The sequence below is a fragment of the Chanos chanos genome, chromosome 4 (genome assembly GCF_902362185.1).
Source record: "Chanos chanos chromosome 4, fChaCha1.1, whole genome shotgun sequence".
Classification (NCBI taxonomy): domain Eukaryota; kingdom Metazoa; phylum Chordata; class Actinopteri; order Gonorynchiformes; family Chanidae; genus Chanos; species Chanos chanos.
Window position 1 is genome coordinate 42,789,881 of NC_044498.1, and position 70,457 is coordinate 42,860,337.

The 70,457-nt window shown below is 41.8% G+C and overlaps 5 protein-coding genes across 8 annotated transcripts in view; 3 read left to right on the plus strand and 2 right to left on the minus strand.

The window, feature by feature from the left end:
- Window positions 1–232: 232 nt before the first annotated feature.
- On the minus strand, window positions 233–21,351 carry rtn1a (reticulon 1a). 2 transcript variants are annotated; one of them, XM_030771677.1, is made up of 9 exons: window positions 20,976–21,351; window positions 15,155–15,898; window positions 13,968–14,843; window positions 3,139–3,346; window positions 2,788–2,926; window positions 2,190–2,259; window positions 1,400–1,446; window positions 1,249–1,307; window positions 233–810 (listed from the first exon to the last, which is right to left on the minus strand). In XM_030771677.1, the coding sequence occupies exons 1-9, from the start codon at window positions 21,199–21,201 to the stop codon at window positions 768–770; spliced, it is 2,412 nt and encodes an 803-aa protein (XP_030627537.1). In that variant the 5' UTR covers window positions 21,202–21,351; the 3' UTR covers window positions 233–767. The 2 variants fall into 2 exon arrangements, with proteins under 2 accessions (XP_030627537.1, XP_030627538.1); XM_030771678.1 differs by lacking the exons at window positions 13,968–14,843; window positions 15,155–15,898 and having other exon boundaries at window positions 20,976–21,201.
- A 1,179-nt stretch (window positions 21,352–22,530) lies between these two features.
- On the plus strand, window positions 22,531–43,990 carry lrrc9 (leucine rich repeat containing 9). Its single transcript, XM_030772343.1, has 32 exons — window positions 22,531–22,587; window positions 22,799–23,017; window positions 23,330–23,470; window positions 23,774–23,837; window positions 23,975–24,045; window positions 25,341–25,523; window positions 26,467–26,622; window positions 27,442–27,507; window positions 27,556–27,644; window positions 29,107–29,238; window positions 29,842–30,021; window positions 30,238–30,355; window positions 30,647–30,782; window positions 30,973–31,117; window positions 31,583–31,712; window positions 32,032–32,232; window positions 32,433–32,552; window positions 33,136–33,327; window positions 33,698–33,823; window positions 34,150–34,290; window positions 34,602–34,779; window positions 35,119–35,339; window positions 35,688–35,810; window positions 36,598–36,728; window positions 37,039–37,147; window positions 37,333–37,472; window positions 37,706–37,842; window positions 38,793–39,010; window positions 40,774–40,842; window positions 41,939–42,064; window positions 43,405–43,582; window positions 43,827–43,990. The coding sequence occupies exons 1-32, from the start codon at window positions 22,531–22,533 to the stop codon at window positions 43,988–43,990; spliced, it is 4,461 nt and encodes a 1,486-aa protein (XP_030628203.1).
- Window positions 43,991–52,323: 8,333 nt separating this feature from the next.
- On the plus strand, window positions 52,324–61,986 carry pcnx4 (pecanex 4). The gene is made up of 10 exons (XM_030773072.1): window positions 52,324–53,061; window positions 53,440–53,619; window positions 53,992–54,527; window positions 55,648–55,748; window positions 55,966–56,088; window positions 56,519–56,879; window positions 58,502–58,605; window positions 58,869–59,980; window positions 60,394–60,580; window positions 60,867–61,986. The coding sequence occupies exons 1-10, from the start codon at window positions 52,358–52,360 to the stop codon at window positions 61,116–61,118; spliced, it is 3,660 nt and encodes a 1,219-aa protein (XP_030628932.1). The 5' UTR covers window positions 52,324–52,357; the 3' UTR covers window positions 61,119–61,986.
- A 1,004-nt stretch (window positions 61,987–62,990) lies between these two features.
- dhrs7 (dehydrogenase/reductase (SDR family) member 7) lies at window positions 62,991–67,746 on the minus strand. 2 transcript variants are annotated; one of them, XM_030773076.1, is made up of 7 exons: window positions 67,498–67,746; window positions 66,774–66,926; window positions 66,128–66,234; window positions 65,206–65,445; window positions 64,710–64,832; window positions 64,159–64,374; window positions 62,991–63,196 (listed from the first exon to the last, which is right to left on the minus strand). In XM_030773076.1, the coding sequence occupies exons 1-7, from the start codon at window positions 67,646–67,648 to the stop codon at window positions 63,149–63,151; spliced, it is 1,038 nt and encodes a 345-aa protein (XP_030628936.1). In that variant the 5' UTR covers window positions 67,649–67,746; the 3' UTR covers window positions 62,991–63,148. The 2 variants fall into 2 exon arrangements, with proteins under 2 accessions (XP_030628936.1, XP_030628937.1); XM_030773077.1 differs by lacking the exon at window positions 65,206–65,445.
- Window positions 67,747–68,369: 623 nt separating this feature from the next.
- Window positions 68,370–70,457, plus strand: part of ppm1aa (protein phosphatase, Mg2+/Mn2+ dependent, 1Aa) — a 17,699-nt gene continuing 15,611 nt past the window's right edge. For both annotated transcript variants that reach the window (XM_030773074.1, XM_030773073.1), the window contains exons 1-2: window positions 68,370–68,691; window positions 70,100–70,457. The exon at window positions 70,100–70,457 is cut by the window's right edge and continues 509 nt beyond it. In XM_030773074.1, coding sequence (XP_030628934.1) covers window positions 70,112–70,457 — 346 coding nt within the window. In that variant the 5' untranslated portion in view covers window positions 68,370–68,691; window positions 70,100–70,111. The remainder of the gene's footprint in view (window positions 68,692–70,099) is intronic.

A 70,457-nucleotide genomic window follows, 5' to 3' on the forward strand; every position in this document is an offset into this window, starting at 1 on the left:
TAGTAGAACAATCCAGATACTGTGCAGTGTCAATGTATAGATCTTTCACAGTAGTCAACACAACAGAGCTGTACCTATAAGCATGAGCTTGTGTCCAATTCTCTATAGTCTTACAAAAAGCAAAATTACAATTACCACATACAGTTAAGTACATCATCAAATTATGTTGTGCTTAAAAACACGGAGGAAAAAACAAATTAGTCCACGATTCGACTGGATATTTATCTGTATGTATGTATGTACGTATGTATACACTGGGTGTACATCCGCCCGCGACTTCATGTGACAATAAAGCAGTTTGTTAGAATGGCAGCAAAAAGACCAAAGCAAGCAGAACTTCTTTTTTTTTTTGTGCCACATTTTACAGTTAGTCAAAAGCACAGCAAAAAGAAAGCGGGAAAAGAAACAGAAAGCATCGTAAAGGTAGCAAGTAGAATTTTACTCAAGACTTGACTTCATGCATTTAATCAAAAGCAACGCAAAAAAAGAAAAAAAAAAGCATTTCATGTCCTTTTAGCTATAATTGACCTATACCTCAATATACATATTAGTGAATTAATGCGAGTGATTTTAGCGTGGTAGCGTTTTAAGGGCTGGTGGCCTCTCCACTGATTGGCGGCTTTGGCTTTCTGTGGGAATGCCGCTTTGCTGACGTACTTTATTTAATCGTTATGTTCTTTAAGCTGACATCTTGGCCCTCGTTGTGTTTGGGGGGGTGTCTTTCAGTACTTGTATATGCAGTAGTTTTCTCACTATAAACCGGGAGTTTACTCATCCTTTCGCTTGGCCCCTGGAACTTTCTCCCTGATCCTGTTAATCAAAGACATTAAAAGAATGAACTTTTTACAGAGTGAGCACAAAGACACGATAGCATAAGTAGACGACTGGATCTTTAAATATAAGATGACGTTTGTTTTCCACATTTCATGGAACCCAAATGAAATTCAAAAGGTTTTTTTTTTTTCTGCTGGCTTTGAGAATTTCTTCAAAAGCGTAGAGTAGAGTGTACAGTAAGGTGCTGTAGGAGGGCCTGAGCTGTGGTGTGTCTAAACCTATACTGTATTCAAAATGATTTCACTGCAGTTGTTTCTTACAGCGTGGACTGAAAGCTTCAGTCAGGAACGTCCCAGGCGTAATGAAACGAAGAGGCAGAAATTATGGAATGCGCTGGTTTTTTTTAGCAGAAAAGGGTTAAGATTCATTCTTACATTTTGCATGGTGTAGTAGAGTGTGTTACAGGATACTTACTTTCCCATGATTGAGTTTACTTGGGTGCGGACTAGCCCCAGGTACTGGTCAATCTGTGTCTGAGAAAGGGAGAACAACAGAGAGGCTCGTCTAAGTACCGGTGCTCAAATCTGATGACCGACTGAGGCATGAATCTGTGTTTGGCCCTTACCTGGTACTTCTCATAGACCACAGGCATGGTGAACATGGAGACCACAGCTAGGAGAGAGAGAGGAAAGATGTTTAATTAACATCTGACGGAACATCTGTGCTTAATTATAGAACACTATAGAGTGTTTATCATGGAAAGACTGACATGGCCAATTCACCGCCAATCTGCATCAGCTCTTCTAACAGATCAGTGGTCGAGACACTCTGGTCCAATGAGAGGTGCTCTCTGAGTGTGTATGTGTATGCTAACCATTGACCTTTGTCTGTTACATAGTGGAGCACAGCTTACATACTAAAGATACACAGCAGTAAACTCTCTGTTTCTAGAAAATCGAACACGTCGTAAAAAAAAAAAAAAAAAATGTTGACGCAGTAATATTTTCGGGCACTTGTCCAATCTTCAGCAAGGTCAAAGGAAGAAATACTGCAGCATTAACAGAAAGCAGAAAAACAGAGTTTAGAAATATCAGTAACTTGTCTTCCCTTGTAGTTGTGTCTTGGAGACACCGAGGAGCGAACAGCATGTGATGCTTGTTTATTAAATGTGTTTGAACGTCTTTATCTTTCTTTGATGCCTTAAGGTCCTGCGCTGACCTTTAAGAGTCACAAAATAATCCACTGAAAAAAAGAGTGATATCCGTTGTGTGTGTTTATTCATTTTTTTTTAGTATGCCTTTTAAGGCTTGTTTATGTTAGACTAAAGACAGGGATGAAACGCGTCTTACGTTGCACATGCCTAGCACTCATAGCGGAGTGTTGACAGTACACTGGTAGTGTGAGGGGGTCCTTACCTAGAATGAGCAAAGTCAGGCCATTGAATATAGCTCCCACGTACGTCAGTAGCCACATCAGCACTGCAAACTGAACACACACACACACACACACACTTAAGTATTGCAGTATTTCAAGACAAGGAGTAACATCTAATTAATCGTATTTGTTCATCCAGATATCTGAACATCTTGACACAATTTATGACATTTGATTTTTATTTTTATTTTTCTGAATGGTAAGTATCATATTATCCTTCATCCATACATTAAATGTGGAACTTATCATATGCTAGTGGTTCTCAACTCCAGTCCTGAGGGTCCCCAGTCCTGCACGTCTTTCTTTTAATTCTTCATCATCACGGTTAACTGAGCTAATCAAGGGCTTGATGATTAAGTGATCAGTGGAATCAGGTGTGTCAGTCCTGAGCTCAGGACTGATACACCTGTGATGAACTGTGATAATGAAGAGTTAAAACAAAGACGTGCAGGACATGGGGCCCTCAGGACTGGAGCTGAGAACCACTGTCATATGCCACATGTCTCTAAAGGTTCCCAGAGATACAACGTATTGAGTATCTATAGCCCCTCCTCTCCATGCTAGTCGAGTAGCACTAACCTTTATGGAGTCAACCAGGTCTTGTACCAGGAAGAGTCTGCGTAGCTCTTTTAGAGTACAGTTGACATAGAGCTGAGCCTTATCCACATATTTACTGATCTGCTCTGGAGACAGAGCAATCTCCACTTCCAGATATGACCTGAAAGAAACAGAGAAACACCCACATGCACATACACACAGCAGAGAGAGTTAGCAGGTCCCTATTTCAATTGCCAGCACGGGCCCTAATATCCTCCTCCAAGAGCAAACTTTCATCATGCAGACGAGGAAGAAAATGATTATTTTGACAGCATGACAACTTGTCGTATGGTGTGCGGTATTTGTACGATCAGCAGGGGAACACACACTCACTTGAAGGGGTGGCCCTCGTCGGTTTTCTGCACGGCTTGGAGCACAGACTTGTAAACCCTGAAGCTGATGGTGGCGGAGAGGGCGGCCAGGGCCAGGTAGGCCACCACGCTAACCACACTGAACTGGGTCAGAGAGAAGAGGAGCAAGAGCACGCTGCCGAACAACAGGCCTGACTGCTTCACGTCCCGCCAGTACAGCAGATCTATCGCTGCAGAGAGGAGAAGAGAGAGAGAGTAAAGAAAAAAGAAAAAAAACGGATGAAGAGAAAACATGAAGATGAGACTGAAGTGAACGTTGAGGTTTTGATAACACGTGATTCTCACGCAGATGCATCCATAGCTTTCCATTCCTGTGGTTTATAAACGAGTCATTTTAAACCTGTGGGTGCCAAAGAAGGTTAAAGCTAATGCCTGTATATGAGTACGAAAATGTACACCACTTAAGTTCCTGACAGCTGTGCTAATATGGAAGAGCATGGTGTGAGGGGTGGATCTTCCAAATAGGAGAGGCAACATTTTTTTGTGTAGTAAATGTGAGAGAGACATTTATAAAAATGTGCCAGGACAAGGGGGAAATCAGTCAGATCCTGGTGCTTTTAGAGTGGCAACACTCAGTCTCCAGCTCAGTGTTGCTGTATGTCAACCAAAGATCGAAAAAGCAGGCCAGGGAGACTGAAGAGAGTGAAATAAGGATGTCAGTGCTATTGCTAATAGGAGTGAGAGAGAACTGGTGTCAGACCAATGAAACACACACACACACACATACACAATCCCCCTCAGCCACAACTCTGAAGAAGTAAACTCTTATCCAAAGAAGGACAGCAGGAGCCTACTCTTTGAAATTTCACAACACATCTTGATAATTCACATTTTTACTTATGAAGCCTGAATTTTAGCCTTGAGTTGAGATTATCTGTCAACAGCTGCCTTGATCTCACAGCACTTGTCCTCAACTCGGCTTCTATGACTAGAGACAACCCCTCCACCCCTAACACACACACACACACACTACCTAACACACACACACACATACACACAGGCAGAACATGGGGTTAAAAATTTGTCGAGCAGTTAAGAAGGAGTGGCAGAAATAGCTGTGCAATCACAGTTTGGAGATAACAGCTCATAGTGACCACGTCACACCAGTGCCTCATGGCCACACAATGTCTCGACATATTTCACATGAACATTACAACCAGTACATAATGTTTCTTGTTATAACCATCAAAGGGAACGTAAAATATTGATCAACAGAGTGGACAATGTAACTGTGAAGAGCTGATGATATACTATGCAATTCAGTCATACATTTGGAATAATCATTGATAAGTAATGAAAAAGAAGTGCTGTAATTCATTAATCTATGTAATAGAAAAACTTGCCCCTTTCACTTCAATTAATAGTTTGCATTGATTCTCTAGAGGAGTTAGCCGACACAAGAGACCATTGGACAGCCAAACAGAAACTGGACTTCAGCACTTTGTCCTATATTTGGAACATAAACCACACTATACTATTTAAGTCCACCAAATAGCCATCCATGTAACATTATCTTAAAAACACAAGTCACTAAACCCTAAAAATGAGAAATATGTAGTGCTGATTATCCAGGCAAAGGATAAATTAAGTCTTAGGAAAATACCCTTCTTAGTCATGGGTGTCTGAGTGAGGCACAAGTATCAAAGTGTATGTGTTCTAGACAGAAACCACAGCTCAGTGATCTCTGACCAAAGCTGTCTCTGTCTCTCTCTCTCTCAGCTGTTGTTCCAGAGAGAAACTTCAGTGCTCAGTTACGATTCACTTCACTCCATATATTGAGCTGCTGCTGTTACTGAACTAAAGAACACATTCTTATGTGGTTTCAAGGAGGTCCTGTGCTCAGCTAAGAAAGAAATTCACCATGTACAAGCAACCAAAGACACAGTGCTACTTGCCTGTGGCTAAAAATAAACACCTAATTATTAACCTTTTATTTTATGTTGTGGTGAAGTAAATGAGAGGAGACATGAATAAGAAGACCCAGGTTCTCGATCCAGGTAAAGTCTCACGGAGGTGCAGAAAAGGGATGTCTTGGTAACTTGTTGCCATGAGAACCAATGTCTTACAACTCCTGCCATTAGTAACTACGGTAACTGGAACACTGGCTAGATTTCATTTTGCCCATTTGTGACAGCTTCAGTCTCTCTTTTAGAATAAAAGGCATACAATGCATACAATCCAAAGAACTGCTATCACATTCTGGTTAATCCTGTGTGTGTGTGTGTGTGTGTGTGTATAGGCTGTCTAGTCTCCTGGGTTTTTTTCCCTCAAGTCCTGCTTGCCTTCCTGCTGCTCTATATTTAGACCTGCTAGAACGGAGAGGAGGGCAGAAATATCGGCCACTTTTTATTTTATATTTACACCACACGCTAGCACATGCCCCCCCCCCCCCCCCCCCCCTCGAATCGTAGCGCATCTGAAGATGCAGAGAACCAATCCCACTCTAACCAGTAAGAGGGTGAGGCTTCTCTCTCAGCATTAACCCTCCATAACCATCACCTGATGCAGGTGGTGGCTGCAGTATATTCAACAGCCTTAATGCACTACTTCAGTGTCCCTGAGAGACACTGTTGTTAATCGGTATCAATTTCAACTTTCCCATGAAACTCCTGACTGCCTAAAGCTATAACCCAGATTGAAAAAAAAAAAAAACCCCTCTCCTAAGAGATATCCAGACCCGGATCATCTGCTCCATGGTGCAGCTATACACCAGCCTATCAAATTATTTAACACCCTGACGCTCTGTAAAAGAAAGACACTCACTGCTAAAAAGCAATAATACCCTTTACAACGTCCCCTGTTTAGAGAGCCGGTCTCTAGTGTGTGCTGAAGGCAGGAAATATAACTTAACGACGGTGCTACGCTAATACACCTTCATATAGCCATAAATGCAGAAAGATCAACAGCATAACTCGTTATTTCTCAACAAAGATAACCCTTTAAAACCAGCACGATAACAGTACAAGCAGTGTGGGTTACTGACCTGCAGCTCCCATGGCTGGAGAGAGAGAAAGAGAGCAAGAGAGAAAGAGGCAGCTGCTGCGTCCTCACACAAAAGGAGAGAGAGAGAGAGAGAGAGAAAGAGAGAGCACATTGACAGCAAAGGAGGGGGGGAGTCTCTCTCTAGCATTGGCTGGCTAATCATGAGCACACACACGCTAGCACATGCTGAATGCTTTTATACCCTGGCTTTAGGAGGGAGCATACCCGCTGACAAATGCACAGGCTACGAACAAAGACACTTACATACCTAAAATCTCCAGATCTGATCCAAAATGGAGGACAGGATTCTGTGTCTACTATACATTATGGAGGACTTGTGAGAATTCATTTCACTGTCTAAATAATTCACAAGTTTTTACTGCACACCCATCAGTATATCACACTGTAAATAGGGAGTCCTCCTTTCCTTAAAGCTGCACTCGCCAGTATCACAGTGTATGACTGTGCGTCTGAGATAGGGAAAGAGGCACTGATGCAGTTACCATAGATACAGTGCTCTTAGTTCTCTCCCTCGCTCTGTTTCTCATGTACATACACCCCAACCGGCTTCTAAAGGCCAAAAGCCAGACATTTGAATCATGGGGGGCAAACCTGCCATCTTTGCATACAAATGGGTTTTTCACGTTCACACAGATTCTCACACTCACACATACACACACATACAGAGAGAGAGAGAGAGAGAGAGAGAGAGAGAGAGAGAGAGAGAGAGAGAGAGAGAGAGGGAGAGGGAGAGGGAGAGGGAGCTCAGAGGAACAGCTTAAAATAGAATGGGGGGCTTTAAAACAGACAGCAGTGATTGTGTGTGACAGAGTTTAAATGTCGATGTGTAAATATAGGCCCTGGTCAGCTACGCCAAAACGTTAGTGACACTGTTTTTACTTCCAGTGTAAAGGGTCACTCCTACATGCAAAGGCTCAAAAAAGATGAACTATTCTATATTCTGTTTTTTAAACCTGTGTCTACTGATGCACCTCAGGTTTGGTGCATCTTAAGGACTAAATGTTCTAGAGCTATATGATTATTTTACGTCTCAAACAGCGATTCAGATGTCATCAAAACATTGAACAGTTTTAAAAAGTGAGCCTTCAATCCATGATTTTCCATTAAAAATTATTTTTAACCCAAACCTTTAAACTAGCGAGCATGAATGTGCATAACTACATAATCTCTGTAAATAACGAACACGTAAACACGCAGCAATGTAAAAAATCGCATTCATAATGTCATAGTTCTCATGGGTTCTCATGTCTCATGTGTTCACCAGCTCCTGTAGAGGAAGACCTGAGGTGGTGACCATGAAACACTGAAGAAAGGCACTGAGCAAATAGGGTTTCAGAGCCAATACATTTTCAACTCAGGTGATTTTGAAATTAAATGGATCCCAAACTCTGGAAGCTCCCAGTGTGTGCTATGCAGCATACCACCAGGGTATAGTTAAACACATATATGGCCAGAGTAAGACTCAAAGAATCTTGTGAGAATCACATAGAAAGATGTGACAGCAATTTCACTCACATTCCCAGTCTATTTAAGTTCTAACCAGTAATGTAACTGTAATTCAAAACCATTTTAAACGGAAAATTAAGCTCCATTGATTCTGAAAAAATATTGAGAGTCGGGGTGTGAGAACGTAGAGCCTCTTGGGAGTCCTCGTACCACTGATTCACAAAAACAGGATATGGAATCAAAGCCGAGAGGAAGTCCCAGCCCCTGGCCTTGTCGGTGCCAGAGTACCGACTGCATGGGGCGAAAAAACCTGGTTCAAATTTCCGGAAATCTCTTCGATCTGATTTTCTGCGTGCACACGTTTTACCGGAGAAAAGGGTCAATCTAAACATGTCAGGGTATACCCCTGGGGTGTGTGAGTAGGTGTGCATGCTTGTGTTTACGTATGTCTTAGTCATTGGAGAAAAGAAGAGGCCAGAGGTTTGAGAGCCACATAGAAAAGCACTTTTTGAGGCAGTGATGTCATAGTCATCTTTATTCCACCAAGCTATGCTGAGAGCAAAGCCTCTGTTCATAGGCTCTTTGTATCAGCAGTAGTGTGTGTCTGCGTTGCAGTTTTGTGTTTGTATGGCATTTTGCAGGTCAGCAATTAGTGATAAGTATTGAAATGAGCACGAAAATTCAATGTTACGTAAGACATTAGCTTCACGTAATGATTAAAATGATCAGAAATAAATTTAGAAATTGAAAAAAAATGACAAGACAAAAAAAAAAAGGCTGACGTAACTGCCTAAGAACAATCTCTGACTCCCATGATGTAGTATAGTAATAAACTACATCGGGGGCTTTGTCAGAGATTTGCAGAGAAAAAACAGACTCTCCTCCCCCTTCCAACCATACACATTAACAATAAAATAAACAACCACAGCTTCATGGGAAAAGCCTTAAGGGGCATATCTCCCCCCCCCCCCCCCCCCCCACACACACACACACACATGCCCCCACCCCTGCAATCTCATTTTCAATCTCCCACTGTTGCTTTTTCTCTGTGCCTCTTCCCTAGTCAGGTGTCATGGCTGCCTGTCGGTGGGGATAGGAATGATGTAATCAGGATGGGTGTGACCTGGTTGCTATAGCAACAGCCTCATCCATTGCCGTTTCACCCCCCCCCCCCCAGTCTACCAACTACACACAAAAACAGCTCAAGGCGCCATGACAACCAGGTCCTTTATCAACACTTTTGGTCAAACAGGAAGGTAACAGCGATGACAGTATAACGCCACACACAAAATGACTGACAATTACACAGGCACTAATCATTATGCGATCACTCCCCTGCTCAAAACAGCAACTAACAATACCCTCCCCTTTGTCTCGCCAAGTGGAGACAGTGTGAGACAAGACCGAAACTGTGGAGAGAGACGGTTATCGCAAAAAAGCAGTCTCCAGCAGAGTCAAGGCCTCAAACAACCAAAAGCCAAATAATCACACGCACAGAGAGTGAGAGAGAGAGAGAGAGAGAGAGAGAGAGAGAGAGAGAGAGAGAGAGAGAGAGAGAGAGAATAACGTACATACACACAGCAGTTTGAATAAAAAACCAAACAAATAAAAATGAACACAGAAACCTAACCACTTTAAAACACATCTGTGAGTAGATGTAGCCTGGGTAAAACATCATTAAATGCACATCTTTACAAATACACACATTCAAACACACACAGACTGTACCCTGGCCTTTCCAGCTACTCCGGGTGCACTCTTTGGGCTTCCCACTGTCCTGCATGTTGTAGGTCTAAAGGGAAATCCCTCTTCCTCTTTTTCCTCTTCTTTCTATTATTCTACCTCTTCTGTTTATCTCTCTTCCCCTCCTATCTCTTCCTCTTTTCTTGGTTTTCCTCTCGTTCTTTTTCTTTGTCTTCTCAAGGAACAACTCCCTCGCACAGGCTTCTCAGTAGTATGAATGGCCAGGAGGAAAGGAGGGAGTGAGAGAGAGAGAGAGAGAGAGAGAGTGTGAAAGAGAGGTGTAGGAAAGAGAAAGAAGGTAGGAGGAAAATACAAGCGTGATGCTCCCGAATTGGAGCGCTTATAAACTGGTGGTAAAGCACTGGCAGCCAGACAGAGAGAGAGAGAGAGAGAGAGAGAGAGAGAGAGAGAGAGAGAGAGAGAGAGAGAGAGAGAATGGAGGGATGGGAGGGTTGATCAAATGGTAAACACCGCAGTCTCCACCGCAGCAAACCAAGCGTGTGATACGAGGTGCCCGCAGGGAGGCAGCGTCTTTCTTGAAAGGGTGTGTTGTTTCTCTTTCACAATAAAAGTCCCTGCCTCCCACACCCCAACCCATCCTCTCACCTACCGCCACACCACAGCTCTCAATCCCCGTAAATGCTGGAACAGCAGATAATGAAAGTGTTAAACTCTGTGATGAGGAAGACCAGCGTGCATTCTGCACTGTCATTCCTCCTCTCCGTCTCCTTTTCTCCCACTGTTTTTTCCCCCTCTTCCCCAAAATGCCTTGTTCTTGCCTTTTGTATATGAGTATACATATATTGTATGTTGTGTTTTGGTAGTAATGGTGGGAAGGCTGTTTTTGGAACTGTTATTTACAGCTCATGTTGTATTTTGACATGTCATGCAAGAAACATGAACACAGGATATGAAATAACAATTTTTTTGAACAGCATTCCTGTGTTCTCCTAATATTTAATCATGTGAGGCACTGCTGAGAAAATATAGAAATACAATGTCAACGCACGGTAGGGAACAAAGTGAGAATGAGAGCAATCATTGGGCTGGAAGTAGTAGTGGAGGGTGTTGTCCACTGGTGGAGGGTGTTGTCCACTGGGTGTTTATCTTTTGAAAGAAAGAAAGAAAGAAAGAGAGAGAGAGAAAGAAAGAAAGAAAGAAAGACAGAGAGAAAGAGAGAGATAAAGAAAGAAAGAAAGAAAGAAAGAAAGAAAGAAAGAAAGCCTCTCCTTGTTCCCCTCCCCCCTTATACATATACATGCACACTGAGTCATGTGATTGTGAGCTACAAAGTATGACATCATTGTTGGTTGTCACCAAAAGGGTGGACCTCATGATGTCAGCATACATTTTTTCACACAATTGGTCAGCATGGCTGATGGGTAATGTGGTCCTGAATGAAATGACTTAATTGCAGTATCCAGGCACACATTGCAAAAGTCATTTAATCTCAGACCTTAGACAAACAGGCTTTTGTACATTTATAGTACTTGCAAAAAAAAGCCCTTCTTTTTAATAAACTGCAGGAGACAAGATCAAAATCATTTCTCCGAAATTGAAATCATTAGTGACACTGTTCAGAATGAACGAAATTAAACTCTGGATAAAAATGCTGCTGTCCGTTATCATTGTTTGTGATGGTTTTCAGTTATCTAAACCGCAATCTCTCGTTCCTCAAATTAAGTCAAGCGCATGTTATTCTTTGAAGTCTAAGATTTTTTTTTAACATTCCAGATTTTTTTCTTTTACTATCCATGATCGATACAACACCCACGTGTATTACTAGACATGGGCCTGTTAATTAAATTGTGTGGATGCCAAGAAACTGTGGAGAACTTTCTAGGGTATAACGTAGCATCTAACCTGCCCTCTGTGACATGGTATGACTGCAGCTTCCCTTCTATTTACTTACCAGGTATTAATATTTGTCACTCACTCTGAAGTAAATTCTCAGAATAATTAAGTAATTAATGATAACTAAACAGACATAGAAATAAACAAAACAGCATTACACAGTCTTCCAAAGGGTTGCATAACATTATTTGTGTAATGTTGCATTCATTCACTTCTGGAAAGGCTAGTAAGCAGATGATCGCATCTGAATCATATACTTCATCTATTATCATCTCAGCGACTCTCAATAATGTGGAACTTGGCCCAGAGGTGTTGCCCCTTTTAGCATAGTTCACATAACAGCACCATATAAAGACAAAACAGATAGACATTTAACATGTAAACATGATTTTTGTCATTGGGAGTTGTCTGGTTCCTTGGAAATAGTATATATTCAATCAGTGAAATAATCCTATCTTCTGTAGTATGCCAAAGTCAAAACAGAAGAACATATTTGTAACGTTAATCACTGTCTCTCCATCTTCCCATAGCATCCTCCAAAACAGCTTTCATTGGGCAACGGCCAGTAGGTCCACAAGATGTCAGCCTAAGCTCTCCTCGTTTCCATGTTGCTATGGCAACAGGGAAGACTGGCTAATCTCTCCAGTTCGTCACAGAATATCTTTGGCTTCCCAAACATTACATAACGAACATGAGGTTCTAACTCGGCACAGAAAAAAATATAGCCGAATATGGGCTGACTCTTCAGTAATAGTTCATTCTGAGACAACTGAATGTGTTGTTTTTGTGCGTGGGAAAATGTGACAGTACTGAGTTGTGTGTGCCCTCTGCAGGCAGGAATATATAATGGGCTATTCCAGAGGCACTGACCCATTTTTCAGCATTCCAGAACCTTCAGTCTGCCTTTGAATGCTAAACTCACCAGACAGAGCATTTGACAGAACACATCTTTAACTAACCCGTTTTATTACATTCAAATAAGTGAACATCTCTCTATCTGTGTGTGTGTGTGTGTGAAATGTCCCACTTTAGGAGAGATTACATAAACACTCTGTATACAACAAGGGAGATGCTCAAATATTGTCATCTGACCCAGAAACAAACAAATAAAAAACACACACCATTCTTCCTCTCACAGCGGTAGTAGTGTATACAGCGAGATCCATTCTCAATTTGGGATAAAGCCGATCATTCACAGATTTGTATTAATAGGAGATGTTAACAGGCAGAGGGCTAACAGGAATTCACAGTGCCTCCAATAAATTGTTCTCTGAGCTCTAAGGTTGAACTGGCGACTAAAATATGCAGAAAACAATGGGTGAGAAGGGAAGTAAAACTTCCCTAAATACAAAGATAGAATTTCATTTTGCAAATATGTATGTATAAATATACAGTGAAGTTAAAAGTGAGGTTTCATGTGAGGTTATAAAGTGAGGCTCCATGTGTAAAATAGTTTTCGCCACGGAAAAAATTGATTTTCAAGGTCGCATCCTTCTGTGTCAAACCACATAAACCAGTATTTAGCCGTATCATTTGCATGAATGGCGTATGCTTCAAAACAGCTTTGCGTTATGATTAAAGAATGTGAAGTATGGATATTTGACATAAGCTTTGGAGCTGAGAAGGAGTTCCAGTGCATGGTGAACAGGCTGGGTTTCTCTTTTGTTGTAGTTTTGTTACATAAACAAACTAAAAGGTGCTGTTTGGTGCACCCACCACTAGAGAGAAGCAAAGACTCCCATTATTCAACCATCCGGTCTCTTCATCAACTGGACCAGGATGTGCCAAGCAGTACTTGCATCTGCCTTTCACTAGTCAGGTGTTACATTCATTCTCAATCCTATGTAGGATTAGAAGAACTCACATTAACTCTCAAAGTGAAATGATAATATCTGGAGTATTTGCAGGAAAACAATCTTTTCCAGAAACAAGTGCTTACATGAGCAACTCGTGCTTATAAATCAACAGCTCCCTCTTTAACCTGTATTCTGTGCAATATGGCCATTTCTTTGTCTATCTGTTTACAGTAAACACATCCTCACAACACTCTCTTTGAATGAAATACTCAATTCATGTATTTACAAAGCTGACATGACAATAATGCTAAAACTACTGAATCTACAAACTCACATTACAATGAATATGAATAAATCGAGCCAGCTGAGAAATGGAAATTCTGAAAGCATACCTGGGACAATTTAAGGTGCGGTAATCTCACGGTGCATACTGTTGAACATGAATATGTCTCAAGTCCACGATTACAAAAAATATTGACAGGTATTTCAACATATCTAGTTTATGACTGAATGACTAATTAGAACTACTGAGTAGCATATTAATGACAGCATTACATTAAATTACAGCATTTTTAAAATGTACATGCAATTTTTATGTTGTCCATTGTGATCAAGTTTGAAAGAGAACTACGTACAATATGAGGGAATGCAGTCATTTTACTGTTCATGCCTGACAGACAATTTTTCTAACCATCAGCAATGAGAAGGCTTCTTGTTTCAGCAGTACCGAACTTGTGGATTGCGTTGTCCGATCCAAGTGACAACGGTGAACTCATTACCCTTGTATTTGTAAGAGTCATTTTTTTTCATTTAAGGTTGAACTATGCATTTTTTTCTACAATCAGTTTAGTAAGAGTTGAAGAGTGTGTTTAATGTCAGAATGAAGAGAATATACCCATCTTATCACTCCCTCTTACCGTAAGAACAAATGAAAGAGAGCTATTCTTACCTTTCTGTTTGTTGAATCCCTGCAGGACGAGAGGTACTGTAACCTCATTCTTGCCTTCGGTGCTGCCCCTGCTCTTGCTTTCCCACTCTTGCTGGGCAGGCTCTTTCACAGACACAGATGTTCCTGTGGCAGCAGGTCGGGGTTTGATGGACCAGCTGTCTTCTGCCTGGGCAGTGGTTGTTTTGTTTACCAGTGGCTGTTTATCATTCAGAGTGCTGGATGGGGGTTCAGCAGTAACGGGGGCAGAGGCCAGAGGTCGACTTGTAGGAACTGGAGATGAGGGGATTAGGCTTGGAGTTGAGGTGGAGGTGACGTCAGGCAGTTTCGGGGCAGAGAAGCCCTGCTCTCTCTTGGGGCTTTCTTCAGATGCAGACTCAATGAGGAGGTCACTGTCAAGCTCTGCCTCCCTCTCCTCACGAAGCAGGCTGTAAAGAGGAGCTGATGGGTTGCCAGATTGACTGACCCCTCTCTTGTTTTTGCTGGACTGCTCAAATGGGTTGTTAGCTTGGCTAACGTTCTCCTTGTTGGTGTGAGACTGCTCAAAAGGATTGCTAGCTTGACCAAAACTCCCCTTAATGGTGCTGGATGCCTCAAATGGGTTGCTCCCTTTACTGCTTTGGGTTTTGGGTGAGATGCCACCTTTGGGTGAATCGGGTTCCTCAGCTACTTGTTCAATCTCAGAGTCTCCAGACTCATCCCCACTTCCTTCCAGATTTCTGGCCCCAAATCCAGACATATCCCATGGAGAAGTAGGCTTAACTGGCTCTCCGCTGGACATTCTAGGAGATGAGGATGACTTAGCACTCTTCTCTTGAGCTGAGTTCCCTGACCTCATCCCCGCAGGCTGGAACAAGATATCAGAGGGAGACTCTCGTCCTGCAAGAGCACAAGGGGAACATTAAGAAACAGATAAGGAATTAGGAAGGAAGGACAAGACAAGACAGGACAGAAAGGAAAGCCCAATATAGAGGAGAACAGATAAGGCGAACAGGACATGACAGAAAGGGAAGGAGATGACAGGAGAAGAGAGGAAAGGAAAGGGGTGGTGTTGTGAAAGAAAAAACAAGAAGAGACTGAGTACAGAACATTTAAAATGATTACTACCTTGAAAGATAACATTTCACTAAAATCTTTAAACCTGTTTAAGCAGTCATAAAAAGACCAGGTTTACCAGGTGATTCTGTTACCTGTGGGGGAGTGGTTTGCAGAGGAGGCAGCGCTGTCATCTTCCGGCTCTGACAGAGTCACTGTAGGGACACCTTGCTGACCAAAGCTGAGCACACTCTCTCTTTCAGATAAACCCCCCTGTGGAGAAACACGTCCAGGCTGTGCACGGGACTCTGCCGTTACAGTGATCTTCACTGGGCTGGCTGTCTGTGGGGTGCCCATCATGCGGTAAGACCTGTAGTCAGACGCCTCCTCATCCGATGGGTCCTCCACATATGGAAATGAATGCTGACCACCAGCAGAGCCAAGGTTTCCTTTTGTCTCACCCTGTCCAGGAGGGCTCTTCTCCAGATAGCGGCCCAGGTCAAAGGGGTCCAGGTCGGATTCACCAACATCCTTCATGGAGCTCTTCTGCTTATGATCCTGGAGGTCATCATCAAAGTGACTGCCTGCATGCTGCTGCTGTTTCTTCGACTGCAGATGTCCAAAGTCAGAGAGGCTGTCGCCACTGTGGCTGATGTCCATGTAGTTGTAGGCTTCAGTCTTGTGCGAGCCTTGAAGAGCAGTGTGCAGATCAGAGGGATCTCCAGGGGTCATCCCAATGCCTGAGTCAGTGCCAGCAGGTGCTGGGGGTGAGCGGTTAGGCTCAGTTGGGAAGAGAGGAGCACCCCCGCTGAAAGGGTTGTTCTTGGATGAGAGAAGAGAGGTGTAGAGATCCTCATCCCTAGATGAAGACTTCAGGAACATATCAGAAAGAGAATCATCTAGAGAGAGAAAAAGAACAAGAAAAAGAGAGAGAGCTTCCTTCATTACTGAAAAAAAACCATGTTTTTAATTGAACACCTCTCCATGAACCAATGGACATATTAGACTCTCTGGCCTGCATTGGGGAGGGGGGGAGGGGTCATACAGAATCACATCATACAATAACCCACAGGGCAATTTAAGAGACACTTGAAAGACAGACACACGCTTGCCCTCCAACTCAGACCACAACTGAGCTAGGGGCATCAGGCTTTGCTGGCTATAAATAAACTAGATCCAGGGTTAGGATGGCAGCCTTAGAATATTCAGTGCGTCTGTTTTATTGTGCTAGTAGATGTAACACAGCTCAGTGATAAATAGATAGGCCTCTTTGTGTAGTCTCGCCATTTCAAACTTCAGCTGAGACACTGAACCAGGGGAAACAACTGTGAAAAGCAAGAAAAAAGCACTTGTGGTCCAGATAACCTAAGATCTATCATTATAGCTTTCGTAAGTACTTATGAACGAGTATCAATAAAGTTGTGCATCCCTCGAGCACAGAAGGATGCAACTAGTGTAAGCCTGGCATCCTGTTGTAGAACAGCTGGGCACAGCTGTACTGTTTATATGTGTGTAGCCAATGACATGAGAGCCACAAGGATGAACTAAGCAACCCTTTTAATCCTCTTACGGGTCAACTATCTTCTCTACACACAAATACGTACAAACATATGTACACACTCCACAACCGCTGGCAACCAAAAATCACCATAACAACGGTATGCTAATCCACCAATGCCTGTCCTTGGTTGAAGGGTGATGTGCAGATTGTATGGGTGATAGCCGGAGTGACCTGAGCTAAGAATGTGACAGAGCACTTCCAATAGCCCTCTTGTTGACTGGCTGGGCCAAGGCCATGCATGTGTCCCCGCTTTAAGCACACAGAGGAGTCCGATCAGCTTTTTTCTTACATTTTCACCTATTCATTTGGGATTACTTGGAAGAACTGGTTAATGTTGTTGTAGTGTGAAAATCATTTTAAGAAAACAATAGTACTTGGAGGGCTGCTGGTTTAGGAGAAAGATGAATTAGCCACTACATTTACAAAAAAACAGCCTTTTGGGACCACAACTCTTTATAAGTCAGTTTTCTCCTGATGAAGAGACTAAGTGAAGAAGCCCTGAGTTTTGGCTCAGTGCTTAATGAGGTGTAAGTTAGATCCAGCACAGATACACTGATATTGTCAGCACACTATCAGTCTGAACATGTCTGCCGTTACAAAGCTTCAGGACAGAGAGAAAATCCTGAAGGCTCTCTCCTCTCTCTCTCTCTCTTTCTCAGTGTGAGTATGTGGGTGTGTGTGTCTGTGCGTGCATGCATGTGTGTGAGGGCTATGTACATTTTGCTGTGGCGGATGAGCAAAACGTGTCAACCCTAGTCAAACAAGCCAAGTGAAACACTAACTAACCTCACCCATGTATCTTTGACAAACAAGTGGACATCTCTTACTCAGTGTTTCCATAAAGAGCGAGAGGCAGTTGAATGGTTTCAGAATCTGCCTGGTGATATAATCTGGTCTGGGCGAATGACACACTTGAATAAGTCATGGCTGCTGCATGTGTTATGAAGCAGAATGACTCCAGGAAGAACTACAGCCTGGTCTCAGAGCATAATTCACACTGTCAGCCATGCCTTCTCTGCTCAGAGCAGACAGAGAAAGCCTGAGGACACAGTATGGTCAGCAGCAATTAAAGACAGAGAAAGAGAAAGAGATAGAGACAGAAGCAGCAAGTGCAAAATAAAGGATTAAGGGATAAACGCGATGCAGGGGAGGGGGCATTAAGAAAGAGAAAACAAAAGAGCGATGATTAGCAAAGGGAGTGTGTGAGGGTAAAGGAGACAAAAGATGCAGAGTAGAAAAAGCCAATGAGAGAAAGAGAGGAGAAAAGATGTAAGGATGTGGAATAAAGAAGAAAACAAAAGAAAGATGATTAGCAAAGGGAGTGTGTGAGGGTAAAGGAGACAAAAAATGCAGGGTAGAAAAAGCCAATGAGAGAAAGAGAGGAGAAAAGATGTAAGGTTGTGGAATACAAAAAAGGAGAGCATATGATGCGTTGAATGGAAAAAAGAGGAAAAAGAAAGATCGACTGAACTGCTGGAAATAAAGTAAACTACTCAAAAGAGGGAGAGAGAGAGAGAGAGAGACTAACAGCGAGTAGAAAGGGAAGGAAAACAAGAGAGAGAGAGAGAGAGAGAGTGAGGAAGACAAGCTGACCACTGTTTTCCTCAGGTTAGAACTGGTTTGCAGATCGGCTTCTGTCCATACAAACAGAGGATTAAATTTCGCTGAGGTATTGATGACTGGGAATGGAAATATCGACCCTCAGCTTACACTTACTGTAAAAGTGCTCTGCTGAAGCAGCCCTTTACAATCTCCTGGGACCTCAGTGTACTGGACTACCTCTAGACTAAAAGGTCTTTAAAAGATAAGACTGATTCTGATACATGTCAGGCACCAGTAAGTCATTAAGCTGCTCTCTGACACTATGCATGAGAATCTAAAAGCAATTTTCAAGGGTTTTTTTTTTCTTTTTTTAGTTGAAAGTCGAAAGACAGGTAGTGGTAACTCCAGCTCCAGCAGTGTCAGTATTATCGTAGCAAAATAACTTTCAAGTAAGTTTAACGAACACTCTATGTATTTGCTGTCTAACTTAACTGTTCTGCTGTCTAAGCTCCTTGCTGTAGGTCTGTGTCTGAGTAAAGTATGTGTTTCTGTGTGAAGTTGTACAGTTAGCAACGCTTTTCTCTATTCCCCTGTTCACACAAGAACACGTCCTCTCGCTCCACAGCCCAGAACTGCATCAGTGTCAGTACAGTAAAGACCAATGTCTTCCAGCGTGGAGATACATGGATGGCTGTTTATCTCATCGAAAAGAAAGCCTCTCCGTGGACTGACGGAAATGGTGTGAGGACTCAGATCGGAAGGAAACGAGGCAACCCAACCACATGTTCTTTTGTAGACGTTTACATTTTTCTAATGTTTTTCCATGCACATTCTCAGAGACACTGTGAACCGCACAAAAATCACACACAGACTGTAAATAGGGAAGGGGGAGGAAGCGAATATATTTACTCGGTAGCGCTAGCAACACACTGACATGACACGAGAGCGCTAAGCAGGGGAGAAAAGGAAGTAGCTAAGGCAGAAAATCTGACGGAATGGGAAGGGGGAAGGGGGAAGGGGGAAAGGGGGGGTGGGGGTAAGCAAACAAGAGAGCACAGGATTTGGGCCTCCATCTCATGAATATTTTAGTGGGTTAGTGGCTGAAAATGTGTGCTGGGCTCTCTGGTTACTCTCAGGTGACTGCTTCTATGCCCAGCTTCCCCATGACTAATAATAGCACTTTGAGCCCTAACCGATGCAATGCTGGATCCATAATGGATGACACTGTGGCACCTGAGTCCTTGGCATTATAGACAGCTTGGCAGAAAACCTCTTACTGTTTAATTAATAAGAATATCACTCTGCATATGAGATTAATCTGTTATTTTCAAAGATTGACCACAGATCACAGGCAGAGAAGTTGAAATTGGTCATTGTTAACTAGCTGTATCTGAAGATGTTTTGTATTCCAACCATTGCCCCACTACTTGATGTTATCAAACACGATGTTAAGAATTATTTCAATGTTCAAGTGACACGTGCCAAATTTGTGTGCTGTTTATGAGATGCAGACAGACAACAAATCACTTACTGTATAGTTATATATAAGTATTCAAATATTATACTCTCCATCATATGAAGCTTGTTTATAGTTTTATAAGCTAAAAGATAACAAGCGAGGCTATATGACAGCTTCATGGTAGTGTGGATTCTCTGGACACACTCTCTCAGCAGTACATCACAACAACAAACATAAGTTCATATTGATGACAAGTGGCACACAATGTACATCAAATATGTTCATATCATTCAACACATTGCTTCAGTTTAGTATCATGACAGACCCAAATACAGACGTCGCCAAGGCACGTGGTATGAGTTTAAGAAGTTTGAAAAGTGTGTGTCGTTTATGTCATATAGCACGATGGAGGGTTTATAACTGCTCCATTTGACTGTCATAAACTATTAACGATATTCACATTACACTATTCATGTAAAGTGTATGTAGCTGTACTGTGAGTCTGCAGAATTGTGTAAGTAGGCAATGACTCCACCCCCACACCACCACTCACACAAAGATCCCTTTCCAGGGCACTCTTTTGTCTTTTACTGGTTAAACTATAATCGCAGGACATGTGAATAATCGATAGTTAAGTTTAAACATTACATCTACTCAGTAAGTCTCCGTCACTGTTACGACATTTCGAAAAGATTAACTGATGATAAATGATTTAAAATCTTTGGGCTAAATCACGCACTTAAAGATGCACCGTAACTTTCAGCGCGCCATTGGTAGAAGAAAATATTTTGAAACCTGATGCTGAAAAACAGTTGAGATGGGAAATGAGTCTAAGATGTTCTGTCAAATACCAATATTAGGAACATAAACACTGACGACAAAGCAAAAGTAGTTAGAGGTCTACGTTATGTTATACCAATAAAGAGCAGGACTGTCTGTCGCAAAAAGATACATGGAATTATATTGAGACAGTGAGGATATGATCATTTATGGCATTAACTCTTCTGTCGAATCAAAATATAATAAAATGTTGTAAATTCGCTTATGCTCGGAGTTCTGGACGAACAGAGCGCAGTTTTGTTTAGCCACTTTTGTCTTGACACTGAATTAAAAGTTTGAGAGATTTTATTCCAAAATCTTGACACCACACTGCAAATGTGTTTGCGGTCTCTAGTCTAAAATTCGCAAGAAATCGATGCTGATTCACAACGAAGTCTATACATGCTGCACGCACTCTATTCATATCGACGATGTACTCCAAGCCCAAGTCGGACTAATTCACGACGAATTTGAAGTGGCCTGGAAGTCATGATAGCTCCCTTACTTTTCAACAGAACCCGAAGTGGTTCATAGCACACGTGCACCCAGACGGGACATGCTACGAAATGTCAGTATCAACCAAAATCCAAATTACCTGTAGATGCAGTTTCCATGGCAACGGAAGGCCCTTTCCGTTCGTTATCAAATTGATGGAGTTGTTGTTTCGGCGAGTTCAGCTCATCCTCCCAGCCTTTCGACTGCACATCATCCCGAGTATCGTCAAAATGGGATCGAGTACTCCCGTATAAGCCATTCCTCTCGTATTCTTCTCCAAACCATTTCCCCTCCAAACCAGATTCCTCACTTGACTTCGCAGACATGCTGACTGCAGCGGCAAAGACAGATCACACAATCAGTCGAGTCGGTTTAAAGGACGCAGAGATGAATACCAAATGAGAGCAGAAACGGTATTAGATTTCTCCTTGTTTTACTGATCCAAACGAGGTTTTATCCACAGCGGGCGACGGTGCAAGTGCAGTTGATTATTTGGCTCAGTCCTTCAAAGCTGACGTCACTGTATCTGTTGGGCTTACGGTTGGCACGTATTTGGGACAGAAAGTAACATTCCGATTTAACTGTTTGTAGTGGGGACGGCCAGGGTGAACGCATGTGCACCACGGGCGTGGTTCAGTGGGCTGACTAACTTGAGGATTCTTATTGTGTTGGGCAGGACATACAAAACAACACTATCCCATGGCTTAGGACAGAACCCCGTCAAATACTGAGACGTTTAAGCCATTTAGATTCTCAGTGCTTTGTATGTATGTATTATGTATAGGCCTACATGTATGTATGTCTGCATGTATACATGGAAGGATGGATGGATGGATGGATGCATACATATTACTATATATTATTATTATTATTATTATCATTATTATTATTACTTGGCCCCCTTTATCCTCTTTGTAACATTAGATTTTTAAGAACACACCCATTTGAGCTATATGCGGGAGGAGAGGATTACGAAATCATTTGGGTGTGTACAGCTCTTTGTGTGGAGGATCTTGTGAATGATTTGCGCCAAAAATGTTTATTTGGCGCCCTCTCTTGGTCAGATAAAATCATTCCAACATGCCCCCCCCCCCCCCTAGTAACGAGTATGCATAATATCCCTAGTAACGGTCTGATGTAAACAATTGCAGGGGGTATTGGGATTAGGAGTTGCTTCATTCTGGAGAGGAAGAAGCATATATTTTGAGGAAACTGGTGAGTGAAGGGTTAATTTCAGTCAATCAGCATTTAATAAAGTTCTATTTATACAAAGGAAGCCTAAAAAGTCGAAAGGGAGTTGATTTCCTGGTAGAGATCCTGCGGTCAGACAGGCTGTATGTGGTTACTGTGAAGGAATTTTGGTTGAGTGAAGTTAGCGACAGCATTTGGAGGCACGTCAGCTAACAGTACAGTTAGAATGAAAAATACATCCAACGGAGTTTCACTGAACTAAGGTTTCTCAATGCACGTATGGCTACAGCGATGTGCAGCAGTTTTATTGGACATACATGTGTATAGTTAGTCTAAGTAATAATCAGAGGCATTCTACTTGTTAGTCTTAAATTGTTTGCTCATCTGTTACCTCATTTAAATGCTTAATCAGGAAAACAGGTTTGTGCATTTATTCATGAACAACATAATTTCAACAGAAAATCATGACACAAAGTGAAAAACAGAGGCAGAGTGGGGATGAAGAAATTATCAAAGAGCTGGTAAGATTTTCTGACTAACATTAAGGTGTATGTCATTGGGTCTCTTCATCTGTTTTAAAATTGTAATTTGATAAAAATGTACAACTTGATTAGGATGACTGATGCGGATTATCAATGTATAACAAATTGGATCCATGACCTTAAATGAAAGGAGAAAACAATTACTGATTTTTAAAATAAACTAATGCCTTCATCTTTTGTCTTTTTGCAGTGCATTTCTAATGGTGTGTCCCATGAGAAGATTCCTCAGGAAGGTAGTGATGTAGCCACTCTGGAGATGTTTTTCTCAGGGTATCCACGGATGGTGGGACTTTCTTTCTTCCCCAGGCTGTCCAAGCTTACCATTGTGGGTCAGAGTATCCAGCTCATTCAAGGGCTTGACTACTGCCCATTGCTCAGGGAACTCTGGGTAGTGGAGTGCCAGCTGACCGTGAGTGAGGCTTTTCTTTTTGCACGAATTTCACTACGTGCAGTTTAAGTCAGAAACAGTGCAGGTTTATTGTATTATCACTTCAAAAAATGGTTTATTTTTAATAGTAGAATGTTTTACTTTCAGTTTACTTACATACCACTAATATAAATATGGCCTACTGGCAATGCTTTCCACGTGGTTGTGTGGTGATGCTAACCGTATAAGTAACTTCTTTTAAAACCAGTGAGTTTAGATATGGTTGTCTTCATTGTTTGTTTGTAGTCTATATTTAGTTATTTATGATGCTTCATGAATCTCCCCATCTTGCAGGAGATTTCAGGTCTCCAGAGATGCCTCCAGCTTCAAAAGTTGTATCTCTATGACAATAAGATTTGTCAGATAGAAAATCTGGATTCACTGGTGAACTTACAGGTCCTTTGGCTCAATAGCAACCGCATTACTGTGATAGAGGTAAAATTCCACTATTTTCCATGCGTAGCAAGCTTTGCCTTTTGTGGTTATTTATGCTGTAATTAATCCTATGTAGTAAAGGAGCTTTTGGATTCCATCAATTTGCAAAATACTCTGATGAACACACAACATTACATGGTTAAACAATGGAGAAAAAGTTCATTTCTTTACTGAATGGGTGACAGTTAACTATTTTGCGCATGTTGTGTTCACACAAACTACCATTAACACATAAGCACACAGTAAATATTGAGTTGTAATTTCTATAACATGCAGGAGTTTTCTCATAATGTTGTTTTACAGGGTTTGAATTCACTTGAAAACCTGACAGAACTGAACCTTGCGGATAATTCAGTTGCAACGATTGGTTGGTATAAACTATAATTGTTTTCCGCTTCGGATTCTGATGTACTGGAAAACAGTAATAATTATAAAAGCAAATGTAATTAGGAATGCCACTTTATTTTTCAGCATTGTAAAACGTTAAATAATTACATATCTTAGGCCACAGTCTTGATCGAAACACCAATCTTCGGATTCTGAACCTTTCTGGAAATAACATCAGCTCCTTTAAGGTGTGTAAAGGAAAATATTGTCATATTTTATTTGTACTTGGTCTGCAATACCAGAGTCACAACTCTGCCAGCCATATGAGACATCCAACAAAATGCCTTTTGTTTTTTTTGGTTTTTTTCCCAGGTGAAATTCTACTTTTCATGATTACATGTACTTAAATTCTTTGTGGCTGTTTTTTACCTCTCTGATTACACATATTTGTCATAAACATATTTCTCTGATTATTTAGTTACAACTTCAGATATAACTTTATGCAGTGTAACATAAAAAGCTCACTGCCCAGGATCTATAGCTTGTTCTTTCTGATTGCCTTCCTCTCTACGGGGCATTTATTTCCTTGCCCTGTTTCCTGGATCCTTAAAGATCTGATTACTGCAATTTCTTTGCATTTTGGTCAAAAGTATGCTTTCTATGCCGCCCTCAATGGATCTGCTGATTTCAAGTGCCTTTCAGTTTGTCGAAAGCCTTTGGCTTTTCAATCATTGTCATTACCACAATGTGACGTTTCTTCTCAAGAGCTTTTTTTTTTCTCTCTCTCTCTCAAGAAACAAAAATACAGAGACGCCTTTCAAAATAACACAGAAGCTAATTTTCCCAGTCAGGAGTTTTTGTTTGGATTGGATTTGAATGAATTGTGTGTATTGAATGTGAGGCTTTGTTCACTTCTGTAGACTTGGATTGACAGCTGCAGAGCTTTGTGTTTGCACTCTTTGTCTGACTGTCGATTTTTCGGAGCTTTAAAAAAAAAAAAAAACACAAACCATAACAAAAGAAGATTACTCGATTGTATTTTTTGATGCAGTCTTTAGACTCTTTATTGTAGCTCACTGTCTGTGTGAAATAAGGTATATAAGGGTTTTTACCAGTAAAGGAGCAGCAGCTGGCAGTTTTGAAATGTTTTATGTCATGAGATTGCAGTAATAAAAAAATCCTACATATAGACAGGGTGTGCTTTCATTTAAGTCTAAATACAGATGTTCTGTTGTTTATTGCCTTATGATTTCATTTTGGCTGTGTGTAGTATCATTGGACCACTAAAATAATGAATATCTGTTTACTCATTGTACACCTGTCCTCACTATGACTCCCTCTTCTATTTCCATTTTCTTTAGTCACAATTAGAATAGTGGATTTATTAGCCGCAGGAACTGCATGGTAGTGATTTTGGGGTATTTTTCTGTACTATAACTAAAATTAGGCAGAAAGACATTTCTGTGTTGGTAAATATTTGCTAAATTTTCGCAAATGTTTTGCCACTATTCACTGACATTGTTTGTGATGATATTCTTGACAGGAGCTGACCCACTTGGCACGTTTACCCAGGCTAAGGGAACTGGGTCTGAAGGACCCTCAGTCCAGCCCTAACCCTGTTTGTCTGCTGTATAACTATGCCACCCATGTTCTCTACCACATGCCCAGCTTACAGAAACTTGACTCTTATGATGTGTCAGCCAAACAGGTTAAAGATGCTGCAGCGGTAAGGCTTCACACACTGTGTCTGAGTGTCTTGGAATATGACTGTGTGTTTGTGTGTTTGATATGAGAGACGTCAGTGAGTGGTATGTTTATAGGTCAGCTTAGGGTTCAAACTATTATCAAGGACAGAAACAGAATTGTCCAGAGATTGAAATACGTGTACTTAGTGGAAAAGAGTACAAGGAATTCTTTAGAAAATACACAGTATGTAAGCAATAAACTGGTAAGCAGCATAACTGCATAATGTCTTGACATGAAGATGAATATTGATTGCCTGCATTTAATGGCATTGAATGTTGTAGATGCGTAATGTTAAAGGAACATAAACACAAAGGCCTCATAAAGTCACCTAGTGGCTCAGCTGTATTCTGACATAAGCTCATGCTTACAGATTATATGGTTTTGTTGAAACCAATGTGCTCGAAAAAGTTTGGAAGTAAACAACAGGAATGTTTATGTATCATGAAGTGGACAGAACAGTTTCCGTTGTCTAACCGTGATTCCTTAGCAGAGTGCTCTTTGTCTGTACGTCTGTGTTCATCTGTGTTCATCTGTCTTTGTCTGTCCATCTGAAGCAGTCTTGTAGCTGAGACTTTGAGAAACTTAGCACAGACTAAAAACTTCAAGTGGACACCATAGATGTTTGAATGAAATAAACATGACTTGATAGAAAATACATAAAGAATACCATTCGCATCTTATACAAGGGACAGGTTATAAGTGCCTATAGCATTCCTCAAACTGAAAAGAGTCATCTCTGGTGGCAGTTCCAAAGATGAATTATGACCAGTGTTGAAGATCACTTTTGATAAGTGGTTGCCGTCCTAGTTGCGATATAGGAACAGCCTCAGCAGTTGTTCATAGCATTGCTGCTTACGTCCTGTTGAGAGATCCTTTTACCATCATGATGCTCTAATTAATCTATCTCATGACAACATCTGCAGTCAACAGTGATGAAGAAAATGATGTACTACAACATGCGCGTCCGCTCAGCTCAAAGGCAGTTTGCAGAGCTTCAGGCTAAACTACAGCAGCAGAAGAAGAAGCTGCTCCAGCTGCCTGAGGAGCGTATTCAAATGCTGAGCTATAATCTTAAAAATGTGAGTTGCAACCACACATTTAAACACAAAGGAAACTCATAGTGCACCGGCAGAAGGTTGGGAACAGGTCAGCTTTAAATGCAAACATCAGGGACTGTGTTTGAAAGGGTTTAGTAGCTTAATGTTTGGGCAGTGTTTGAAAATGTTTTTGAGGTGTATTACTGGATTGTGCTCTATACATGATAACACATATGAAAATATTTATATTCTTGGTTTTGATTTTTGGCAAAAGGCTCATGGTATTTCATGTTCATAGTAAGTGTATATAATGAAACAAGACTGAAGGCAAGTGCACTGAATATCCAGTAGAGTGGAATTATTCAGCCAGAGACAATTTTAAAGATTTATTTAGTTTAAAAAGAAACACAACAATTTTAAGGCTTGGGTGTTGACACATTGCAGTAATTAAAAAGTGCTCAACACAAATGTTGTAATGTAATGTTTGTAACATTTTCCCATGAGAGATCTTAGTTCGTCACTTAATATCCAAATTCAAAAACTCCTCTTGTCTCCTCCTTTAGACCAAAGTCCAAGAACTCGAAAACGTATTCCGCTTGTATCTCTAATGAAGTTTCTTCCCTGCTGTTGTCTGTCTCTCATGCCTCCAATATCTAAATGCATGTTTAAGTGAACACGATGAGAGCAACGTACTGTTCGAACAGGCTGAGCAATTTCAACTGTCCAGGTCTTTACAGAACAGTCCAGACAAAACGGGGAAAGGACCACTACCTTGCATCTGTTTTATTTGGTTTGGGAAGAATAAGTTGTACAATAAATAGCGAAATGCCAATCCGTTATATGTCTCGTCCTCTTATGCAGTTGGAGTGTGAGCTGTCAGAGGTGCAGACAGCAAGCAGGAGATCAGCCCAGATGTGGGAAGACTTGGTGCAATCAGAGGGCAGAGGTGACTGCACCGACACGACCACTGAGAAGGGGCACGATCCTGGATACGAACAGAGACTACTGAATAAATTAGACACAGTAAAAGAGAGACTGAGACTGTGGAGTTGTAGGCTGAATGAGTAAGTGTTTGCATTCACACCCACATTTGAGAGTATCGGCACTGGCAATGCTGTTTGAAATGATTATATAAAGTTCAGTCGTGTAAAGCCCCAGTGAAATACACATCCAGCTTTTCCAATCAGTTTTACTCTTGTCCTATACTTTGCCTCACAGTTCTCTTGTAGTGCTGTAAAGTTCTTTCATAACCCCTGGATAGATTAGTGGTTTTGGAATCTTTCATCGTACACCACTTTCTTAACCATCCTCCTTTCTGACCATTTTAATATTTCCATAAGATCTTCTATCTGAGGATGGCACATGGATGTACAAATGTTGTAGATGGTGGCAGACATCAGCCCTTATTTTGGATTCAAGTGTCATGTCCTGGTCTTTTAATAATTTCAGGGGTGTAGCCACCTGGATGGTCAATTGCATGTACTGATATGCAATGTTTTTGAAGGTGGCAGAGTATAGAGCGTCAGTTAGTATGCACTGATGGCCCCTGGTGGAGTGTATGCACAAGCAGCAGGAAGGTATTTATATGTGTCTGTCTCATGTTACATTTGTGCCATCCACAGCATCTCCTGGTGCACTTAACAGCTAATGGAATGAGCCCCTTACCTGTTATCAAAGCACCAGAGGGCCTTCCATGATGATGTTGGCCCGCAGTCAGGTAGCCACCAGGAGCCTTACCAGTTCAAGTCAAGCCTCTATAATTAAGTTTATACCTTTGTACAACTCTTCGGAGGAGGCTTTCCATTCTCTTGGATCTAATAAAAGAAATGAGAGAAGGAGTGAACAGGGGTTAATCAGCTTACCTTCTCTTTGGCTTTCTGTACATTCTCATTGTCTTGCAATTAGTGAAGATATGAGGCAGCTATACCGGACAATGCACTGTACAGTTCCATATCTCTACAGTTCCATAGAGAGTCCGCTGAGAATCATTATGACATGGTAGCACGCCTGTTCTCATTTCCTTCTGTGTGACCTTCTGTGTGACTTTTTATTGATTTGTCCTGACCATCGGGGGTGAAAGAAAGACTTGTCCTCGTGTGACACCGTTTAGAACATGCATATTTCTCTGTTAAACTCTCAGAAACAGTGAGATATACCTTGAGAAATGCGGTAAGAAGTATATCCTTGTTCCGAACAGCGTCACAAGGTGTTACAGTGTTTATGGTACCAGTTGATTCGTTTGGATCAGCTGTAAGAGGAACTGTGCATTTCATTTAGGTCTACCAGTGATTTTGTTTTCACATACAATGCATGTGGCAGGCGAAATAAATCAAAGTTATGCTTAATGTAGTCAACTTGCTCACTGTTTATTGGACTCAACCTTTGAGTTAGAAGGGCACCACCTTACGTGACAGCTGTATTTCCAAGCTTAGTTCAGACAAATGAAAAAGGATATAGTGTAAAGCTTTACAGTGTGGGTGTAAAGTTGGGTATTCACAATTGAGAGGTATCCATGATGTCTGGCAGAGTGGAGGCGAGTTATCAACGAGAACTTGCCCTGGCCACAGACAGGAAGGAGCTGATGGTGCATTTTCTGCTGATGGAGCTGGAGACTGTTGGCAACATTCGCTTTGAGGAGGGCAACACCAGCGACTCTTGGTACCATACCTACATATATGTTTTACAGACAAAGCAAATGTATAGATTTCTTAGTAAGCAATTCTGGAAGGTTACTCATCATCAATCATAATGTAAAACTTGCTTCCTGTACTATCACACTGACAGTAGTATAAACAACATCTAAGCGGTATCCTCAATGGTATGTTATTCCTCCTGTGCATGGTGTACACCATAACCAAATATATAAACCCAAGTTTACAAGAGTTGTCTTTCAGTGTAGATTTGTGACTGACCGCAGTAATGTTTAAATGTAGACCATAATTTGAAAAATCCTGATTTTCTCTGCATAGGCTCCATGTTAAAACGAATCTGTCTGAGACTTTGAAGTGATAATTGCTAAATGCTTTCGGTGTTGCCTTTATACTTTAAGATGTACAAATGCACAGGTGCCTCTGCCTAAAGCTGATGTTTTCTTGCTGTTCTAGTTGTAAAGAGTAGAAACCGCATGTTGGCAAACCGCAAGTTAAAATCCAATGTAGATTTTGATGAGCACATAAGCATGACCCTAATCACAAGCCTCAAATCCTAAACATCATGTATATTATAGTTATTTTAGTTAAGGCTGCTTTGTTTCTCTCTCAGGTTCACGTGTTGTTATGACCTACTGCTCTCGCGCTTCTGTGCACTGGACTACAAACCTTATGGCATCAGTGGGATCAAGATCAACCGCATCATCCGCATCCACAACCGAGCTTTACGCCACCGCTTCGAGGACAAGCTTCACACCCTGCTGGCGAACCAGGAGTCAGCTGTCTTTTCCCAGTAAATTGTTCTGGCCTTGATTTTAGCAAAATGGCCCCTCAGCACTGGAGAGCATTACATAAAATGCCTCGACTTGTCCACTTTTTATGCATTTATGATTTCCATGTAATATGAGAAAGTTTATGAATCTTTATGAATTTTTGTGCATAGGCATCATTGGTGTGTAACTGAGGTAAAACTTTAGTGTTTTTCAGGTAAGCTTTTCTTCTGTTTCAGGAATTATAAACGTTTTTTGGAGTATCTGTTCTATGTGTCTGATCCTAAACACACCACAGAGAAGAGTGAGATCCTGCACATCCCAGAAGAGGGTTTCAAATCGGCAGATGAATATAAGGTACAACAGAACAAAAGCTCATTTCAAAGACTGGACCAACTCTGTGCCTGAAAGATAATGTTTGTAATGTTTGTCAAGTTTTGACTGTATGAGTTTACAAGAATATTATGCTATTGTGTTTAATCAAGCAACTCTTGGAAGTTTCCCAATGTGAATGTAAACAGAGTAATATACACACACACACACACACACACACACACACACATATGTACACATATACATATATGTATATGTGTGTGTGTGTGTGTGTGTGTGTGTGTGGGATCTCACATGTGATGCTTCTTTCCACAGGCACTTGGCAGAGAGAGGGCTGTGCCCCTGTCTAATAGCCTGAGTGTGACGGACAGGCCACGTATCCAGTTTCTACAGAGACAAAGCACACAGAGCGAGGGCAGACAGGTTATGGACACCCTGCCCTTCAGACACGGTCTGAATCTCATAACGTATAACACACCATGTCATTTTTTTCTGTTGTAAAACATCACTCTTTTATATTTTACATGAATCCAACACCCATTTCATGCAACAAAGTGTTACTTTAATGTATGGTCATGTAAGGTGTAAAACAAAAAGATCTTTAGATGACCAGGAATATGGTTGGTGACCTTATGCTTTAGGTCAGATCATTATCTCTAAAGTGTTCCTGGGTCGCAGTGTGCCTGTGAGAAATGGAATATCTGTGGATTCAAGCCACTACTCCCGAGCCCATTCAGTCTATCGCAACATCAGCAAGGATCAAAACACCACTGACAAGGGAAATACAGCAAAGGAAGGTATTAAGGGATTTAGTGTGTGTGTGTGTGTGTGTGTGTGTGTGTGTAAGTGAATGAGTGAGTGAGTAAGTGAATGAGTGAGTCAGGGAGTGAGCAAGTGAGTGAGAGAATGGGTTTGAGTTTTTTTCTGTGCTAAATATGCATTGGTACATGTAGATTCATTATATGTTATTGGTATTGTGTGTGTGTGTGTGTGCGTGTGTGTGTGTGTTTGTGTATCTCTATGTGTGCATGCCTGCATGCATGTATGGATGCCTGTGTTTGTTTGCACTCTAATAGGTAGCACACATGTCATTGTCATACATTATGTATCTGTGTGGTATATATTTATTGTAGGCCTATAGATGTCTTTGTTTGTGTCAGTGTAAAATATAGTTTACATTAGAGTTATGCATGTATTATCATACAATTTAGTGCCTACCTGACTGTGTGTGTGTATATGTGTGTCCTGTGATCCAGAGACACTGTGTAGTTCCAGACCTCACGATGGTTGTGAGTGTAACCAGAGACAGAGTGAGTGGTTTGTGTTTGACCATGAGCTTGTCCTGCCTGAGTACCTCGTTGACTTTGAATATATCACACAGGTATTACATCAGGACATCATACTTTTAAATAACCCTATGGTTTGTGCCCATGTCTTAACGCCAATCATATGTAATATGGCATACAAACTTTGAGATCTTTCTACATTACATGCATGGCATAATATTAAATACCACACTCTCCTGTCCGTGGCACTGGACTCTAAGTGGACTCCTCTGCTGTCATGTAGACAGAGGGGGTGGAGTCACACATGGTTTTGAGTTTTACAACAGGTAGTTATATCTTTCACTGTCACATCTACTGTGCCTCTGTGACAGATTCATTCCCACACACACACATCTCTATTTCTCCCCTCTTTAGGACAGATCCCAGGTCACTCTGTCTCCTGAGTCAGACCTCTGCGCCTCCACGAACGCCGTCCCACTGAGCTCTGCCGAGCTTGCCGTGGATGAGGAGGTGCTGGGCTTGGACCCTGTACTTAACCCTAAACCCAAGATGGTCAGCTTGGACGAGAAGGCAATCCTGACCGTGGCCCGAGCCAACATCCTCAGTCAGATCACTGTGAGAGAGCCCGTTGTTCAGTAGGATAGTAACACACTCGTATTAAACCCACATTAAATATCATCTATGTGAGGTCCAAATTATCACAAGACACCAAGGCAACGACAGTGTAAAACGTGCAGGAAATGATGGTGAAATGTTGAGTGGACAGACTGTTTCAGCAGAATTTCTTGTGGCGCCAACAAACTTGTGATTGACAGGTGCTGAATCTCCATGGCAACAGTCTGAATAGGCTGAAGGAGATTTCTCGCTTGACGGCTCTGCAGCATCTGACCATAAGCTTCAATGCTCTCACACACCTGGATGACATCTCACACATGGTAAGAGAGAGAAGATGGAGAGGGAGCAGGAAATCTTCACCGGCAGCCTGTGCATACTCATTGCTATACTCTTTTTCCCCTTTACTTGAGAAGTATCATGAAATATGTTAGACATGACCGACTGAACTGAATGGTCATTATCCTGTCGCAGACTGTACACATTGCAGAACGTTGTGCAAAGAAAAGGCTTTTGAGAGTAAATTATTATTATCCAGAGCAAAGCCAATCCAAGCTCATTTTAAAATTAGACAACCAGCTCCTCCACTTAGCCTCAAGTTTGTCAGTGATCGTAAAACTATAGGGTAGACCTTAGGGTCTCCATTCAGCATTTTAATGATTTTAACAATGCAATATTTTAGTGATAGGATCTTTATGAAGGACATTGCATAAATAGCATCAAGCCCTGTTGCATGATCTTTGCTTAGGTACAGTTATTAGTCTGCTGATTCTAATATACTCCTCAGTGCTTATTTCAGAACTGACCCAAAATCATTAGAAAATATCCCATTGGTTAAAACCTAGGCTGCTCTTTTGTCACTGTGTGACTCTGAGTGGACTAACATTCACTATGCCTCTCCCATAGCCCAATCTGGAGTGGGTGGATGCCAGTTTTAATGAAATCGTCACCCTGGGGGGCATGCGTGGTCTAGGCCGGCTTAAACAGCTGGACCTGCGCTGGAACCAGCTCACTCGAACAAGGGAGGACACAGCCGTGCTCCGGAAACACGCCCCCTCTTTACTCCAACTGGACACACGACACAACCCCTGGCACAAGGTATAACTAGTATAGCATTAACCTTTCAGAGGGTTAAAAATACCAAATAATGTTAATGGAACTGGCCAGTTAGACTGGCGTGAGGCTCCAGCTGGCACAGGGTAAGGTTTGGGGAAGATTCCACACTGGCCAAAGGTTACTCTTAGTTATATTGCCACCGGAGCTGCCAACCAAGTGTTTATCTGAATAACATCTTCATTTTCATATAATACAACTTAGTACTGCCTACCAAGTGTAGGTCTGAATAACCTCTTCATTTTCATATAATACAGCTTAATACCGAACAACTCCAAATCAAAAGAGTCTTAATGAGCTTAGACGGATAGTACAAAAAGAAAATCAAAACACACTGTGTGTGTGTGTGTTGCAGTGTGGTTCTGTGCGGATGACAATCCTGGGTCGTCTGAAAACTCTCACTCATTTGGACGGTGTATTGGTGTCTGAGGAGGAGGCAGCTGCAGCAATACAGATGGCAGCAGGTTCCAGGATCAGTCAGGTGTTTGTTTCTGTCTGTGTGTCTGTCTGTGTCTGCATGTGTATTTGTGTGTGCGTGTGTGTGTGTTTGTGTGTATTTGTATGTGATTCATCTACCACTAGCTGTGCAATTAAGAAATCTTGGATACTAAATAATTGTTTAAATAATGGCGTGTGCGTGTGCGTGTGCGCGTGCGCGTGCGTTTGCGCTTGCGCTTGCATGTGTGTGTTTGTGTGCATGTGCTTGTGTGCGTGTGTGTGTGTGCGTGTGTGTGTGTGTGTGTGTGTGTGTGTGTGCGTGTGTGTGTATGTGTGTGTGTGTGCGTGTCTGTATGTGTGTGTGTACAGGCAGCTCTCCTGGCTCACTCAAGGACAGACCTGGAGCGTCCGCGTAGCCTGAGTTTGCTCTCTGTGGCACACCTCCTTACACACCTAAGTCCCTCTCCCTGGGCTGGCACTACTGACACTGAGCCTGGCTGGTTATCTAAGGTAAAACACACACACCTCATACACAAAGACCGATTGTGCTATGTACATGTAAACTACTAATAACTATGCATGACACTCCAAGGTGTAGACAGATGATAAAAGATATGTAAAAAATAATTAACACAGACACGCACACACACACACACACACACACACACACACACACTTCACAAATAAATATTTTATACTATCATTAAAACAGTGCATCTCCCCGCTACTCAATTTTAGTTGTCATAACACATCCCATATTGATGCTATGCATGTCCTCAATGCAAACAGCCAGTTAATTCTACTTTTGACCTAATGGTAAGATTACAGCACTGAACTTGGATGGTCAGCATTTGTCACGTCTCACTAACTTGGACAAGCTGGTCAACCTACGCTGGGCTTCATTCAACAACAATGAGATCAGCCGCATCGATGGTCTGGAAAACTGCCGTCTGCTAGAGGAACTGTCCCTTGACCACAACACCATCTCCAAACTGGACGGTCAGAGCCACAGTCAAGAACAGCACACACTCGTCTCTGTCTGCCTACCTCTCTGTTGGTCTCTGAGCCTCGCATTTCTCCTGTTATTTCCATGTTTGTCCTTTTTCTTGGTCCCCTCTCTTTTATTTCCCTTTTATTTCTTCCCTTCTTATCTCTCATTTTGTCTCCAAGTTCTCTCGGCCACTTGCTACATGTCAGATCAGGTCTTGTTTTTTTGTTTGTTTTTTTTATCACACTGTGTACTCAGGTCTCTCTTTCACCTTGTGCTTTGGCCTCCTGATAAGCCCCCCCCCCCTCTCTCTCTTTCTGCCCCCCCTCACCCTGCCCCTCTCTGTGTAGGTGTGAGTAAGCTGTATCGGTTGACGCGGCTAAGCCTGAATGGAAACCAATTAACCAGCCTTGATGGTATGGTGTTGCAGTGTTTGCCCAACTTGCACTTCCTGTCTGCTGAGGGTAACAACATTAGCTCCCTGCACGGCGTCCAGCGAGTCCGTTCGCTTCTTGAGCTCTTTGTAGGCAATAACCACATCACCACCACCAGGGACATCTATCACCTGAAGGTCGGTCAGAGAGAGTATGCTAAGCCTGAAGATGACCTCTAAACCTCGGCCGTAAACTTTAGCCTAATATATATCAGTACTATCTGATTGCAAGTTTGTGAGTAGTAACAGTGCTACATATTAAAATCATCTCCGTGTTCTTTGTTCTTTCAGTGTAAATTAATTAATGCTACGTGAACAACCTACTAATAACAAACCCTATGGATCCCTGGTGATATTTAAACGTTTATGATTGTATGAAGATTAATGTGTATGTAAGATGGATAAGCTAACGTAAGCACTTGGTTGCTATGCATTTTTCTTTTTATTTATGCAATACTTTTTTTTTTTTTTTTTGCTCCTACTCAGGCGCTGACTAACCTCATTATTCTGGACTTGTATGGTAACCCTGTGGTGGAGAGGCTTGAAAACTATCGTATCTATGTGGTCTTTCACCTCCCATCTCTCAAAGCCCTGGATGGGGTTGCTGTGGTAAGACATTAAAAAATGAAAGATTCGAAAACATGAACAATTACGAGACATTGAAGCACCATCCCAACAGACATAAGAGAATCTCCCATATTACAGAGAAGCTACTATTTCTGTTATTGTACCTGTTTTATTTACAGGTATCAAGTCCTCTGATTTCATAGCATGCAGCTATACAATGATTTATTACATTATTTCACATTATTTATTTATGTTACAGTATTTTTATCTTGCATTATTTTTTCTAGGTACTGCATAACCTTATTTTAAGAGATGTATTACATTAGAATAAATGGTCATATTTTAATAATAAATGTGCGTTACTTTCACATTATTAAAGAATTAGTAAGATTTGTGGGCACCGTTCATCTAATCCTGGGGATCTGTCCTAACAGTTGTCTTCAAACAATGCATTCATAATCTTAATCTGCATAAGAATTAGGAGATACTGAGAAGTTTCATTGTTTTGACTTTCTCCCTTTAATTACCAAGTATGTCACACTGAGTTCAGCAGTGTAGAACACAGCACTGAGGGATATCTATAATTTAACTCCTGTTTGTATTGAGTGTGTCATCCCACCAAAGATCATGGGACACTCAATAATTAAACTGTCATTATCAGTTTCACTCTCAAGGTATCGCTAGTTTATATCTGTATTTTTCATGAACTCATAAATTTCACCTCTTTGGTTCTGTGTAACTGGTGTAGTTTCCGGAGACGATGTGACAATTTGCGCGTACGGTCCGTGGAAGAGTGAAATTTGCATTGTGGTTGTTTGTGTTTCTAAAGGAGGTGACCGAGTCTGAGAATGCCAAAGATGTGTTTGGAGGACGACTGACCCCCGACATGTTAGCAGAAAAACTGGGACATTCCAACTACAAGGACATATCAGAGCTAGATCTTCCGTCCTGCGGCATTAGGTACCGCGCACAGTATACTCAAAATATCTTCATTTCCATTTACTCAGCAATCTGTTTAGAGCTATGCCTGCTTAACAATACAACGGTATAGTTTCCTTCAGGCGGTCGTCACAGCTTGTTGTTTATAGCGTCGCAAAGATGTTAGAGCTAGATCCACAATTTAAGAACAGAGCTGATTTGGACAAGTAGAGGTTTGATATGGGGAGTTGTTACAGTAAGAAAGGCAGTGAAAATGAGTCACAAAGTGCAAAAAAAAAAAAACAAGCAATGCTGTTTTACTTTTCCCCATTTCTCCCACCTCCCTTATCAGAATGGTGGACCTGGCTCCTCCCGAGCTGTTCCAGAACCTACGGAGCATTAACCTGGAGCGCAACAACCTCACCTCCTTCGGTGGCCTTGTCTACCTGCCGAGCATCAAGGTGAGTGTGCACGGTAGTCAACAGTGTTTGTGTTCTGAATTCATATTCTTGTAAAATCATGAACCATATTTTAATCTATTTTAAATGTTTGAGATTGCGTGCTCTCTCTCTCTCTCTCTCTCTCTCTCTCTCTCTCTCTCTCTGTCTGTCTGTCTCTGTCTCGTCTTCTCTCTCTCTTCAAACAGGCACTATGTCTGAACTATAATCACATTGAATCCATCCTGCCACGTCAGAAGACTCACACCCACCTAACCAACAGACAAATTCTCTACCACAAGGTCCACTCCAGTGGCTATGGTCAGCAGAGTAGCAGTAAGAGTGGCAAGTATGTGTGCGTTTAATAAAGATCAGCACTGTAATATTGAAACTGTTTCACATTCAGGCTGCAATAAACCTGCCTACCATACCAAACGTGTTTTTCTTCCATTAAATCCAAGCAGACACACATATGACATGTGTTACCTCCTCTGGTCACTAGATGGCCTCTTTGCTCCACTGGCTGGCTTAATCAGCAGCGGGTGTTCTATATTTTCTCTGTTGTGTCTCTCTGTGTTTTAGGGAAGCGGGGCCTGGCGACATCCTAGAGCCACTGATGGGGAGTCTGGAAGTGTTACATTTGAGCCACAATGGTATTTCCAACCTGGCCAATCTGCAGCTCAGCAGGCTGACCAATCTAAAAGCACTTTTCCTGCAAGGTACAGTTTTCTGTGCCAAACGCTAATCAGCAACATACAAACACCAGCTTACACAGTTTCTTTCTTTCTTTCTTTCTTTCTTTCTTTCTTTCTTTCTTTCTTTCACTTTTTCCTTTCTCCTTTATCTCTGTCTCTGTAATAAGACGTACAATTTCCACAAAATTCTCAGCTGGGTCTTGTCCTGATTATATTGAATTATATTCAGACCAGCAGAGAGAACAACACTGAGAAAGTGAGAGGCCATTGTCTTTAAGGATCCATTTACTCTCCTGATTCAATTTTAATAAAAAGAAAAGCTTAGCCTTTTTTTTTTTTTTGAAGTCCACATTGTTTAAACAGTGGTTCGTATATTACAACTTTCTGGATGACAAATTCGTTACTTAAATAAACTGTACATTAAAGCAGTCTCTTAGTCAAACTATTCAACAAACTCAGTCAAAATCAACAGACTGTGTGCAGTTGTGGTGCTCAGTGTGAGACATACTGTGTCATTAGTGTTTGGAGCCAATTACCTTTTCAAGAAAGCAAGTGCAGGCCCATGTTGCAGACTTTTCACAGTGAGTCCTGACCAAACAGGACATTCCGCTGGTTTTTGAGTTTTTAGAGGTTGAAGGTGCCAGCTTGTCCACCGCCCGAGAGTGACTTTTGAGAATTTCTTTATGTTATTTTTTTTTTTTGTAACCTTTCAGTCTTAGCTAATGTGAGTTGTGTTATAAGCCAAAGGGAAAACATAAGTGTGAGTCAACAAACATTTGGTATTTTTTGCTTCATTTAACACACACCTGGCAGTCTTTTCTTGAGGACCTAAAATGGCCCAGTTCTATTTCACTGCCTGAATGATTAAAGTTACTATTGCCAAGAACTTATTTCTACAACAGGGAGGGAGCAGGAGGAAGCCAAACTGTTAGCTTTAACATAAAGACCGCTCTCTCTTTCACACATTTACACAGGAAATGAGATTATCCAGGTGGAGGGGTTAGAAGGGCTGCAGTATCTGCGGGAACTGGTTCTGGATCGTAACAGGATCAAGTCTTTTGGAGAGAACTCGTTCTGCAGTCAGTCAGCCCTACTGGAACTCCACCTGGCAGAGAACCGCATCCGAGAGCTGAACCATCTCCAGCCCCTCACTGAGCTCCGCAGACTATTCCTGGACATGAACAAACTGCAGGTACACGTGGCAGCCAAATGCAGCGTACTATAGATATATATAACAACGCGACCAGATCAGGGCTAGTTACAGCGAACTACAGACGAGTAAAAGCAACATTTCCCCAACACGGTACACGTAACAACAAAGATATAGGACGGATGTGACAGAATGCAGACGTTACATTTTATCATAATCAATTCAAAGGATAACACAACACATTGCATTTAAACAACATCCACAGCCAAAACAACACAAAATCAATGATAAATCGATGAGCACACCTCATGAATTCACAGCGCAACCTAAATCACGGAGTTTTAAGCATACTGAATGAAACAAAAGAAGAAAATCATAAGAACCACAGTTCTAAACGATAAAACTAAGTAGTGTTTTACGTTAAGCTTCTCCACACACAACGACCATGAATCCACCTCACAAAAAGCTCAGCCTCAAATAAACTGAAAATAAACTTTGTACAGAGTCCTTAACAAAAACTGACTGCAGTTGCAAAAACTTCCAAAGCTTCTGTGTTTCACTACAGAATTATAGCTATGCTAAATTATACTGAGCTATTGACTGAGGGAACGCTCCAACAATCACTCAGCCCGTGCCTTTACTGCAATTACAAAATTATAGTCATTCAGAGCATGCATTAGGCCTGTTTTAGTTCTGCTCAGTCTCCCTCTGTTAGCAAACCATGGGGTGAAATAGAATAATTACGGAGAGTTATTACTTTAGCAGCCATTCTGGGTGAAGGGTAGAATTAGTGGATATCTGCATTGATTGAAGGTCACAGGTGAGTGCATGTGCGTGTGTGTGTGTGTGTGTGTGTGTGTGCGTGCGTGTGCGTGCGTGTGTGTATGTGTGTGTTTATGAATGGAGAAATCAAGGCTGTGTGCAATCAGGTTTCTCCAGTTCGGCTCTTTTGCATTCGGGTAGCTGATGATTTGCACTTTGTTGCTGCTCTTTTCTCTTTCTGCCCTTTTTTTTAATTAAAAGGCGAACCCCCCCCCCCCCGAGGACTCATCACTTTACATCATCATGCACTCTTTAACACAGCAGGAGGTCCTGCTCAGTAAGAGAGAGAGAGAGAGACAGACAGACAGACAGACAGACAGACAGAGATATGCAAAGACAGAAAGTGAAAAGTGAGAGATGGGGAGTACAAGACCACACAGAATGTCTGGGAGAACATTTTCAGAACAAGCGGATATGAAAAAAAAAAGTGGCCTTTAACCTTCAAAATGTCAGCGTCAAAAGCACTCTAATGTATAATGCCCCTATACTATAACAATGCCCCTCTAACACACACATACATACACACAAATGATGACATTTTTTAGCTGCTGATGCCTGCTCATTATACAGCATGCTGTACCTTGCGGGACCCACACAGATGGGAGCTTCTCCTTTTGATGTGCTGTTAGATTAGTTTGTGCTGTGAGACTACTTTAGCCTCAGCTGACACAGAACACAAAAAACACCTCAGACCACAGAGCCCAGGGGAATTCCTTCCACTGCAATATATATTTTACTTTGTGTGTGTGTTTGTATGTCTTAGTAAACGCTGAGCTTCTCACAAACATTTATTAATAGGGAGGTTGTTAAAACCTGGAATACAAAGAGCTGGGCAGAATGTTTTGTTGTTGTTGTTTCATCTGTTTTGTCAAACTTAATACAGTCCTCAGGCCCCACAGATGGAGGTGTAATTCCCATAATATTGTAATATAATACCTTTCATTTTAATAAGTGTGCTGTTATAAATGTCTGACTCTGTGCAGGACGCTGCTGAGCTGCATAAACTGGAGGTTCTCCCTTCTCTCATAGAGCTGTCAGTGGTGGGCAACCCTGTGAGTATCACACACACACACGCACACACACACATGCACACATGCACGCACGCGCACACACACACACACACACACACACACACACACACACACGCACGAACACACACACACAAACACACAGAGCGTGTCAGCTGCTAAATGAAGAGATTACATGATGAGCCGTCTGTCGTGCTCCAAACTGGCTGCGATCAAAAACAAATCCTCTGCCCAAATGGTCTCTTGGTCATCAGACACTATTGACACACATAGTCACAAATCCTCTGCCCAAATGGCCATGTCAGTGTCAGTCTCTAGTGGTCAGATCTCTGGCCCCATTTGGTGCTGAGGTCCTAGAATGTGTGTGTGTGTGTGTGTGTATCTGCGTACATATCCATGCAAGCATGCCTGTGTATGTGTGTGTGTGTGTCCAGCACATCTCTCTATGCTCAGTTGGACTATCCATCCCCCTTTTCCTCAGTGTGGATCACTCTGTCCTGGGTTCAGAGCCAACTGCTGCTCCCTTAGAGCCAAACCACTGTTACGCCACATGAAATCCCTGTTAAATCACGATTTATAGTGCCTAAGAGAAACACACAAGGATTTACAAATGTTGGCTTTTTACAGAAAGAAACAACTATGATCTGAGTTAATTTACCTTAGGTTAATAAATTAGTAAGTTTGTTGGTCATCTTAACAATTTTGCTGCTTCTCTGCTTTCCTCAGTCTTTTTTCTCCTTACCCATTATTCTTCTTTCTCCTCACTCTCCCTTAGATCTCCTCTTTTCTCCTGCCTACACTCCTCTTCTCTTCTCTGTACAATGTAAAGAAACAAATGATCTATTTGAGACACTAAGGCTCCAATATTCCAACTCTGCCAACTGCCCAACTGTTTCTCTAACTTTAGCAGTAAAGAGCCATATGAAAACCAACAGCAGGGCTCTCACAGCTGAGCTCTTCCCTGGAGAAGTGAGAGACCATGTGCCTGACGTTCTCCATCCAAGTCCTGAACTCTACAGCCTGGATTATACTCCCTTTCTTCAGATCTATGACTGTGTGTCTGCCTCATCTGGAACGCTAATCTTTCTGCTTGTGTATGAATTGTGTGTTGTGTTCTCAGGTAGTGAGGCGGTACTCCTACAGACCAACGATGGTACTTCGTCTCCCCACACTGCAGGTGCTGGATGGTATTACGGTTACTCTGGAAGAGAGAACCAGAGCAGAGTTACTGTCTACTGAAGCACAGGTAACTTATCCGCACACACACAGACATGCATGCATGTAAGTACACACACACACAAACACAAACACACACGCACGCACGCACGCATAATGCATACACACACAGAGTCACATGCATATATATATATATATACAAAGACAATGTTTACACGTACCCTTATAAATACCTTCAAGGTCATAATGTGCATTAGACAGTCAAAATCTAAATCACTGCGGAAGAGGCAGAGGTAAGGGTGAATTGTGGTGACCTACAATGTACATCTGATGATACAATGTAGTTCTTTTGGGCCTCTGTCATAGAAACAATTTTTATTCATGTCCATTGCTTTCGCAAAAGCACAGAGTCATTACACAGCAGAGCATCCATTACAGCCAACCAGAGAGGAGAGGAAAATGTCCATCTCTAGCCCAGCAAACAGGAACTACCGAGCAGATAAATAAACAACTAAATGACAGTAAAATAGCACACCGTGCTCTAGTAATGGAGAGAAAAAGAACTTCGCTTATAATAACGAGGCAGGCTTTTACAACATAAGGATCCTGAGGGTTAGCCTGTATGTGTATGTGTGTGTGTGTGTGTGTGTGTGTCTGTGTTTTCAGCTCCGGTACCCTGATTAAATGATATCAGCTGCTGGGTCGGCTCGGGCCCCTGTTAACCAGGTCACTTTCAGAGAGTGAGACTGATGTCTTCTCATTCTCTCATTAGAAAATAAATATTAACTCTACTCCCTCTGCTTCTCTCTCTCTCTCTCTCTCTCTCTCTCTCTCTCTACTTTTTTCTCTGTCTATCTGCCTCTTTGTTGCGGTAATAACAAAATGCTTGCCTCTTTGTGTGTGTGGGGTTTTTGTATGTTTATTTGTGTGTATTTTTGACTGTTTCTCTGTGTATGCATGGACACTTGTGAGCAGTGTTCCCTTCTGACCCCGTGTGGATGCGGCTGACTGATTTGTGTATATGCACACGTGTGTGTTGTTTCTTGTTTTCTTTGGTTCAGGCATGGATATGCCAGACTGATTTGTATGAATGTCTGTTTGTATCTAATTAAGGCGTTGCTTGGACCAAATGTTCCCATGAAAGTGTAAATATCTAACTGAACTTATCCTCAGTGGCCACCAGTTGGGAATTGTTTTAACAAATTGCTGCTTGTGTGATAACCGGAAGTGCTGGTTATGGTTGGGGGAAGTTAGGTTGTTATTCTTTAGTTACAGTAGAATGGAAATTTCCCATAGGATATAAAAACAAATGTGTGTATGTATGTATAGTGACTTCTTCTCTCTTGAGAATGTGTGGATAACACACTGACTGGTAATTGTTTGTGTGTGTGTGTGTGTGTGTGTGTGTAGTGTTCTGCCCTCTCTGGTTCAGGTGTGGATATGACTCTGCCTGGTTTGTTGCCACTGATGTCTCGTGCTCCTCCCGTCAGAGGGAACAGCCTTACCTCTACCCTGCAGTACTGCCCAGCCCATGACATCCTAATGCATGCCAACATGGATGACACACAGCCACTTGATCCGAACAAATGTAGGAAAAACACACACATTCAACAGTCTGGACAAAACACAGTTCAATATACAGCCAACACACATGAAAAGCACATACATAAAAAAAAACTATAAAAAGACATTTTTTTTAAACTCAAATTTTCAGTTTACCTCTTGGTGCTAAAAATTAAGTAATTTTGAGATGTTAAGTTTCCTTATAATTTGGTTTCGGTGTATTCAGTAGGTGATTTGTTATTTTGTTGTGTTAATTTTGCCTTTCCCAGATAAGAAGCAGAGACCCAGTGGAGCAGCCCAGTCTCGTAGTGCCCAAGCTGATCTCACCTCTAGACAAAGCAGAGGAACCTCCAGTCTGTCCAGCACAGGCCTACTGCCCAATGGCCTCCGGGTGCACATCACATACCCTAATGCTGAGCAAGACCTCAGGTAAAACACTCACACACGCACACAAACGCATACCCCCCCCCACACACACACAAACACACACAAACACATACACACACACACACACACACACACACACACACAAACACACAAACGCACCACAACAACTCTGCACACTGGGAGTTTTTAATAGCACTGACTGTATACGTGTTGTATTGAGTCCTTATCCAACAAGACAGGAGTTTACAATGTCCGGTGGATTCATGAGCATTTGGCCTGGTGACGCTCTTTTTGTTACAGTGGGTGTGATAGACTCATAGTGCTAGATACATCCTCATTCGTCCTTTACAGAAATCTGCCTCTCTAATATTCTTCACAGGTTCCAGAGCCACTGTACTCCCAGGCCTCCCCCTATGTAACTACAGAGGAAAATCAGAAATCAGGAGAGAGTTCATGTATGAACATGTGTGTATGCGTGTGTAAGACACAGAGAGTGTGGAAAAAAGACCGATATCAGCTGTCTACATGTGTATCTGGCCGAGACTGTTTGGACACTAGACCGTGAGAAGTACTTATATATATATATATATATATTTTTTTTTTATCTTATTTGTACTTTAGTGAAGTCATTTTTCATTCCTCTGGAGTCGTTTGTGTTCTACAGCTGTTTAATTTTTTCAAAATATAGTGCTTTACATTTTAAGGTTAGGGTTAGGGTTAGGGTTAGGACATTTTAGGGTTAGGACACTTAGTGAACAGGCAGTGAAATGTTGTGGACTCAAAAGTACCATCCGAAGTACAAAGTACAAAATGTTTTAATCTTTTTTTTTAAAGAATGAGTTCATTAAAATACAAACTCTTTAAATGTACTTAAGTAACTAAGTAAAATATTGTATTTAAGTATTTATACGTAATGTCAAACTTTTTGTGTGTATGTGTATACGTGTGTGTCATTGAAAATTAGGGCAGAGTTACTGACAGGAGCTCTTAGTGCCCTATAGATTCATAGAGATGTATGTAAATTTGAATGCCTAAATGTATTGTATATTTTGAATTACAGAAGTATTAAAGACATGTGGTGTTAATTGTAAGTATTATTGTGATTAAAAAAATACATATTTTATAAGACATTTTTGAGTGCATCTGTCTTTACTGATATAAATACATGTCTTGTAGCATGACTTTGACAATGTTGTCCTTTACTGAACTAAATACATCTAACATATATTTGATGTTATTCATTTTCCTCATATTCTCAAGCCATTATTATGCTAAAAGTTGGAGTTATGTTTTCTGTTCCCTCTTCCTTCATCCATCCATCCATCCATCCATCCATCCAACCAACAACAGAAAAGAGCAATGCCATTCAGTTAAATAATGACCATTCAGCCAGCTCAAGGAATCTGCGTGTTTATTTTTGCATATTAAGTATTTCAGTAGTGTGTATTAGTTTATACTATATACTGCACTATATAATATAGTTGAATTAAGGAAACTGGAACGTATTCGCTTTTCGTTTGTTTCTTTGGACCTTACTAAAAGTAAGATCATTTTAGTACTTGGCAGCTTCGACGCGCCGTTCGTGTGTAGTAGCGCTTTCAGACCAGTAGGTGTACGCAAAGAGCTGTCAATGGTTAAGGGTAAGAGATTTGACTAAACATATGTCTATCAGAATTAGTTAACATCAGAAGATCTTTTTGTATACGATTTCGACGAGGTTAAGGATTCTAGCGGATCCTGCACAGATTCAGCGATTCTTAATGTTTGTCTGTTTAACACATACAATACCCTCATGAACGGGAGATATATCCACAAAAGCGCGTAAGTCAATAAATTCGCCGAATAAATGAGACCGCGCTGAGACGCTGCTCTTGGCCTAAAAAAGCATAGGAAGCTCTTGCTACTCCTGCATCTCTACTATTATTCATCTGGGGTTTAAAAGTTGGCCAGTGCCGTTTCATAGGAGGTGTCGAAGACTGCTGATAGAAACTTAACCTCATATGTCTTTCTTGACCTTGATGTATTGAATCAGTCTGGTGGGGTAGCAGTAGGACATTATATTGTTATAAGGTTCATGCATAATTCATAAGTCTTAAGGTCTTAATAAGATAACACAGCTCCCCCCTCTCCTCAGCTCACGGCTGGTTTAATGGGATGGAATGTGACAGATTGTGTTTTCGTCCATCTGATATGGAGCCCGGTGAGGGGGGAGGGGCGTCGAGCGTCAGATAAACAGTGAAATAGAGAGCGATAGTCGCTGGGAAATGGGTGAACCTGTTAGAGATGCTTTCTGTTGCCTTATCTTAAATTTTAGGTTTATTTAAAAAAATATTTGTGATTGCGTTGTATTTGTATGATACAGACATTTTCTCTCTCTCTCTCTCTCTCTCTCTCTCTCTCTCTCTCACACACACACACACTTATAGACACACGCATAGAGACTCACACACACACAGACATGCACGACATGGGGTTATTACTGCCAGCCCACTAACTCACTCCACTATCTGCTGGCAGTGCATTAAGAGCCCCATTAGTCCAAGACCCTGTGAATAATTCCTAAAGTGGGCATGTTTTCAGTGCAAGCTATCCTCTCTGTCAACCCAACACACTCTGGAGAAAGAGGGACAACCAGCTAACTCCGCTCGCCAACCTGCTAACAGAAAAGGAGTATGCTAACTTTTATTTGTCTGTGGTCAAACATATTCAAGAAGGGAAAATAAAAGACACAAAGACAGTATGAAAAGGCATAGCTACAGTGTTGGAGAGGCTGCTCTCTTGTGCCCTCACACAGGAGCACTGAAGTGCCAGGCAAAAGTCAAGCTTGCATTTTTAAATAATCTTCATAATTCATAAGGTGATTGTGTTATTTGGCATGGGCCCCACACACTGGCTGAGTTTGTTAAATATACTGGCAGGGAATAATGCTTGAATAGATCCACTCATATTTCTTATCTTTGTTGAGGCTTGACAACCTCTATCATTCCATGTATTAGAAAGGCAACAAACAGTCAAAACAACTTTTGTGTGCGATGTTGTTGCGCGATACAGAGACTTCTTCCTCTGACGAGGCTTAAACTTTGACATTTCAACCAACCTTTGTGGGATTCTCTGTGCATGTGTGTGCGTGTGTTTACATGTGTGTTTCAGAATCAAGCTCACTACAATAAATCTATGCTCATCTAAGGCTTATTGTTCAAAAAGAATGACTCTCTACCTCTGGGCTATAGACTGTGATTCTTGTGAAAATGTGACATTGAAAAGGTGGGAGGTGAGTGGGTAAAGCCATTCAAATGTGTTTATTTTTCCAAAGGTGTGCATTATGGAGCAACTTTAGAGCCATTCGGAGAAAAATACGCTATTTAAGAGAGCTCAGAGGCAATCTGAGTCGTAATGCTTTCTCATAAAAACCTGTCATTGTGGCATTGTTGTGATTTGCTATTTTCACAGTCACTCTTTTCCTGTCTCTCACTGGAACATAATAGAGGGGGAGAGAGAGAGAGAGAGAGAAGTGAGACAGCGTACAGTAAGATAATGGGAAAAAAAAACACAAAAAGAGACAAAGACAGATGTTAGAAAATAGAGGGATGTAACAACTGATATATACACACACACACACACACACACATATATATATATATGGAGGAACAGAGAGAGAGCGAGAAAGAGAGAAGAGGGATAGGAAGTGCAAAAGATGAGTCTTCCTTATTGCTTTTTTTTACGTTTAATGTGGCTTATGGTAAAACAGTATTTAACCTGTAAACATATCAGGGAGGACAGACGCTTTGTAAACTTGTCACATATTTCAGAGACTGAGTGAAAAGTAAAATATAGTGAAAGTGTCTTTAGTTATAAATGATAATCGCAACAACCCCCATCTGCCATGATGTCATGAGTTTTGTATCTGGTTCATTCATGGCAGTAAGCCCAAGACCTTCTGCATTTTTCCTCTGGCTTTATCCTTAACCCCCTGGCTCAAGGCTTAGAAATTCAATTCAGTCATTGTAAGGAACACACATACACACACAAACCCATGTTGTTATTTCTTTTAGTTATTTGTTTGTTTACAACTATAATCATTAACCTAACATAAAACACGGCCCACTTGCCTTAACAAAGTCTTCCCCAACATTACTATTCACAACTAAAGATTCTTCACTCTCAGTTTAGCACCCTCTTAATGATGATGTTTTTTAAGGGTTTTTTTGGTCCTTTCAGTCCTTCTGCCGACAACCCTGCTGACAACTGGAGAGGGTTGTATAAGTGCAAAACAATTCTTATCAAGAAAAACAAGGAAATAATCAAAAAGCACAGATGATTTGAATGCCAGAAGAAATAACCATTGCAAGGAGTTGAAAATTGTTTCATTAATATTTGTAATCCCCCTGTATCTTGATAAGGGCTCACAGGATAAGCCTGTGTTTTTTTAAGATGGTTTTAGGCACTGGGGGGGAAATTGCCTGACATAGGATGGGGTATTATTTGAAGTGTACATCTGATGTAATTTAAGATACAGGAACACCAAACAAGCCACTGCACTTTTTTTTGGTATGTCTCTGTATGATAAACAGGAAGTTTCATTTCATTTAGAGATTTCAAGTAAGACATGGATTTTGACAATAATTGTCATAAAATATAGTTATTAATAATTATAATAAAACAGTAATGTAAAACTGGATTTCCAAAGTATCTCACACCCTCCTTGTCGGAACCACTGGAATATGTATTTTGCAAATTCTTGTCTTGCACCCATGTGAGGAGACTTGATAAGAATGCAGTTTATTGGAGCAACCACATGATTAATAAATGCTGCCAAAACACTCAAATCAATGAAAACTCTATTGCTATTCCCTAAAAAAAGAAAAGAAAGTAAAGAAAAAAGATGTGGCTTTGACTGTTTAAAGGTTCTTTTGCCTTTTGTGTTACTGGGTAATTATTTATGAGAACATAAAACATTTTCACTTCAAATAAAGACATTGATATCAGTGACAATAAAAGGAATTAGTTGCTTGATACTCTTTGAAGTAATTTTGGGGAACTCAGGTAGAAATTGTTTATATATATATAGTGTTGGCATCCGTGAAGAAATTTAGTGGTGTGACCTCATGAAATTTTATTGATATTGTATTTTCCTTGAGTCTGTAGACAGAGATGAGTATGTCAGAGGGAACAAACTGTTTATTGCTTTGTCAAGTGATTTCATATTACAATTCTTTATAGAGGCTTTGTATGTATAAATTACTTTTTTGTCTAATAATGGCAGCACCAAATTACAATCTAAGGTGATTTGCTCAAAAAGAATTCAGTGAACTAAACTGAAACATTTGGCCTTAGGAAACCTGAACTATTGAAAGAAGGCAGACATGACATGAGGACAAAATGTCCAAGCAGGGGGTGGTTGAATCCTGACGTTGGTAAACCCTGCTCTCACATTTAATTCAGAGAGATGCATCACTCTTCCACTGAGATTATACACTTAAAAACCTGCCCCGGCCTCATGCAATCATAGGAGCCAAAGCAATTTATTCTGTGAGGTGAAATGCATAGCAGAAGAGAAAACAGGGACTAGATTCTTTCTTCGTGCAGCTGTGTTACTTTTTCAATCACAGTAAAAGGTTTTGGACACATTCAGCAGACCATGCTGCCACTGATATGCTATAACTTTAAAACAGGTTCATGGTTGTAGATAAACATGGTTAAATTAGTATCACCAAACTTGTACTCATATTTTGGATAATGTATGACTAGTAAATGAAACTGAAAGACAGCTGTAAACTTTGATGAAACTTACAGTTGAAACTTTGTCAAATTTTGGGAGGATTTTGTAGTGCTATTTTTTCAGTTGTGAAATGTAAAATATCGCACCATATTATCTCTGTTGTTGTCAGTGGATGTAAAACAACATATATACATATGTTCGTGTGTTTACCTTTTAAGATGTTACACTTCTTGCTACTTTGACATTCAGTGTAAAAAATGGTTCACAACACTTCCTTTGACTGGCATGTTCTCAATTAACTAAACTAAACTCCTGGTGACAGAAAAAAGCACAGCTCTCTGCAAGACAGGCTGATTGTTCTGAAGAATCAGAAAATGCTATTATTATAACAAAATAAATCATAAAGCTGCCAGGTGAGGAGTACACATGTTATATAATTAATGGGACCAGATGTCTTGGTTGGTACATGAAAATGTATGTGTTCTTGGAAACGCTTGTACCTGTGTGTGTACGTGTGTGTGTGTCTCGTTCACACAATGTTTAGACGGTTCATTTCTGGTATTGTACCTCCAAAAGACAAACTGTTATCATCAAGCTTTATACTCCTGTAATGACCCTGGGAGAAAGATATGGAGGAAAACCCACTCAGCTTTTCTCATTTGTTTTTCATTTTCCGCTTTCATTTTTGTGCTATTAAAATGACAGCATCACTCTGGTGTGATAAGACTGTACTGACTGCAGTGCTTGATTTTGTATGTTCTGTATGTGCCCATAGCCTTAACGATGCTCTTTTTGTAGGGTAAAGCAGCTATCTTATTCCTGTTTTCTTACTTTCTTTGCTAACTATGTTTTCAATCTCCATTCATCATCTTTGAATCATGTTTAACAATTTCACAGTGAAAAAAAAGGTTGTGTGTGGACCTTTCATCACTTAAGACGTAGGACTGTGGATTCTGTTTAGAGGGGATTCAGGCGTAAGTATAGGCATACAAGCTTCATACTGCATAATTAGATACTAAAGATAAGTTTTAAGAGGCATTTGGTCCTTGTCAGATAAAAATGGTTCTGTAAGGCTTTGTCATTTTAGATATGCATGAGAATTGATGTTTAACTTCTTACACAGATGTCAGACTGCCGGGGACTTCAAACAGTGTTTGTGCGTCAAGATGCATTTTTGCTTAAGTACCATTTTGCCTCTCTTTTCATCTGCCTTATACACTATAATTGCTATTTCTAACGTAATGTCTCCTTCTCGTTTCTAAAGTAAATTGCTTTAAATGTAGTGAGAATATCGGTCTCAGTGCGTAGCCTGAGAAAGAAAATCACTAAATAGAATGGGTGTAAATGTCATTTATTCCCCACTATGAAAAGTTTGTTTTGAATGTATGCACATGGGGTTCTGAATTCAGAGCTCGCATCATGTTTGCTCACGTGACCTTGGTTGCTGAGGGGGGCAGACACTGAGAACAGTTGGGAAACGTTAGCTAGCATAGCAACTATGGACGTTGGTAATCATGCTCACCCAAGGCAACAGCTAAACACATATGTGTTAGTTACCTTCAACAGACCAAGAAAAAGTCGAGAGGTTTGTGTGGTTCACATTCGTTTCTCATCAGCTTGTGACAACCACTCAAATCTTATTTTTGAACCTGACGAATTCTTGTGAGCTTATGTGGTTAGCCAGCTAACTAGCCATAAGCTAACACTTTTCATTAGTGCTTTGTATCTGTACTATTGGTGGTGGAAAAGGTAACAATTACCCAAAGAAATTTCTTTGGGCACAGTTATTTATTAAGTAGTGCTCAAACACCGTTGTTGGCATCTGTTGTTTTTATTTTTTTACGCTTTATCATCGCTTTGTTTGCGTTTTTTCACAGAGGTATTTTGTTGCTCTTATCTGTGTGGCGAGGAATGAGTTAGTTAGCACTGCTGTTCGTTTACCTTGTGGTAACAGGTTAGTTACCGTTAGTTAACAGATAAGCTAATGCTAGATAATTTCGCTATCTGTTGTCATGGCCACAGTGTTGAAGCTAACGGTTTTACAGCACCTGGGATTGTTCGGAGGCATTCTGCACAGTATTAGTGACAACGTAATAACGGTGTACATTGTTTTGAGTCTTTCTCTAATATTTGAAATCGACTCGGATTTTCCTTCTTCGCAGGTCTCAGTTAGCTTTACGGGCAACATAGCTATCCAAGCAGTTAGCGAGAGAAAGAAGCTAGCACAACAATCCCGCTTGTGAACCTGCTAACTTGTTGATATGATTTATATTCTAACAAAAGTGCTGCCACCTCTTTGTTTTTGGTTGTCTTTTTCCATTAGCCATCACAGTTTAACCAGTAGATATGCAACATTGTCGATCCGTTTAGAACTAGATATTACAGCCAAATAAAACAAGTGAATGATGTAATTCTAACTCCTGGATGTACTGATATCAACCTAATATTGGTTGTTGCAGTTAGTGGCTAGTTGGATTGTTACACAGTAACACTGCAATAAAACAGTAATGCTGTAATTTGAACTGTTCAGTGGTGTAACCAGATGAAGATTACTAACATTTCTCTCCCTCTTTTGTGCCATTGGACAGTGAAAGGAGTTGTACTGTCCATGACTGGATGGTGAGATGACGACAGTGATTGGGTCTGCCCACAAGGGGAGATGACCAGTTCTGTCCCTAACAGGCTGCGTTTACCATGGGGCCAGACGTGCCCCTGCTCAACGACTACAAACAGGAGTTCTTCTGGAAGCGCTTCCCCCAAACAGTGCTGGGAGGTCCACGCCTCAAACTGGGCTACTGTGCCCCTCCATATGTCTATGTCCATCAGCTTGTGCTCTTCCTGACACCATGGCTGCTTGGTGGTGTGGGCACCCTCTTATACCAGCTTCGGGTAATGGGGGATCTCCATGCCGCTGTCCTTTCTGGTGCCCTTATGTTCGTGGCTGGTGGCACCCTGCAGGCCCTGGCACAACGCGTAGCGCAGAGGACAGGTGCCGTACAACGGCTGCCGGCATCCAACAACATCCTCGCGGATGAGGAGGAGGTGGAGTTCACGCATTGCATTGCCCCAGAGACAGTTCGCTTCGTGGTACCTGGGAAGAGGTTCATGGGAAATGTAGTTCTGCACACGGCATTGGCTGGCACATTGTGTGGGCTAGGGACATGGTACCTCTTGCCAGACAGGCTCAGTGCTCTGTATGGTGGCACAGGAGCAGGCATGGGGGCAGTAGTGCCCATCTTTGTACTAAGTTGGCTGACACTGTGTATTGGGCAGTACTCTTTGATTGTAAATACAGCTACGGAGACGGCCACATTCCACCCACAAGACACCTATGAAATTACACCGCTCACCAGACCATTGTATATATTTGCTTTTGTGGCTGTGGACCTAGCTCAGAGGTACAGATGACTCACACGATCCAGTAGCCCTCAGTGTGTTTGTGCTTTATGTGAGAGGTGTAATATAACAGAATGAAAAGCTAGACAAATGTAAAAGTGAGTTTGATACATGCTTCAAAGAAAAATGACTTCTTGTGGTAAAAATTGAGAATAATGTATTTAGAGAATACCTGTCAACATTTCCGAAGAGAAACTTAGAGGTAAAGAGCATTTTTCCCTTAAAGGAAAATGTAAAAAAAAAAACCCCCCAAAAAAACAAAACAACAACAGCTACCCAAACACACAGATTTTAAAATAATGACTAAATGCCCCTGAATCTCTCCATTCTCCATCTGTATTTTTTTTTTTCCTCCTTCGTTCTCCTAAACCTCCCTCCAGGTTTGCTGGACCCATGCCTGAGCTACAGTTGACCAGTCAGGTGCTGCACGTGTTGTTCCTGGTGCTGCCGTTGCTCTGGGCGTTGGGCACTCTGTCTCCCCTCGATGCCCTTATCCTGTGGGGCATGGAACAGAGTCTGGTCTTTGGCCTGGGCGGATCACCTATGTCCACCAACCTGAGGTATGGCCAGTCACTCAGTCACACAGTTTACACTTTTGCTCATTCAGCATTCTAGATTGTAATGTTCCAGTAACTATCATATTGTACTGACTCTTATGTCATTCGGCTCAACTTCTGTCCAATTGTACCACTGTGCTGTTGTCTTATTTAAATCAGCACATGTCTTTCAATAATTTGAGTTGTATTGCTGCATCCTGTTTCCCTGTACCTTGCTACGGTGACCAGCTTTCAGATGGTTATTGCAGAAGGTTAAGCATGGAGACATTAACACATTGCACCGTGTGTCTCTGTATGCATGTTCAGTTAGACGTGTGAGTGAATGTACATTTTCTCTCTCTCTCTCTCTCTCTCTCTCTGTTTTTTTTGCCACAGGCTGTTTGTGATGTTCTTGTCCTCCGCGTGTGTCGCTGTTTGTACTTTCTTCATCCCTTCCTCCCTGGGCGTTGTTCTCTTCACCATCGCAGTGGGGTACCTTCTCAGCCAGGACCTTAGCCAACTGGTATTGCTTTTTCCAAGGAGAAAAAGAGATTCCTCCTTCCCATCTCAGACCTTTGGACTTGGATGGTGGGAGTTGCCTCTCTCTCTGGTCCTCTTAGCGGGGGCCATGACTGAGGGCGGGCTTCTCCACCACTACTATCCCACCGTGGGTAACCACAGTCTAAGCACGGAGGCGCTTCCTAACTGGGTGTTAGAGGAACTTCCAGAACCCCAGGTGGCTGTCGGATACGTTCTCATTGCCCTCTTCGTCTTGACCAGAACCCTTAGAGAGATTCAGGGGGCGTACATACTTGGAGGGTTGTTCCACAACTCCCTGTATCCCAGGCAGGCCAGCAGTGTGCAGGCTTTCAGGAGGAGGAGCCGGGGCATTCGTGCAGCTGGTCTGGTGAGAAGGGTTCTGCTTAACCTGGGTGAGTGTAATTGTAGTGTATTAACACATTAGTAGAATTGGCATAGGAAAAATTCTCCAGCATGTTATGACAATGTAATAACACATCACTCAGTCAATTCTACTTCTCAAAGGTCTCGTTTTACTTGTTCATTTGTTGTCCTTTTATAGTGGTTACATTTATGTCGCTTGTTAATAGGGGGTGTAACGGTACACAGAAGTCACAGTTCGGTTCACACCACGTTTTGGGCATCACGGTTCGGTATGAGTTTGGTACAATGAGAAAAAAGCAACAAAACCCCCCGAATGCATATGGCGAGGTTTTTGTCATTTATTTTTAACAGACAGTTGTGCAAGTTACAGTTTGCTCCACCTAGTGTCATGTAGTCCCCGCTGAGGTAGTTGGTACAGCCTGTAGTGCATTAAAGGTGCCTTAGAATGGAAACCATGATTTTCCTTGCCCTTTTGAATTCACTGAGATGAATGTGCTGTACAAACATTGTTAAAGTACGAAAACGTGCAATCTCCTCCTACAGCCGTACGATCTATGTGAGGAAAACAAACCTTTCTATAGCCTGTTCCGAATTCCATGTGTTTGTGACATCACAGCTGCACATGCCTGCCTGCAGCAGCGTGTAGCCAATCATAGGCCATTGACAGCAAACATTACCATGTATTATTCATTGAGAAATGCGATTTACTTCTTACTACAATGTACTGATAAACAAGGCCACAAGGTCATTAAAAACTTATGTCATCACATGCTTGCACCACATTCACATCACAAATCTTAGAGAGAACAAACCAACTATGAAAGAGTGAAATGAGAGACTCACACTTTTGAAATTTGGTTCTGCATCACGGTCATCAATCTTCGCACGTAGGCTACCGTGTATTCTCCATACGACTTCATGCACCAAACCGTCACGTCCGTACCGCGATGGCTCGGGACTAATACAAATACTGTTACACCTCTATTTGTAAATAATGTGGTTAACCAAATGCATATAAAGCGATTATATGTTAGTTTTAATAGACTGTACCTTGAATATTATTTATTGCTCAGCAGTTACATTGTGTGACGGACTGGAAATTCCAGTGTCAGGTATATGTTTACTTATGTCCTTTTTATACACATGCAGTGTCTCCATTTGCCATGATTGCATTCCTTTCCATGGACAGCTCTCTGCAGAGGCTCCACACTGCTTCCCTCGCTGTGGGCTTCACACGGGCATTCAGGGTGGTATGTCATCAGTCTGTGGATACGCTGGTTGATAAATAGTGTGATACAGGTTGCTAATTCAGTATTTGCACCCTCCTCAGTGGCAGACTAAACATTTACCATGATAGATGAGTTAGTATGATTCCAGCAATTTGATCTCAGCTGAACTCAAATATATGAAGACTACTTAACGGTAAGACCCAGCATAACCTCTGACTCGTGCCTTGGCTGTGTGTAGGTGTGGCAGAGCACTGAGGAGACATTGCTCCATATGACTGTGGTGGTGGTGGTGAAGTTGGCATCTGAAGGGAACGCAGTGAACAGGTGGCACAGTCTGGATACTGGCATCCAGCTAATACTGGTGAGCTATTCAATGTCTAGGTATGAGAACAAATGAGTGCTTAATCATGATGGCACTGTGCTGTCCATTTGTAGTCTTTTTGAGCTGCCCATAAACTTGAAGTAGATATTCAAAATGGCTTGTAATGCTTTTCTCTGACTGATTTACAAAATACCTTTGTTATGTATTGTGGATACATGATTTATAATTTGAACCAACCATTTAGTTTATATTAGAACTAAGGGGAAAAAAAGCAGAAAACCACAGTACAATTCAGTGAACAGTTTGGGATGTGTATGTGTGTGTGTGTGTGTGTGTGTGTGTATGTGTGAATGTTTCATACCCTTTCCTGATCGGTGTCTGTATACCTCAGTCATGAGGAATATTTATTCTGGTTTGGTTTTTTGTAATGTGGACACACGCTGTTTCTCTCTCTGACTCATTCTCTCAGGTGGCTTTGATAAGTGACCGTCTCTCTCAGTTTCTGTCCAAGCTCAAGTTTGCCCTGACTGTGCTGGTCACCTCCTGGACAGAGACCAAACAGCGGCGCCAGTCTGCAGGAGCTCTGTTGGCGCTGAATGGGGCACTTTGTCCGTTGCTCCTGGCCGTGGTGGCTCTATCCGCCCTCCTTTCCGCACCACTCCTGCCTCTCTTCACACTGCCCATCTTCCTGGTGGGCTTCCCAAGGCCCCTACGCTCCTGGCCGGGCACCCCGGGCACTGCCTGCCCCTGCCCAGACTCTGTGTACTACCGACAGCTGGGTGCAAGTCTGGCCTCTGCACTTAGGAGTGCCCTCGCCAGGGGAGTCTTAGGTTCGTGTGGTAACCTGTCCACTTTCTCTCTGTCTTGTCCTCACTCTTCATCTTTATCTTTTCTTTCTATGCTTCCTGTCATGCCTTTCCCTCTCAAACTCTCTCTCTCTCTTGCTCTCGTATACACACTCTTGCTGTAAAAAAAGTTCCAGTGTCTCTGTTGCCTTTAGATGTATGTAGGAAACTTCAAATTTTGCCCTCCATTTTTTTTACAGCCAAAGTTTCCTTGTTCAGTACCTGAATTTGTAAGAGTCCTCCTATGTACTGAGCCTGGGCCAGGTTGTTTGTCAGTGGCCTGTTTTGTTCCATCCCAAATACATCTGCACCATTATCCAAGTATTCTTCTTCAATCCAGTATGGTGATGTCCAGCACTGACGTTAGAAAAACTGTTTGCTCCTGAGTTTATAACTTTCGTCTCTTTCTCTCTTGGGAGAGAAAGAGAGAGAGACTCAGCAGAAGTTCTTTGCTGAATTATAGATGGAATGATGGAGCAGAAGAGAGCGAGAGGCAGCCCCCAGATCTTTGTCATATCACAGTGAGAGCAGTGTGTGCCTCAGTGATGTTCTATAATTCACACACACACGCAGAACGGGAGGTCGTGTAGATGTGCTCAGTGCGCAAACACACCTGCTTCTGCTGTTCTGTGGGGGAAAGCCCTTTGAGTCTACATGTACATAGCTGCATGTATATTCAGCCCTGACTGTAAGAGTGTGTTTGTGTGGTGCCCTGTTCTTTTTGCTCTCAGTGACACGTGGCTGTGCTTGAATGAGCAGTGAGCAGGGCCATGTCACATTCCATCACAGACCCTGTCAGTGCACCTCTGAGACTAACCAATGGGAGCTCCCACTTACGCTGACTGAGCAAACAACCCTCATGGACACACACACTACACAGCAGACACAGAAATCTACTGCCTCATGGACATGTGTCTGTACTATACATGGAACTATGATACACACACGTACATGCACACTCACTCACTCACTCACTCAGTCACTCACACACACACACACACACACCCACACACACACACACAGGCAAATAGCTGTTACCTTGGTCCTGGGAGGGTTTCCAAGCTGTCAGACAAACAGTGACCTGCCTCTGTGTTTGTGAAGCAGTGTGGAGGGGGACCAAAAGGACAGGAGGCTCGTCAATATTTAGATCAGTGTAAAGTGAACAACTGAAGGCCAGTCATAACCTCTCTATGTAACAGTAATAGAATGTGTCACACCTGCACACTCATCCTGCAGCTGCTAGCAGGGGCATATTCAGAAAGAGGGTGGGGAAGAGTCCAGAGAGAGAGAGAGGCAGAGAGACAGGGGACATGGGGAAGAGAGAAGAGAGAAGGATGGATAAAGCAAAAGGATGATACGGAGAGAGTAAGAAAAAATGTCGGAGGGTGAAAAAGAAGAGAGATCGCATCTCAAGTTCATAATGACATCACTGTGAAATTTTGTTGACTTGCATCATTTGATGGTCCTCAAAAATGTTGTCTCCTCTTATACAACCAGTTAATCAGAAGTTTAGTTAACCAGCATGTTAAAAATTTGTTTTACCACATTTTACCACGTCCTGAAAGGATTAGGGTATTTATTGGCTCCCAATCCCATTCTGTTATCAGGTTCTTCTTCACCCGGGTCACATTTTCTGGGACGGTTCCAGGACCGAGTTGCTTGGATCACGGTTCTGGAGAGAGGCTATGGCTACTGCACAGTTAATATCAAGGTAAATTATAAAATATCACGACTGCATAGCTTACAGCAGAACGATTTAATATCACTCTGGCTAAGACATGACAGCCATATAAAATATAATATCTTTATGTCATTTGTCATGTTATTCTCACCCTTCTAACTGCCCTGTAACAACATCGTAACACTGAGTGTATTTAAGCTTATTATACTGCCATTTGTTTATCGGGGTTAATCTTCAGAACTGAGCTAAAAGGGATGAAAATGAATAAAACACAAGGATATGTCTTTTCTCAGGGTCTGGAACTGCAGGAGACCTCGTGTCACACTGTGGAGGCTCGGAGAGTGGATGAGGTCTTCGAGGCAGCGTTTGATCGTTTGGAGAGCCCTGGGACTTTTTTCCACGGTCTCAACCCTCACTGGGGAAATGCCCTGACTCCCTGCACGGCCCTTCCCGTGCGCGTTTACTCCGACGCCCGCAACGTCCTGACAGGCGTAATCGACTCGCCCGACCACCTACGGCAGCTCAGGCTAGACTTCCTGAAATGTCTGCTCTGGCTTCTCCTGCGCCACTGCGCCCAGGAAACGGCCTTCGGCAACCATAAAGGGACGGACAGGAAATCACAGAGCTCCCAGCACGCTCTGCATGTGGAGCCGGGCTCGGGCGAAGTGAAGGTTGCCGTCCCTCCTGCACCTTCGGACGACTCGTCGTCTCCGGTGCGCCTGAGGAGGGACAGCTCCAGTCTGACGTCATTTGGCGACTGGTCAGACGAGGATGACTTGTTCGGGCCGGTTCCGGTGCGGCGGCCAGTTAGGGTGATCAGGACTGGGGGGGGAGAGGACGGACGGACAACGTTGGAATGTGGCATCTCTTTGCCGGGTTCAGTGGAGATCCACAGCCTTTATGAGAACATGGCATTGTCTAGCCTCCCTCCCCTCAGACCCCTGGGGCTGGGACTCGGTCTGCCTGCCGTGGACAAAGGCAAGGAGAACCTCACAGCCCCCACCGGAGTCACACCAGCTCAGCTCAACTTCAGGTGTCCTTATTCGGAGCGTCTTTCTCTTGCACCAGCGTGGCGAACAGCCCCCTTACCCCCATCTAGGCTCCAGCCTCTAAGGCCTTTCTTTCCAGAAGACTGGCTTCGGTTCTGTCTGTCCCAGTTGGTGCTGGATGGATTTGGGGATGGGGATTTAGAGCACATGTCCCAAGCACTGCTGGAGGACCAGGTTCTGCTGGAGCTCTATGCCCAGGTGGTGCTGTCATGCCTTGTTGCACTTGGGGCGGAGGTTCCACTGCCCAGCCCCAGTTACGTGTTCAGAGTGTACTGCGGGGACGCTCCATGGACAGAGGGGCTGGAGTGGCTCAAAGGAAATAAAGAGCTGTATCAGCTTGCACTCAGGGCTTTCAGGTAGGGCTGACTCATACTGAACCTTTGGTACCCGAGAGAGCAGAGAGATATTTGGATAGCCGGGCTGTTCCTGGGCTGTTCCAAATTATAAAATCGCAAACAAAATCTAGTTCTTTCCGAAGTCGAAAGTTAAAAAATTGTATTTTTTCACAGCCAGATCTGCAAGGAAATACAAGTCTCAGAGAAGTACGGGTATTGTAATTTAAAGTAATAAATATTATATTTGTTGCATCATGCATAAAAATCATAGGAGCCATAGGGTCAGGATTAGTTTTAGAGGCTAGGTTTTGATGTTTTTGTTATGTGAAGTGCATGGCACCGTAGCACCTGTAATTGTGATAATCATGTCTAATGACAGTAGTGTCCCTGAGCATGCTGGGTACTGTAGTTTAACTGAGCTGTATGTCGCACAGGTACAGTGTAAAGTTGCTGATAGACCAGGCCAGCCTGGGTCCAGTGGAGAGTCTGGAGGAGCTGCACAGCACCCTGCGGGATTACCACAGTGACTGGTTCATTGGCCTCACCACAGACCATGGCTGGCATGAAAACGTGTTGCAGGAGAAACCCTTTCTCTTCTCCCTTGGCCACGATCTCACTATGGTAACAGCACTCATAGTGAAAATGTGACCATAGATACCTAATATGAGATGCGACAATGTAGTTGTGGTTACGCTATATGAACTTTTTTTCCCCCTAAAATATTATCAGGGAACGTGAGGGACCGAGAAAGTGATTGACACTTCCACATTCTACCCTAAACTGTAGTATGACCTGTCATTCTTGCATCATTTATGTTTTCTGTGTGTCCCCTTGAGTTTGTAATTGACATTGACTTTTTTTTTTTTTTTTACCTTTACTTACTGCTCCTCTCCTTTCTCTGTTGAAGGGTACGTACACAGGACGCGTGCTCTCCCTGCAGGAACACTTGGTTCAGCTGGGCCACTTGAATGAAGAGGGTGTTCGTGGCCAGTGGGCCAATTTGTCGTGGGAGCTCCTCTACGCTACCAATGACGACGAGGAGCGCTACAGCATCCAGGCCCACCCAGTCATGCTCCGCAACCTAACTGTTCAGGCCGCAGACCCGCCGCTTGGTTATCCCATTTACTCATCTGCTCCCATTCATCTGTCATGCTTATGACACCAGCTACCGCACCCCCAGCCCTCTGCATTCAACATATCCAAAAAACACACTTATTATCTATTACACACGACATCACTTCATCACATAACCCCCTGAACCACACTTATTTTTCTAGCCCCCTTCTGTTACATTGAGGCTCTCGATAACCTTTCAGTTTGTGCTGTTTCTGCCTCATTCTTGACCGTAAAGATCCTACCCATCTTGCTGGTGTTGCCTTAAGAGTTTTTGTTCCTCTTCTTGCAAGTACTATCCTGGCAGGTTAAGACACTTAATGTCCAACTGCTTTGTTTATTTGCACGGGAACTGGCCCTTAGTTTATATCTAAATGAAAAATTCAGATGGAACTCGGAGCTCTGTAGTTGGAATAATTCTCGGGGTAATCTTGGAACAGTACAAGAATTTCTGTAATGCTGGAAACACCTGTTACAGAATGGATATGAGGGCACACTTTATGCTGAACATATGAGATTTCAACAATCACAGTACTGCTCAAGTATCCAATTATAATTTCATCACAGATCCATCAAGTAAGATTTAGTTGCCCTAATTATACCCCGCTTGAGTGAAACAATTCGCATGAACTGTCCGGTCATGATACGCAAGCAACCCAACTACACATGCTACAGACCGGATATTGTCTGTTTCATTTCAAACTTCAGAGTGTTTTTCTGAAGCCCCTGTGGAATAATACTTCATCTGTGGAATTTTGTTGTTGTTTCTTAAGGAAAGAAACTGATGCCCCTATCAAAGTTTCGTATAGTCTTTTCCCCCCAGAATTTGGGCCTGTGATATATGATGTGAATTGGAATATAACATGAGGACATTTTGTGGAATAGCCATTTATGTTATTCGATCAAATGCCAAACACGCATACTAATGTACAAACTCAAAATGACATATTTTTAAACGTTCTTTTTTAAGTTTTGACTTATAATTTGTGTTTTCTCATGTAACTCTTTGCTGTAATGTAAAATTAGAATAGATCCCTTATAGATGTGTTCTAATATAACACAGTTTTCTGTAATGCTTCATTTGATACTGCTACAACTACATATAGTTGGCAAACAGTTCATATTGGCCTCATGTAGTATTTATAAAGCACATTCATGAACTCAACTGGCATGTTACTTGTGCTTTATGAATGCTTTCATAGATGCCCTTAAAACAATGTGCAGTTTAAATTTTCTGTGGCTTTCTTCATTCATTTTGTGTAAAGATCATTTCTTGGGTTTGTTGAAATAGAAACTTTCCTATGGGAGTTTCTCCTATGTAAATGATCAACAAAAGGATCCTTCACACTCAAAATGTTTTTAAGCGTTACAAACTTCAAAGACATTTCCTTTCTACATCTACAACTCAGTGCTTCCGACTTGCTGTTCTCTTATTTATTTATTTACATTATATTTCACACATTTGTCCTCTCAATATCCATAAGGGTGTTATAAAGGGAAAAAATTCAATGTATGTAATCTCAAGGATGTGCCTTTTTGACTTAATAATCAGTTTTGTCACCCGGTGTTTACAGTTGACCTCTTCTGACAAAAGCTTCTCAAGGTTTAAGTCAAAGTCCTCTTGTACATACTGTTCATAACATGGCAGCTTTGAGTTCTCCTTGTATTTACAGGTGTATGTAACTGTACATACAATAATACAGCCTTTTTCAAAATAGTGTTTTTTTTCTCTTTTGTGTACCTTCTTGCAATTCTGTCAAGGCTGGCAAGGTCTGATTCTGATTGCTCACATATCTTTTGTATTGCATGAAATATTTCACCTTCAGGTGCACAATACTTTGAAAGCCACCAAAGTTGTTTACTGTCATATTGGAACATGTGCTTAACGCCGTTTTTACAGCTTTCCAGGTTTGAATATCAAAAAGAACCAAACAAACAGAATCACTGACTTTTTAGCGATAAAAACAATTTAAAAAAATACTTTTCCAAAATGATTTTACAGTGCAGAGCTGAGTGGCTGGATAAAATTTCACTAGTTTGGGAAAAGCAGAGAAAAGCATAGAACAAAGACGACTGTCATGAAGTCTTGGTCTTCGGCTTGGAAAAGTAGGCAGAATCTGCATCCTACAAAAGAGAAAGCAATATATTTATACAGAAAAAAAGAGGAGGGATCTAAGTTCCTTGTTTTAACGACAGCAAATGTATCTTGGTCTTCACAAGATAAATGCAGAATCCATCTCAGTGGATCCGGAGATAACTGCAGATCTGCTTTGTCCTGTGTAGCTCGGTGCCAGAACAAAAGAAAAAAAATGATCATACCCTTTGCCATTAGCATTTTTACACATGTTATCTCACAGATGCTGTGAGAATGTGGCATTTTAGGTTTCGGTCACCTGTGACTGCTGTCTGTCTTGCTAGTCGATGCATGATCTTTTGACCTTCCCCTGCGGTTCTCAGCTGTCATTATGTACTAGGGTCTAACAGTTCAGACACAGTGGTCAGTCGCTCGGTGTGTGTGTGTGTGCTGAGGCAGTCATGCTTACTTTTGTGCTCAAAATGGCCCTTGTACCCCCTCCTCCATCTTATCCCCTCTTGCCATGCCTTGAACAAATGGGCCAAGGTCAGACATAGTTGAAGGCCCCAGCTGCCAAGGGAATGGCTCTTAAATAGCATCTGACACACTATTCTCGCCCTGCCCAAGTTTTTCTAAAGGTCTCTCCTCCCTTTCCAAACCTAAAGGCACGGGTTTTTCTAGAGCAACTACAAGGCCAAGTATTCCGACGGTCAGTTTTTGATTATTTTAGGTTAACAGGCCACTGGGCTTGAGGGGTGAGTGATGGGAATGTATGAAGTGTTTATGGTGCTGGTTTACAACAGTTCTACCCAGTGTCGCCATAACAGGTATCTGATATAATCTCTTATAACATCTTAGAACAAAGTATCAACAATTTAGAGCACAAACAAATAGCAAATAAAGAAAAGAACCACAAACCGATCTTCATAACCAAGCAGAGCAATTTCTAACACCAAAAAATCTCAAAACCCCGTTCAGCACATAAAAACTTAAGTGAGGTATGAGTCCTTACCAGTCCTGCCTTGAAGTTCTGCACTCTCTTCCTGCCCAATACATTGGTCGCATACCAAGCCAAAGTCGGCATGTACTGCCACAAATAGTAGAACAGCAGAAAAGGCTGCTGGGCGATCCACATCTCTTTCACATGATTGGCCAAACCAACGAGGATAAGACGCACACAGCGGGCAGTGGGCATCTTGTGCTCCTGGTCTCCTGCATTAGACACAGCCTGGGAAAGCACAAAAAACAGACAGAAGGGAAAGAACGGATAGAGACGTTGGAGAAAAACCGGGAACGGGAAACAGTTGGCGATTCATCAAGCAAAGCACCGCAGAAACAGCAAGATGTTCAAGAGCACTGCACACAGAAGGGCACGGGACAAAGTTGCATACCATTGGAATTAGATCATCTGCTTTTTTCCCCACATTAGTAGTGCACCCAGTAAGAACTATAGGACTTCTGCATGACTTGCATAGCATTCTCGCTATATCAGATTGTGGACTAAGTAAGGCCAAAGTCATTATGGTTGTGGGTAGTGAAGTAGAAATTATGATATGGTCAAACCTTGTGAAGCTCCTCTGTGAAGGCATTGTGGACGATCTGAGACTGCACAGGTCCTGGACACACTGTACTGATGGTGATACCTGGATAGTCGGTCAGCTCAGTCCGCAAAGAGTTAAAGAAGCCCTGAAAGGTGAACATACAGATTCGTCACAGAACTAGCTGAAGAACGGCAATACTGTGATATGAAAATGTCTAATACATATACAGAGGATACAGCTTATGTCTTTTCTCCTGTATGAAGAGCTCTTTTATAAAGCTAACAGAGAGAAAAATCTAGAGTGAACAAGTCAATGCGCTGTCTATCCGAACGAAACAGGTAGTTTTTAATACCAATCTTCAGTGTTTACTTCTAGCCAGTGGAAATGAAATGATCCTTAGAGCAGATTCTTTCTTGGTTTCAAGTCACCTTCCAGATTTAACGAGGGGATAGCTATGATAAGCCTAGTGGTATGCGGTCTTCAGCTTTGCTGCTCTGTCATTCACTCATTCACTTTACCTGCAGCGCGTGTTTGCTGGCAGAATATCCTGTTGCTAGGGGCGCCCCTGCCAGCCCAACGACGCTGCTGACAGTTGCCACGATACCTGTTCCGCGGCTGGTCATGTGAGGCAGCACTTGCTTGGTGATTGACACCGTACCCAGGAAGTTGAGGTCCATGATGGCCTGATATACCTCCATACTGGTGTCCAAACACAGTGAGCGCTGGGTGCGACCACCGTTATTAATCAGGACATCAATCTAAGAATGCATAGAGCATGCCAAGAGTTGACAAAAGAGAGCAAAAATAATTGTTCATGGTTTGGTGAAATAATACTAAGACCAGACCAAGTGCATATGTTGAGACTATCAGAGATGAAGGGTTTGTTGTGTGTTGTTCCGACTTGATAAACTTCCCACTACAAAAAAAAATGAAAAACAGACAAACAAACAAACAAACAAACAAAAAAAACCCAAAAGAAAAATAAGGCAGTTGGTGCCAAGAGTATAACAGCATAGATTTTTGAGAACACATCATACAGGAAAAGAGCAGATCTACAAGTTCCCCAGAGGGCAGCAAAGAATCTAAAGGAAAATTTCCCAAGATTAATTTAATATTTTTTTTTTCATCAAAAAACAGAGATGTACAAATGGATTTGGTCTGTGACTTGTGCCCTCCTATGCCCTGAATTTTAATTCAGCACCCTTCGCAGTTGAGTGTGACGTTTGAAAACGCAAGGCCAAAGCGTCAAGGCAGGAACAGGGAGAACATTGTATTGTTAAACCTTGAGTCCTATCTCTCACAACTAACTCAACCTTGATCCAATGCTTAATCAATTGGAAACTGTTGTACACTTTATACTGAACCTCCTGACATCCCAGAGATGAAAAAAGGGAATGAAGTTATAATCCTTCATAAATGATTAAGTAGTGTGAGCCTTACGTTGCCAAAGTGCTGAAGCGCAGTGGCAGTTTTTGCTTCGTGGGATGCCCGATCCAGTAAATCGAGTGGAAGAACAAGAATATCCTTTTCTTGTAGAGTGGAGTGCTCTGATGATAAAAAAAAGACTTTGTAAAAACGGAGATGCTCTAAAGTACCACTGGGGGACGTGGAGTGACATGGATTCGCATTGTGTTCCAGATGAAACACTCTGTGTGTGTGTGTGTGAGTGTGTGTGTTAGCTTAATCTCAGATGTATGTGGACACATGAGTAATGGGAGAGCAGGTATTTAGACAGAGGAGCTTTGAACTGGCCATTATACAACTGACTTTAAATATAGCCTTTCGTTTCGACATGAGACAAATATACATGAATCATTTCACGATTTTGGCCATGGTTTCCTTATGGCTGCACATTTCAAGGACACCTGTGGTAGGTGATAATGATTAAATGTATGAAATATAAAGATGTGCCTTATTTACCAAAAAATCTATCTAAAATAATTTATTTTACAAGTGAGCCTGCACAGTGCTCATGTCCCTCTAGTTTCTGTATGTGAATTACACAGTAAACATCGTTCTTACGGTTTCAACAGATTATGATGAAAAAATGTCGAGACAAAACAGTGCCTATCAGACATGTCCTCACCTAAACAGGTGCGCTTCACCCTCTCCAGTTCATTCTGCCTCCGAGCAGACAGAATTAGTCGAGCACCGAGCGCAGCTAACTGATAAGCCAGCTCTTCACCTATGCCACTGGAGGCCCCTGTGATCCACACCACTTGCCCTCGCAGTTTGTCCTCTGTCGAACACAGATGTACAGATTGGATCTATGAAGCCTTGAGTCTCTATGATACAGTATGACACTAAATAAAACAAATTAACAGTCCAAACACTACGACTGTTTCAGCTCTCAGTGATGTACCCCAGCCTTGACAAAGGCTTTTTCACCTTTTGATAATACTGACTGAGATCACAGAGACCATATGAGTGATAATCTGTAAGACATATGTATAGTTATGAGGACAGCTATAACCAAAGCTGGTATTTTAAATACATTACAGCCCATCTAAAGTGCTACAGAGGCCTTTGTTAGTGAGTTATAAGGGAGGGTGGTTGTGAAAAATGAGGATGATCTTAACGAGTTTACGCAAATTCTGCAAATGTATGTTGCAACAACAGTGTGAAGAAATCATAGCAAAGGCTTGCCAAACCTATAGGACAGAGCCGTTTCACCTTTTGATCAAACCAACCAAAAATCATGGTTAATACGCGATAAAGTCACAAAGGCTATAAATATTTTCCAAAACAGGTGCTATAACTTTGAGGTATCTAGGTTAAAAAAAGACGCATCCTAAACCCTGGCACATTACCTGGTTTGTTCCCTAACTTAGCTGCCCAAAGCAAGGTGAAGTCGGCATCCGCGAAGATAAAGCGTAACAATTGTACTATCAAGTATACCGCACTTCCTACGAGAATTAGAGATGAAATATCCATCGATAATACTGCAAATGATAAATACATTAAAGCAAAGTGAAAGAACGATTTGCTTGAAAAAGCTCGGTGACAACTCCTATTTCACTATGTCGAACAAGGTTCAATTCTGTACGAGTCAGACTGCATTGCAAATGAAGCTCACGTTATCCATCGCATTACGTTCTGAACTACAAAGTTCCGAACATAACCCGGAACCTCCAATCAGAGAAGGGCAAAACTTCCGGGAAAAGAGAATGTAGACATAAATCCCAGGGAATAAATACTCTCGGAATAAAATTATGAATTAAGTGTTTTGAAAATAAAGGGTTGAAAATGTCAATCTAAAACCTTTCAAGGGAGTGTTTTCAAGACATGTAAGCATTAGCCAGATTTTTCTCTACATCATTTATTCACAGCTGCTTATAAATATTATTCAGTGTTATTTACAATATTGCTATAATACCGCGTGGATCTTTTTGACTGACAATACGACGCAATACAAAATCAGATACATATCGTTCCACAACCATTGTTCAAACTCAGTGTGCATCTCACACATGCAATCACTTCCATTTCAATGCTGTTATTATTGCACTTTATTGTAAACATGTATATTACGGGGTAACAAGCACCGTATTATTTGTTGCTGATGTAAGTGACACTATTTCTTTTTGTCAACACTGCACTCCTACAGGGGTGATGTCATTGTTTAAAGTGCGCAACTTGCTGAATATACATCCGGGTCCTGACGCTGCCGTTGTTTGGTGCTAGATCTGTTGCGGGAGGCTGATGTTTAACGATTAGGTTAGAATTTCTGGCCAAACATTCCGGTCCTCAGCAGCATTAGAAAAAACGTAACACACACTAGACTTATATTTACGTCGCCGAACAAGTTGAAATAATGCATCCCTGGCTTACAGAGAACGGGGAGGTCCGCTCTTTCACAAACTGAATGCACAGAAAGGCAATTTCAACTCACTCAAGCCAACTAAAACAAGCAAGCCCGACACTCTAAGACCTCCTCTGTGCACTTAACTGATTTTTCCTGCTGTCTACACTTGCGTTTCTTTAACTGCTCTCTTTTGGATTTGGTAAGTTTTTGGTCTCTCTGCAAAATGTTCTTCCTTCTCCGAAGAGATTTTGCTAGCATGTAGCTACAAGGCGAGTTGTAGTGATAAAATTTGGTGTGAGCTGTTCGGAGAGACTAGCGACAGGAGACTAAGCTAACAGCTAATCAGGCCGGTGGAAAGCTAGCCTGGGCCTGCAGTGGACGTGAGGTTCAACGGCCAAGGCCTAATGCAGACTGGCGTTAGCTATTTGTTTACCCAGGGATATATAGATAGTTCGTTTGATGAGATCCTCTCCGATACATTTTTACAGGTTTATCGTTACGTGTATGTATATTTAGATGTGTTATGCTGATTAATTTAGCACGTCGGCCTAACTTGTAACGTTGATTATGTAAACTTTAGCAATTAGCTAGCGCTAGCTAAGTTAGCTTCAAGCTGTCAAGAAGACAATGCTGAAGTTAGCCTGGAGCCAACAAGCTAGCAAGCTACAACATTACGTAATGGTTTCAAACCAGTAGACTACTGAATAACCCGTTTATTTTAAGTTCTTGCGGAATATTCAGTGAGGATTAACATGTGTCAAGCACCCAGTTTGCTATGATGATGGTGAAAATAACAGATTATTCGCTGGAAACAATCTAACCAATGTGTTTTATGGAACCGTTTCTGCCATTACTGTGAGGGGCTGATATTTTAACGTCTGTAAGCATAGTCGTAGGTATTGTTAGCTTATAGAATTTAAAAGATTTGACCAGCAGCATGTAGTATAAGAAAGCAGTTAGCGAGGTATATGGATGGTGAGCTAAACGTGCATCCATCTCCAACTATATTTAGTGCAGAGGAGTGTAACGTGTAAACCAGAGTGTTGCTGAGATAATCTGACTACCATACAAGGATGGCGACGGACTCCACTGTGTGTCTGTGTGTTTGTTTGTGTGAGTGTGTGCGGTGGGGGGAATTTATATATATCTATATATATGTATATGTATATAAACACACACACACACATAAACACAAGAAAAATAGCTTAGAAGAGTTTGTTTTCTGGAATATACATGTTCTAGAAACTTTACTCCATGCTTAATACCATGCTTTGGATAATTTTATGCAGTGGTCCTTCCTTCTGACAACAGCATCTTTTCGAAAACAACAATAACACAACTGATTCACCAAACTTACTGATCATTTAACCAGTGATAAAAATACTCTGTAAGCCCACGGTAATTATTAAGGCTGAAGAGTCTTTTATTTTCAGGAATGATTGCAGTAATTTTACAGCAATGCATCTTGCTCATTGAACAACCAAGTGATGTACGCAAAGCTCCTCTTAATCCTGCTAATTATCCTTAAAAGTCTCTGTATTGTCAGAGTTGAAACAGACTGAAAATGTAATCAGTTGACTTTTGTTTGTAACCCTATCCCATGTTAGACGACTGCAAATATGGGAGCGTTCCTGGACAAGCCAAAGATGGAGAAGCACAATGCCCATGGTGAGGGCAACGGCCTTCGCTATGGGCTGAGCAGCATGCAGGGCTGGCGTGTGGAGATGGAGGACGCACATACAGCTGTCATCGGCCTGCCACATGGCCTCAACCTTTGGTCCTTCTTTGCTGTCTACGATGGGCATGCTGGCTCACAGGTAGCCCGTTACTGTTGCGAGCACCTCCTGGAGCACATCACAAGCAACCCTGACTTCCAAGGGGCTGCCGCAGCTCCGCCAACAGGCGAGGAGCCCAGCGTGGAATGCGTCAAGACGGGGATCCGCACGGGCTTCTTGCAGATCGACG

Excerpts from the sequence above, each read along its gene's own strand:
- rtn1a (XM_030771677.1), bottom strand. The coding sequence starts at position 21,201 with ATGTCTGCGAAGTCAAGTGAGGAATCTGGTTTGGAGGGGAAATGGTTT. Across the intron at positions 14,844-15,154 it reads TGCAAACCACTCCCCCACAG|GACGAGAGTCTCCCTCTGAT; the intron begins GTAACAGAATCA and ends GTGCTCTTGCAG. Across the intron at positions 2,927-3,138 it reads GACGAGGGCCACCCCTTCAA|GTCATATCTGGAAGTGGAGA; the intron begins GTGAGTGTGTGT and ends TGTTTCTTTCAG.
- lrrc9 (XM_030772343.1), top strand. The coding sequence starts at position 22,531 with ATGACACAAAGTGAAAAACAGAGGCAGAGTGGGGATGAAGAAATTATC. Across the intron at positions 33,328-33,697 it reads GACACAACCCCTGGCACAAG|TGTGGTTCTGTGCGGATGAC; the intron begins GTATAACTAGTA and ends TGTGTGTTGCAG. Across the intron at positions 36,729-37,038 it reads CTTCCGTCCTGCGGCATTAG|AATGGTGGACCTGGCTCCTC; the intron begins GTACCGCGCACA and ends CTCCCTTATCAG.
- pcnx4 (XM_030773072.1), top strand. The coding sequence starts at position 52,358 with ATGGGGCCAGACGTGCCCCTGCTCAACGACTACAAACAGGAGTTCTTC. Across the intron at positions 53,620-53,991 it reads CCTATGTCCACCAACCTGAG|GCTGTTTGTGATGTTCTTGT; the intron begins GTATGGCCAGTC and ends TTTTTGCCACAG. Across the intron at positions 58,606-58,868 it reads ACTGCACAGTTAATATCAAG|GGTCTGGAACTGCAGGAGAC; the intron begins GTAAATTATAAA and ends GTCTTTTCTCAG.
- dhrs7 (XM_030773076.1), bottom strand. The coding sequence starts at position 67,648 with ATGTATTTATCATTTGCAGTATTATCGATGGATATTTCATCTCTAATT. Across the intron at positions 66,235-66,773 it reads GGTGAAGCGCACCTGTTTAG|AGCACTCCACTCTACAAGAA; the intron begins GTGAGGACATGT and ends TTTTATCATCAG. Across the intron at positions 64,375-64,709 it reads TCACAGAGGAGCTTCACAAG|GCTGTGTCTAATGCAGGAGA; the intron begins GTTTGACCATAT and ends GTGCTTTCCCAG.